At 33.7% G+C, this 60,948-nt stretch overlaps 1 protein-coding gene across 1 annotated transcript; it reads left to right on the top strand.

The window, feature by feature from the left end:
- Positions 1–7,065: 7,065 nt before the first annotated feature.
- LOC107448499 (follistatin-related protein 5) lies at positions 7,066–58,529 on the top strand. The gene is made up of 15 exons (XM_087166329.1): positions 7,066–7,217; positions 15,693–15,753; positions 18,553–18,628; positions 20,818–21,042; positions 25,280–25,498; positions 35,099–35,314; positions 37,477–37,643; positions 39,226–39,352; positions 40,644–40,802; positions 42,957–43,088; positions 47,305–47,567; positions 49,937–50,122; positions 50,199–50,379; positions 51,483–51,689; positions 57,115–58,529. The coding sequence occupies exons 2-15, from the start codon at positions 15,700–15,702 to the stop codon at positions 57,477–57,479; spliced, it is 2,577 nt and encodes an 858-aa protein (XP_087022455.1). The 5' UTR covers positions 7,066–7,217; positions 15,693–15,699; the 3' UTR covers positions 57,480–58,529.
- Positions 58,530–60,948: the final 2,419 nt, after the last annotated feature.

Below are 60,948 nucleotides of genomic sequence, written 5' to 3' on the forward strand. Positions count from 1 at the left end.
ACAATTATTACAAAATGTAATAAAATACACTGTACAAAAAACGGCAAGTTACTTTATGTTAGAGCTAATAGATTTTTTACACCACTTTTTTCCCGATTTAACCCCTCTCCTATTTTGACCATGAATAATATTTTCTTCTCATCTCATAACCACAAAAAACGTATTTATAAGTATAGAATATTTTTGACTTAATGCAATGTTTTACTTTTTTTTAAAAAAAAATATCAGTTAATTTAATCAATGACTTTTGTTTGAAAAAAAAAATCAAGTGATTTAAATCATGCCAATTAAGCAGATTTCAGTGCTATCAGTCTCGCCTTCCTTAGTAGTGACTCGTTAGATTTCGAAATTCTTTTTGATTGCTTGAATTTGCAACCTAAACATGTAAGCTTTATTCACTTTAGGTTTGAGAGTTCAAAATGGCGGAATCGTCATAGAGCACACTGTTACAGGATGATTTTTACAGAATACAGGATGATTTTTATCACAACCGCACTATTAAAATGAGAAAACAAGCATTATTTCAGATCTTGTTTTCTTGTTCAGACCGTGCCGACTTTCACCTGTGAATGTCCGAAATATTAGTTCTATCCGATTTTATATCAATTTATTCCATGATATTATTATATTTATTCAATATTTTAATATCTGCTGAGAATAGATTAGGATAAACATCAGTATTCAAAGTACCGGTTAAATGCATACCGGGCAGTGGTACTTGACCTTAAAAAACTTTGATGTAGGGCATACCGGGCAAGAGCACTTAGCTAGATCTAGTATATATTTCGGACATGGGCCGGGATAGCCTGGTCGGTAGGGCACTGGACCCGTGTCGAAAAGATCATGGGTTCGGTCCCAGCCGGTTGAAGACTCCTCGTGTAGTAAATGGTGAGTGAAGCACATTAAATCTGTCGGGTCACAAAGTCCTCCAAGTTCCCATAACAAATCATTTCCTCTGGGGGAACTGATACAGAAGCTCCCTTGTCTTCTGGATTGGAATCGAAATTACATGGATACGGGGTTGAACATTGTTTGTCGTAAACCCAGCTGTTCAACTACGATTATAAAAAAAACAAAATATAATAAAAACTATGTAGTACCAAATCTCTTACAATTATTTTACCACAAAAGCAAATTGAACATTCGTAGTCGTAAATCCAGAATTGGGTCGATTTTTCAACGACGGTTATAAAAAATGAAATAAAAAATAAATAAATAACAAACTATGTAGTACTAAATCTCTTACAATATTTTACCACAAAAGCAAATTGAACATTCGTAGTCGTAAATCCAGAATTGGGTCGATTGTTCAACGACGGTTATAAAAAATGAAATAAAAATAAATAAATAACAAACTATGTAGTACTAAATCTCTTACAATTATTTTACCACAAAAGCAAATTGAACATTCGTAGTCGTAAATCCAGAATTGGGTCGATTGTTCAACGACGGTTATAAAAAATGAAATAAAAATAAATAAATAACAAACTATGTAGTACTAAATCTCTTACAATTATTTTACCACAAAAGCAAATTGAACATTCGTAGTCGTAAATCCAGAATTGGGTCGATTGTTCAACGACGGTTATAAAAAATGAAATAAAAAATAAATAAATAAAAAACTATGTAGTACCAAATCTCTTACAATTATTCTACCACAAAAGCAAATTGAACATTCGTAGTCGTAAATCCAGAATTGGGTCGATTGTTCAACGACGGTTATAAAAAATGAAATAAAAAATAAATAAATAAAAAACTATGTAGTACCAAATCTCTTACAATTATTCTACCACAAAAGCAAATTGAACATTCGTAGTCGTAAATCCAGAATTGGGTCGATTGTTCAACGACGGTTATAAAAAATGAAATAAAAAATAAATAAATAAAAAACTATGTAGTACTAAATCTCTTACAATTATTTTACCACAAAAGCAAATTGAACATTGGTAGTCGTAAACACAGAATTATGTAAGTTGTTCAACGACTGTTATAAAAAAATAAAATAAGTATATAAAAAAACTACATCTGTAGTACTAAATCTCTCACAATTATTCTACCACAAAAGCAAATTGAACATTGGTAGTCGCAAACCCAGAATTAGGTCGGTTGTTCAACGACTGTTATAAAAAAATAAAATAAGTATATAAAAAAACTACATCTGTAGTACCAAATCTCTCACAATTATTTTACCACAAAAGCAAATTGAACATTGGTAGTCGCAAACCCAGAATTAGGTCGGTTGTTCAACGACTGTTATAAAAAAATAAAATAAAAAATAAGTAAATAAAAAAACTACATCTGTAGTACCAAATCTCTCACAATTATTTTACCACAAAAGCAAATTGAACATTGGTAGTTGTAAACCCAGAATTAGGTCGGTTGTTCAACGACGGTTATAAAATAAAATATTTCGACCATTTACCAAAGCGAGTATGTGATTGTCAACATTCACCGATCGAACATTCACCGATTCAACCACCAATATCCATCATTCACAATAACCTATGCATGCCATTTTGAAATCAGCATTTTCAAGAATTTATCATTACTTGTCTGTTATTATTCCTATTTAAAAATAAAGTAAAAAAAAACTTGCTTTTGTATAGTCTACATGAAATTAATTTTCATATCTATCCCAAATCGGATTTCCGTTTGAAATTCAAAGAGATTTTTCAAAAATGAAAAATCTTCAAATGGGCAATCTTCATTTCATCATTCATTTAACTTCAATAAATTACAAAAAAACGTAATTACATAACCAATTTGAAATCATCAAAAATCAGTTTATTTAGCTCAACTTACACTGGTGTAAAAAATTAAGAGAATTTGCAGACTTAGTCGATTACTTCCAGAACAACTGAACCAATTTTAATGACATTTTATATGCACATACATTTATACAAAACAAAACAAATAACAATTGTAATACACACGCCAATTGCCACAGGAAATGACAAACTGCCTTATTTCAAGTATGAAGTCCTTATTTCAAGTATGAAGGCCTGCAAGGCCTGTATATCTGTAAGAGGGGAACCATAATCCCCCCTTTTTTTTGTTTATTTTGCAACCGCTGTTTCATACCTTCCAAGTAGTATCACTCACGATAATGAGTGCGTGTTACAATTGTTGAATGGTTATTTGTTTTGTTTTGTATCAATGTATATACATATCAAATTTCATTAAAATCGGTCCTGTAGTTCTAGAGATAATCGGCCGTGTCTGCAAATTCTCTTAATTTCTTACAACAGTGCATTTCATAATTTTGAGGTGTATCAATTTACGAAACACGTTTCTAAAGTTTTATATGAGAACAACTAAAAAAGTGTTTTCAACTCAGATACAATTTTTAGCGGAGTCATAATCATTGCCAATGCATCGATAAGTCCGGGAATAAGAAGATAAATCTGTTGAACCAAAAGAATTTTGAGACCTAGAACATATTCCATGCTAATTATCGTTAAACTAAATGCCCCCTCTGGACACTACGCTTCAGAAAAACAAATTATAGTTGTAAAACATTGTTCTTTTTCCATTCAAGTTTGACCTAAACCTTTTTAAAGTTTGATCTGATCAGTCAAACAATTTCCTAGGGGTTCCTGAATTCCGAAATGCTTTCATTACCCTGACATTGGTCAAAAAGAACAAGTGAGTAAAGATTTTAAAAGGAATGACTACAAAATACACTGATGTAAGAAATTAATTTGATTTATTGAAATTACATACATTTGCTGACTTGTGTGCTCAATATAGGCTTATAAGTCATTGTCAAGTAGAAAATACAGATAGAACAATTCAGAGAAGGACATCACAAAGAATACATCCAGGGTTACGGCGGGATTCGAACCCGCTACCTCCACGCTTAACAGAGCGTTTGGACCGGCGATACCACTCGGTCAAGGAGGCCCCTAAGAAATTAAGAGAATTTGCAGACTGCGTCCTTTATTATCTCTAGAACTAATGGAACGATTTTAATGAAACTCGATATGTACATACATTGATACAATGCCAGGCAGGTGGCCGAGCGGTTAGCGTGCCTGACTGCGGAGCCAATGGCTGCGGGTTCGAATCCTGTTCTGGACATGAATCTTTCTCTCGATGTGTTGTCCTCTGTTGTGCGTGATGTGTGAATGTGGTGTGTGTACGGATATCTGTGGCAGTGTGGTGTGGGTAATGTTGCTCGCCTCCGTGACTTAGGTTTACAGATGCCCACTGGGTGACGTTAAATGAGCAACACTTCCGGCATCTTCCGAGGTAAAGAACGTAGAAGTTCAGTACCTACTGTTAGAAAAAAGAACATTGATACAATGCAAAGCAAATTATCTTTCGTCAATTATAATACACACGCATTATCGTGCATAATACTCGTTGGAGTAGGAAGGTATGCAGAAGCAGCGGTTGCAGCATAAATTTAAAAAAATGAGTTAATAGGGGTTATGGTTCCCTCTTGCAGATATACAGGCCTTTCAGTGGGGTTTCATACTTAAAATAAGGCAGTTTATCATGTCCTGTGGCAATTTCATACCTTCCGACTCCAATGAGTGTTACGCATGATTATGCGTGTGTATTACAATTGTTGAATGGTTATTTGTTTTGCATTATATCAATGTATCTACCTATAGAATTTCATTAAAATCGGTCCAGTAGTTCTAGAGATAATAAGGGACGCAGTCTGCAAATTCTCTTAATTTTCTTACACCAGTGAAATTAATTGATTTGATTTTTAACCGATTTTAACTAAATTTGATTAAAGTTTGTGGAATACTCGTATGCTGGCTTTAAAGATTTTAAAAATACATTCGGGGAGGAGGATCATCCGACCTGTACCTGTGCCTATAAATTACTCAAAATTGGCTGGGAATCTAAACATATTAATTTTCTTTAATTAGAGCTGATAAATTTTATGTTATATTCATTATTTTTCTGCTTAATATTAAAATATGAAACAGAACTTAATATGTTAAACAGAAATAAATATTATTGCCGCTATAGTAAGCATGCTTTTGCTTCGTATCATTGTAAAGCTGAGGTATCGTTTTGCGTACAAGTATTTTTTCTTTCTTTTCCCAGTTTTAGAGTTCGGGGGGGATTTAAACCTCTTAGTTTTAAACATTTTGCAGAACGAATCCTGGTTTGTACAACCAAAATCTTGTTTACTCAGATTTAAATGCTCATTATCATGCAGCATTATTAAGTGTGTTTTCGTTTAATAATTCATTATTGCAAAGGTATCATTTTGGTTAGAAGTATTTTTCCTTCTTTCCATTTTAGGCAGGGGAAGGAGGCAAATTTTTAAAGGTCCCTTGGTGCTACAGATTTAGAAGGTGAGGCCCAGTTTTTACAATCAAAAGTTTGTTAACTCAGAATTTACTGCACATTATGCTGCAGTATTAAGTACGTATCGGAATTAATCTTTACGGAGATTAAATACTATTTTTCCTTCTTCCATTTTTAGAGGGGAGGCGGTTCTAGGAGCCCGTTGGCTTACAGAATTTTTCAGATGGGGCCTGGGTTTATACAATCAAGAATCAGTTGACTCATAATTTTGTGCATATTATGCCGTAAGTGTACGCATGGCTTTTTGTTTCATAATTTATCATTGCGAAGATGAAGTATCATTTTAGACAAGGAAAAAAATGCTTTTGAAGAGGAGAAGTTGAAAAACGATTATTGGAAATAACTTTTTAAGTTTCATCGGGCTTCTTTTAGTTCCTTAAATGTCTGTTATATATTTTTTGCTAAATTATTGACTTGGATGTTTACAATGCGTCGTTTCTTACATGAATTTTAAAATACATATTCAAGCTATTGAGGAACAAATATAATACTAAAAAATTAAATAGTAATATTAAAAAAAGTACATTGAAAAAGAAAATAGATAAATAAAATATCGCGCATTAGTGAAAAATTTGAAATCTGATTTGTTTGCGTTATTAAGTAAAGCACTTCTCCACAGCGAATATGAGTTTAATCGAAAGGTTAAAGAACATTCAAAATGCTTAGCAAAACGAAATGGTATTTTCCCGGTTAAGAATCCAGACGAATTTTTGTCAATCTGGAAATTTTTCAGTCTTCTAATCGTTTAGTAAATTTTTTTTAACTTTTATATTTTCGACACGTTTAGAATTTTTGTTATTTTGCGATCTTTCAAGTTATTTTAGATTTTTATATTTAGGACATTCTTGCAGAGCCTGACTAAGGCAGGGACATACGGGGCAGTTAGCCCGGGGCCCAACATCAGAGGGTGTCCCCAAATTTAATAGAAAATTTATTTCAAGTTTCCTTCTTTAATGAACATTTTTCAAGCAAAATATCAGTACAGTGTAAAATCCGTCAATTTAATGTTAGCTTCTTCATTAATCTATCGTATGAACACAATCTATCTTTCGCAAATTCACGGCTTTCAAGGGCAAAATTCAGCTCAATTTTCGCAATGACGTTGGACAAATATGACCAATCAAAAGCCTGTGTTTTTACATATCGCAAAATGTGATATGTTTATAAAAATACAGGCTTCTGATTGGCTTAATTGAGTCATCGTAATTGCAAAAATTTACCTAAAATCCACCCTAATGTCAGCAAGGATATGAATTTTTCGTGGATAGATGACAAGGTTAATTATCAAGAAACTGCATTTGGCATGATGGACATAGAAATGTCAGAAAATCAATAAAATGGACAGGATGATATTTCGTCTGACCATTGGGGGGGGGGGATTTAATAGCTATTTTAGGTTCTAGTCAATTTTCTTGTCATCCGTAATGAGATGAAAAATTCAAATAACTCTATAAAGTTCGGTTCTTCATAGCTGAAATAGTGAAACAGAGAGGGGCCCCAAAAGAAATTTCTGCACCGGAACCCAATTAGGCTAAGTCGGGCCCTGCCTTCTGGAAAAAATTTTTTTATTACACCAATAAAAATTTTATAACATTTTAAAAAAGTAATTGAAAAACAAATCTTTAACCCCCGTAACTTTCTGTGACGCGAATGTTTTAACTGGAAATTAATTGATTTTGTTTAACTGCACTGTAATTGTTAATTAATGTTACGAAATCTTTTTGGCTCTGCCAATCAGGCGATGATGGCGCCGAAAGTGAGGTTTCTTCAGATCAATATTGTTTTTCGTCCGTAGAGCTGCCCTCTGGCGGGGGAGTCATTCATCACCTTCCCTGCAGGAAAGCAGACATTCGATCGAGCGTCCCTCCTTGGATTAAAATCAAGTAAGTTAAGATTTTTCCTCATATAAAAACATTCTAGAAAGTTGCATTAAAAGGGATTTCTTTTACTTTTGATACCCTTAATAAATCGCATTAAAAAAGGGGGGAAATATGCATTAATAGATAGTTCCTATTATTGTTTAGGAAAATCTCCGGGGTCTGAATAATACATTGAGAAATAGTAAGAAAAATATACGGCTCAAAATTATTTTTTAGGTTGGAGATGGGTGTTTTTATTTTTTTACGTTGCAAAACATATCTCTTTGACTAGTTCCACCACAATTTTGTGCCTTTTACAGAAATTGTATTTTAATTTTAATAATTTTTTAAAATTTTTGATGATTTATTTATTTATTTTTGATTTCCTAAAGAATAATAGGAACTATCTATTAATATGCATTAATGGATAGTTCCCATTCCTGTTAAAGGAAATCTCCAGGGTCTGAATAATACATTGAGAAATAGTAAGAAAAATATACGACTCAAAATTATTTTTTAGGTTGGAGATGGGTGTTTTTATTTTTTTACGTTGCAAAACATATCTTTTTGACTAGTTCCACCACAATTTTGTCCCTTTTACAGAAATTTTATTTTAATTTTAATAATTTTTTAAAATTTTTGATGATTTATTTATTTATTTTTGATTTCCTGAAGAATAATAGGAATAATAAACATATCTCTTTGACAAGTTTATAATCCACTGCAATTTTGTCCCTTTTACAGAAATATTTTTTTAATTTTTAATGATTTCTTTTTAGTTTCTAATAATTTAACTTTCATTTTGATTTCCTAAACAATAATAGGAACTATCTACTAATATGCATTAATAGATAGTTCCTATTATTGTTTAGGAAATCTCCGGGTCTGAATAATAGATTGAGAAATAGTAAGAAAAGTATACGGCTCAAAATTATTTTTTAGGCAGGAGTGTTCTTATTTTCTATTCTTATTTTCTTATTTTTCTATTGTTCTTATTTTCTACGTCGCAAAACATAACTCTTTGACAAGTTTACTATTCGCAAATTTATTATTCAAATTGAGTTTATAGAATTAAAAAAAACAGTAAAACTGATCCATACAGAGTATGCTACCCATAATATACATATATTTTTTTTAGAATCATTGTTAAAAATAAAATTTAAAAAAAATTTGCATATTCGGGGTCACAAATTAGTCATTAAGCCAAAAATCTAGCGAATCACTAGTGATGAAAGCGAAAGGAAAAATATTAAAACCAGTTTGGTTGAAGGCGAAAAGCAGTGTCAGTTTCGGTATTCGTCATATTGCATATTTTTTTCGCTAATAACTGATTACTAATCTTTTATTTTAATTATAAAATAAGTTGTTTCTTTTTTAGTCGTCTAAAAATTTATTTGTAATTTAATGAAGAGATTTTAATAAAACATTTTATAGAATAAGATCATTTTATTCAACGAATGTTGAGTTTTATAAAAACCTGTTCCTGATAGAATTTGATTATACATAGCTTTTTTTAATTTTAATTTTAGTTTAATCTTTCAATAATTGATACAATTTAAATAATATACAAACATATGCATAGATTTGGAATAATATGTTAACCAGTTTCTTAAATATATATTTTATAATTATTAATACGAATACATAGTCAACATCTTTAAGCATCTTAAAACTTCTCAACATCTCATATATCATCATAATCTTAAAATAAATTTGTTAATTACCTGTCAGGGCGTGTTTCGCAGAATTATTTTATCAACTATTTAATTAAATTTTAACATTTTTAAAAATCTTATTCTTTACGTTACCCCAATTATTATTTTTCCATTAATATACTAATCAAATTTTCTTAGTACTTTAATTTATGTTTTCCTTTAACGTAAAATTCCTTTTTTAAATTATTGTCAAGTTTTTATTGAACGAAAACTTAGAATTATTGCCAGCTAGCTGAGAATTAAATCTTGTTAAGAAATTAAAAATGTTCTGCTGATCAAAATTATTCGATGTAGAACAGCTGACTATTTACTAATCTTACTATTTTTTTTCGAAAAATGAATATAAATTATTGATCGTCTTTTTTCATTGTTTGTTATTTATTTGCGCAGTGAAAAGTAAATGAGTATGTGTGCACAGCAAAACATACAACAGTTTGCTTTGTTTTTTTAAATGAAGGAAAAATTATGGACATGCGATTACATTTTGATGTTCAAAGTCATTCTTGCCCGCTAAATTTAAGAAATTCACCCTTTTAAAAAGGATTATGTTAAAAACATTTGCTTAAAAAATTGTTAATATTATTTCTCAACTTTAGCACGATTCAAAAAAATATTGCTATATCAGAAAAATGCTCGATATGTCATATTTTGTTAAACAGCCACTAAAATAGAAAATTGTAAAAAGAGACTAGGGATCCTCTTATGCATGTCATTCGACTTTGAAATTTCAAATATAAAATGCAATAATTACAAGAATGCGTTATCTGGCTTCTACTACCAATAAAAAAGAGACAAAATCGTCTGCAAAAGAAGTTATCTCATGAAAAGAATGTCAGAATTAAAAAAGTTTTGAAAAAACTGTAAAAATTGGTACTCTTGTTTAACTAGGTGTTGTCTTGTTAACTACATAAACCTAAATTTTCCTTTCTTTTAATTTTTTAAATTATATTTTTTGATAAACTAACAAAATGAGTGTGTAAGTAATACCCATTTTTTTTACTGCAAACCAAGTTTACTTAGTATCATTCGCAAATCTTATGAAGTGCAAATTCTGGAGGCGCCGTGTAGGATAGTAGGTTATTTTATGCATGATTGGTAGTTTCAGAAGTTGACTCTAATGTTAGTAGTAGGTAGCTAAATTCTTTCAAAATTACAAATCTTACTGTTTTGCAAATCTTACAAAGCAGGTGTATTTTTTTAAATGCTTATTTATATGATTATCACATAGGCCATCAGTTTTCCCTTGATGAAGCAAAAACCTTGACCCCAGTAAGCAGCCGAAAACTAAATCATTATGAATTCTTATCTTTTTAACCTTTTTTTTAAAATTCTCTAATCTTGCTATTTAAACACTATGATCAGCTGCAATATATTTTTGTTTTAGCCAAAATATTGAAAATTTTTTACAATTAACATGCATCAATATAGTTAAAGAAATAGTTTTCAAAGGGCGCATCTCTAACAATACTTCAGTGAATCACAAAAAAAATGATTTAGCACAATTTATGAGTTAGTTTATCCTCTTCATAACCCCACACAATTTAATGGTTAAAATTGATGATTTTTTGTAAAAGGAAACTGTTACAAACCAGCTAAAATAAAAGAGCTGACAGAAAAAGATGCATAAAAGTTTGCTACACTACACTAAATAAATTATTTATATTAAATAATCAAAATATACATTTATAAAACATTCGTTTCATATAATTTTTTATTTTAAAAATGAGAAGTCTTATGGCGTTTATCTAACTTATGTTTTACAATATTTGTAATGTTCAAAATGCTTAAAAGGTATCCACTTAAATCTTATAGGAAAAAATTCAAACATTTTGATTCTACACTGGTTATCATAAATTAAGGAAAAATCACAAAAATAGCGATAACTCTTTCAAAAGTAAGCCAAACCGTGCAAAATTTGCATATGTTGTCCACTAAGAGTAGCTGAGTAAAATTGCAATATGCAAATTAGTGGCGCTGCACTCGGCTTACGTCATCTGCCTGGAGCATAAAAGTCCAAGTTTGAGAGAAAGCACACAAATTTTACTGTGATTGCGACATTGAAAATCTGAGATAGCCAATTCGTAATAATGACCTCTAGGCATCATTTGCCTGAAGAACTACGATGGAGAGCCATCGGGAGACTAGAGGCAGGGCAGAGTCAATCAGAAGTGGCCAGATGGCTAAATGTGAGTCCATCTGTGGTTCATAGACTTTGGAGGCAATTTCAAACCACAGATTCGGCATCTAGGAGGTTCAGTCAAGGACGGCCAACTGTTACGACCAGTGCCGATGACCGATATTTGACATTAAGTGCACGCAGGAATAGAACCGCTACTCCGACACATCTTAGATCCTCTCTTGCTGCAGCCACCGGAAGGTTGGTGTCAACGTCAACTGTGCGCAGAAGGCTCCACGAAGGTGGTCTGTATGCGAGACGACCAGCCATTTGCGTGCCGCTCACATCACGCCATAGGAGAGACCGTTTGCAGTGGGCCCGACAACATGTCCACTGGACGTCAGATCAATGGAGGCCTGTTCTCTTTACGGATGAGTCCAGGTTTAGTCTAGAAAGTGACAGTAGACGTTATTTGATATGGAGAGAACCTGGGACCCGTTATCATCCATCAAACATCCGTGAAAGAGATGCATACGGAAGAGGCAGTGTCTGTGTTTGGGGAGGCATATCCTTAGGAGGGCGCACATACCTCCATGTCTTTCCAAGGGGAACCGTGAATGCTCAGGTTTATCGAGACAACATCCTTGATGCTTATGTGCGCCCATATGCCGGGGCAATTGGTGATTGCTTCCTGTTACAGGACGATAATGCAAGACCACACAGAGCTCGCATTGTTGATGATTATCTTCAACAGGAAACAATTACTCGCATGGAGTGGCCAGCTCGATCCCCGGACTTGAATCCTATCGAGCACGTTTGGGATGCTCTAGGGAGGCGTGTATCTGCCATCAATCCGCCACCTCAGACCCTTGCCACGCTTGCAACTGCTTTACAAGAGCAATGGCTCTCACTTCCTATTGAACTGATAGACCGCATAATTGAAAGCATCACACATCGCTGTTTGTGCTGTATTGCTTCTAGAGGCAATCATATTCCATATTAAAGGTACTTTTTCTATTGCAAACCGATACTTCCAATTTGTTTATTTTATACATGTGCTAATTTCTATACTACTATTAATGTCTGATAATTTCTTTTTATGTTGTTTAATACCTTACTATGTGTTGTATATTGTGGGTAAGTTTCATAAAATTCCATGTGTAATTTCTTGAGTTATCGCGATTTTTGTGAATTTTCCTTAATTTATGATAACCAGTGTATTTATAGTTTTCAATTAATTAAGCCACAGATTATGTAACAAATGAATGTCACTGACTTATTAATCGGGAAGTTAAATTATTAATTCAACTCAGCAAAACTTGAAAGAATTATCTACCACATACGCATTTAGTTTCAGATAATTTATTTTATTAAGCATTTTTATCTTACGTAACGCGGTGGGAAAAATATTTTCTACCAAAAGCTATAATTTTTAAATATTGTTGCTCAGCTACTTTTTCACCTATAATTTCTGCTGCCATCTTCTAATAATTTCAGAAAATTAAAATAATACCAATTATAGGATTTGAATGTTGGAAACAGTTAAGGAATCAAGAAGGGAGGCCAAAACTGGGGAAGTGTTCTGTCTTGTGCATAAAGTGCTCCTTCAATTCATTACTTTTCATTAAATTTATTTCTAGTTACAAGCAGAATTTATAAAACGGTTATTTATAAGCATAATTACTTTATAATGTAAATATTTTTTTCGTACTGAAGTATTGTACATATTTAGCGTATTTTTTTTCCTCTTCATACAGAAAAAAAAAATTATGAATTGATTCTCGTTTAATATAACAAAATCACAAAACTTTTTATCCTAGGCCAAAACTAACTGTTGTCTGCCTTCTGCAAACAAATTCCATTGTCTAGATTCCTACACTGGATTCTAATTACTTTAGCAAAACTACTAAGTGCATGAGTTTTAGGCACTTTGCTTTCGAAAAAAAAGTTCCACAAAAATTTAAAAATTATCAAACGCTATTTCTCTTAATAAAGGAACTCTTTTATTTTCCGAGAAGCACTATACGTTAGGTATAGTGCTATCATATAATATGCTAACATTAAAGTTTGTAAAAAAAATCTAGAAAATAAATGTTGAAAATTTAACTTAATATCTAACATGGGGAAAACGCATCTTTAGGTTAGATCATAAAAAATAACTATATTCTGATCAAAAAATGAATGCATCCTGAAAGCTGTGTATATAGAGGTTTTGCCTCTCAATGCGATAACTCAGAACCAAATCGAATTCTGCCCTCGACTACAGTGCTGATGTCAAAATAATATCAGATCATGGGTTAAAATCCGTGCTAACCATGAGAGTTTTTCGTGGTTTTCCTCACCTAAGGCCAATGTGGATTAGTTCCATTAGACCATTTCTCTTCCGCGAAGGTTAGTTTATTCCATTACTTGGTCCAGGAGTTCCCCTGTCTTCTGGGATAGGTTCAAAATTAAAAGCATAAGCAGCTGAACATGGATACCCATAAAACCAAAAATAGGTTTGCTCTTCAACGCCGATAATATAATAAAATACCCCGAATTTAAACTCAAATTTATACCTATGGGTGGAATCTTTTTTTTTCTTATAATTAGTTTTAAATAATTTTTACCATAAACTTCGTGTTACAAAGAGTTTGCGCTATTCAAATTTTGCATCACCTACTTTTAAGCCACGACTACCGAAACTAAAAATTAATTAAAAAAAACATGAATGTGAGTTTTTAAAATTTGAAGCGACTAATTTTGTAATTAGGTTATTTTTCGAAGGATCTCTCTTTTCATGAAATAACTATTTTTTGCAAATGTTTTGTATTTCCCCCAATACTTAATCCCTTGTCTTCTGGATTGAGTTCAAAATTACAAAGCTACGGAGTTGAACATAAGTAGTCGTAAACAAAATATTTGGGTCTGACTAAGGTTATAAAATAAAAATAAAATAAAATGTTATGTTTTGAGCCGTGGTGGCTCAGGGGATAGAGCTTTCGCCTCCCGGTGAGGTAATCCGGGTTCGATTCCCAGTGTGATGGCTAGACGAAACGAATTCCGCACCCAACTCGCACCGACTACAGTGCTGATGTGAAATATCTTCAGTGTTAGATGGATTGTTGGTTAGAGTCCCCTTGCAGTCAGTGGGAGTGCTAACCGCAGGAGGTTTTCGTGGTTTTCTTCTTCGTGTAACGGAAATGCAGGTTAAATCCATCAAAAAGTCCTTCAGGAAGGCAAATTTTTCCCAATACTTTGTCTAGGAATTCCCTTGTCTTCTGGATTGGGTTCAAAATTACAAAGCTACGGAGTTGAACATTAGTAGTCGTCATTGGGTCGGCAGTTTAACGACGGTTATAAAGTAAAATGTTATGTTGTGATTTCCAGTAGTAATTCGCGACTATTAGTTTAATCTATCTTTAGTCAGCGCCCTCTATGAAAATGGTGTCAATGTAAATTAAAGTCTCAGTTTTACAAAAATTAAAAGTGTTTGCGATCTAGTTTTGAAAATGTTTGAACAATTTCACCAACGGGTCTCATAAAATTTGCAAGGGTTTCCAACTTACATGAGGTCGGGGGCCACAATTAAAAACACAAACCAAAATGCGGGCCGCAACTTTATCAAAATTTTATGTAGGACTCTTTTATGTTTGAAGGAACATTAAATATTACAGTCAGATTTTTACCAAGTTGTACAAAACAAAAGTATTAAATTACAAATTAAAATAAGAAGCAGATTTTTAAAATATTTAATTGCATATTAAAAAATATGGGCTACAATAACTTTAATGTGCACCCATGTATTAAACAGTTAATGTGCAACAGATATCTAATTGTTAAGATATAAAACTTTAAAAAGGTTGGTATTAAAACTTACATAGTAGCACACAAAATGTTCAATGACGAAATTGAGGCTTGTCTGCTGCAACTAGTACCAGAGAATAGATATTTACATTTTAAATTTAAAATTTACAAATGTGTGTAAATATTTTCGTTCAAAATGAGTGGTTTCAAAAAGTTAAATCGGAGAATTTCTTTGAGAAAGTTTCTGATACACACATGCTAAATTATATTCCCAAAATACAAAAAAAAAATGAAATAAAAAAAGCAACGTACACGATTAATTTTGTATTTGAATAAATATTTTCTTGGATGCAAAACCTGAGAAATAATTTTTTTTGCAATTTTGGTATGATAAATTTCACAGAAACGAAGAAATTACGTTTTCATTAACGAGAAAATCATTTATTAGATATTTTATAACGAGAAAAGCATTTGTTAGATATTTTATAACGAGAAAAGCATTATATAGATTTTTAACGAAATTTGTCCGCAAAAAAATGACAACTAATATATTTTAGTTCGCGGGCCACAAAAAAAGGCTTCACGGGCCGGATGCGTTCCCGGACCGCCAGTTGGAAACCACTGAGAGGAAAAAATCTCGCCAACGTGATGACTTTTAAAACTTGCAGGATAGATTTTTAATATTTAAGTCATTAATTCTTTTTAAAGCTCAGCTGGTTCCTTACGCCAGGAAATCGTTTAAAATTACTTCGTTTCGAAATTTAAGAGTGTATTCTATTTACTTATTTTCCTTGTCACAATAGTTTCGAAAAATATTTTTAATAACTAAGATGAAACAAAATTGACTGCATTATGAAATCATTCGTTTTTTCTCTTTTCTAGAAACACCATGAAACTGCTGTTCGTAATAGTCATGCATGCCTTACTGGCCCTGGAATATGAGGTATGCTTTCTTTCCTTTTTTTTAATTCACTTTTATTTTAAATGCTCATGACACGTTTTTTTTTCTTTTCAAAATTATCTAGTTCTTTTAAGTCATTTATAGCTCCTCTTTCCTTCTAGTAATTTAGGCAATGAAATTATAGTGAAAGGTAACAGTAAGAAACGAGAATGCACAGGGTGATTTGTAATGACCGCCCTTACTATATGTTTTTGGATACCTTGTCAAAATAAGTATTGACATCAAAAGATGCCAATTATTAGTCAAACAAAGGAATAAAAAAAATGGGCTATAGAAATTTGCCGAGTTGAAAAACATTGTGATGCTCTCTGTTTCCTCCGGCAATAAAAGAGGTTTTGATGTTTTCAGTTCCGTTCTCTTCAAAATGGATTTCAAATACCGTTTTCGCCTTTTTTTCGCTTTGAATATTAAATATTAACGCCTAATGTGCATACTTTTTTGACTACATATTAGTCAAGAATTCGAAAAAACCTATATTATACGAAATACGACGGTATGTTTTTCCCCTCCATTTGTAAGAGCTGTTTTAGAGATTCAAAATTTCCTTCGAGAAGAAATGTGATAAATAAAACCTTTCATGCAATTGATATACATACATAAATTTAACTATTTGTTTAATTTAAAAAATAAATAAATAGTGTAAATCTCTCATAGTTTTAGAGATTCAAAATTTCCTTTGAGAAGAAATGTGATAAATAAAACCTTTCATGCAATTGATGTACATACATAAATTTAACTATTTAAAAAATAAATAAATTGTATAAATCTCTCCTGTAAGAGAAAGTGAAACCATGGATTGCCAATTAAGCAGCAAAAATTGATAGGTTAAACATTTATCGACTTTATTTACGTCGCACTCGAGCTGCGCAATTGGCTATTGGCGACGGACAGGGAAACATCCCTGAGGATGATCCGAAGACATGCCATCGCAGTTTTGATCCAAAGTCAATTTATAAATTGACTTTGGAGGTTTTTTAATATTTGTTCAAGTACTTATCCTCCCAAATCATCGGACCGATTGTCTAAATCATCGACTGATTGTCTAAAAACAACTACAATATATAAATATATATATATATATATTATTTAAAAAAAAGTCATTTTTTAGGAACAGGATTATTATGTATGATTAAACATCATTTTTTAGAAATAGGTTCCAAATCGATCGAGTGGAATCCTCTAAGAATTTATTTTACTAAAAGCATGATATAACAAAAAAAAAAAAATGCTTAAATTGTGCATAAAAATTGTTCTTTTTACTGATGAATTGGAATCATCACTAATGATACCTTCATCTGTGATGAAACAGCGCCAAATGTGCGCAAAGATAACGATTAAAAGAGATGCTGAGATCTTATGATCCGATAAGCGTGGCTGTTTGCCAAGATTGTGACGTCACACAGAGAGAAAGGGTGGTGTCAATTCGATATCTATTTTTCGGAACGGAATGCTTTTCAATTTATTTACCCCCAAGTTACTTTATCCTCTAAATAACTACCTCAGCAAGAAATGTGATGAATTATGAATGCTTTATATGCACATACACAAAATGTAACTTTTTTTTTAGATTTTTTGCTTAGTTTTGATCTTTTATGAATGTGTACTATTCGCAAGAAATGTTTATAAATAAAATAAAACTTTTCTTCTGTGAATGTAAAATAAAATGAATATTTATGTGCAACAAAAATAAAATTATTTTCACCTTATCAGTTTATTTAGAAAAACTTTATTTTACAAAAATGTATTTTTATTTTATTATTTCCGTTTTGAAATAATGAAATGAATAAATTTTATAAATTCCATTTGGCTATAAAATGGCGATGTAATTTCTGCTTGTAGTGGTCAACGATTCAAACTTTTATTGTCATCTTGCACACAGACCTCCAGTTAAAATTTTAGCTCGCCAGCTAGTCCGAAAGGGGTCGTAATGTCGATTTAAGATTCCCTCCCGCGATACGATGTTGACTAAATAAAGAAAAAGTCTTAAAAAAATCAAACCACTGAGCGATTATCTCGACAATACATTTCTGAACATTTTTTTAAAACTATTCTTTGGTATTCAATTTCATCCGTTATTTTGAAAAATACCTGCTCGGCACAAAAAATTGTAGACAAATAACGAGTTCGCTCCCACCTCCAATAATATTTAAAACAATAAAATGCACTTTTTTTTTTATTCTATGTACATTTTTTAAAACTTGTAATGGAGGACACTTGATGTTAATATAGTTTTTTACAAATATTAATTTATTAATTAAATTTAATTAATTAATTTTAGTTTCATTTTGGAGAGAAATTGTAATTATTTAATAAAAAGTAACTAAAATAAAAATTTTCTTTGTTGACCCTAAGTAGGAATTGAGCCTAAAAAAATTTTTTTCATATTATTTGTTCATTTTTATTAGAATGCTTTCGGGAAACAATTCATTTGCTACAGATAAATAACGCTAAATATTTAAATATACAATGCATAAAAAATGTTTTTTTTAAATTAAAAATTGAATAAATTTAAATGTTTGTCTGCTTCGCCAAGATAGATTTTGACCTTCTTTAGATTTTGTACCACAGTATTTTTTCGACATGATATTTCGTAACGGTATCCGTTAACCAATATCCATTGTCTACAATTAAAGGTCACATTTTTAGGATTTTCCGCAGTTTTGCCGTTATTTTATTCAATTTATGTAACGGGAAATTCGATAAAATGAATGACTCATACAAATTTAATTGCATTAATTTATCTATTCCTCTAAAGTAAAATCATTCATTTTTACAATGCAGGCCTTGGATGATTTTAATAATGATGGAGATCCCTTCTTGGACATTGACTTAAAAAAGCATCTCAAACTAGAAAATGGTATGTATGTGTTACGTTTTTGATCCAAACTGCTGAAATGAACTTTTTTACGAAGCCTTTGTCCGACTATTTTTACAATGCTACCAAAAACATTTTACTGTTATATTGACTAATGAAATTATCGGCGAAACCAATTAGTGCGCCAATTTTCTAGCCAAAAAACTAAAATGCAATTCTTAAAGTAGGCCTAATAGAGAAAACCTACAAAAAAGTTATTGTGATTCTTATTTGTGCCAGGACACAGTGGGCCAGCATCCAGGGTTCCAAAATCAGTATTTCGATAAAATTTGTTTCAAAATTTGGAGTTTTTTATTTAGGGGTTTTTATGAGCAAGTAAATTGAATTCATAGTGGAAATTTTGAAATACACTAAAAATACCTAAAAAAACAATATGGTGGGCAAAAATTAAAAAAAATAATATAGCACGTTTAAATAATTAAATATAGCAATGAAAATATAATAATTTTCGTCATTTTATATTAAAAATGAAAAGCAAATTATATTTCCGAAGTAATATTACAAAATAACGATAATTAATTACAAAATAACACGAGAACATGAAAAAAAACATAATTTTTGTTTTTCAGTATATTTAGTCCACCTTTTCAATACGTACAAAATGGGGCAGGTTTTTTCGAAAGAAGAAGTATCAAAGAAGACAACAAAAAAAAGTTTAGCTAATTTCCTCGTGGAACTTTTTGGAACTAAGTTTCGAAAGTCATTCAAACATTGTAAAATGTCGAGAGATAAGATATAAACTATAAGTTTGTCAAGAGTATTAACTAATCCAACACATTGAAAAATTGTACTATAATTTCAGACTAATTACTCTGATAAAAATGTAATAGTAAGGTGAAATTCCTATATATATTTCTGAAATAAAAACTTAAAACTTACATTTAAAAAAAGTTTGTAACATATTTTTCATTACATTGTACTCTTGTCAGTCCCAAAAATTAAATTATGTTTGGAATGATTATGAATGCTTAATTTGGGCTATATTAAAACTGCCTACACATATTTTAGTTGAAAATTTAATTTTTGACTTTTGGCCAAATATCATGGTCTTCTGGCCCACAGTGCAGGAGTGGTATTAGTTAAACCAATGAATGCTCCATTGTTATAATTTTGAATATAAAGTTATTACCTGGTAAAGACATGTCTGGATCCGGAAGCCCTAGCAATCTACAATTGTAGGGAAATAACAATTAAAATAATCATAATTCGTTTATTTTTTAAACCACTTTCACAGATCTTAAAAATTTGTTTAAATTCATCTCTGATAGTGGTCGCCAAGTCGCCAAGTGGTCACTTTTAAATCAAATTTATTAGACGGAAAATAAAACTTCGAATCTTAAAATTTACAAGCACTTTTTTTGGGTTTCAGCAGACTGAGATAATATGAATAACTTTCTGAGAACACAGATTCTCAATTAGAAAACTTTCAGTGCGCATTGATTAACTCTTTCAACTAGTTTCAACCCTTAGGTCGCCACTTCATTTTGGCGAGATTCGCTTGAAAATCACGGATTTTTTTTTAAAAAATATGTTTGATTTTTATAGAACTCTGTATTGATTTATGCCACAAGGATGTGTTTGGTAAAAAACTAAAAAAGGCTGAAAACAGAAATCCAAAAGCGCAAAAACACTGATTGAAAAAATTCTTGAAATTTGAGCAAGAAGAAAGTGTATGTAGGAAGCATTTATGCACAGAATGTTATCAAGGCTTTAATAAAAATATCGATGCTAAATGTTATATATTTTGTTTAAATTGTGTGAGTATGAATCTCAATGTGGGATTTTTAAATCACGCGAATACGAAATTCGACATTTAATTTAAAAAGTCGCGTGAATACGGATCTCGTTGCTTCATTATGAGATCGTGTGAATATAAATTCCGATGTGTAATTTTGAAGTCACATGACAGCGAATCATAATAATGGCTTTTACTTCGCATGAATACCAAACGCGATATTCGATATAAAATCGTGAAAATACAAAACACGATGGGCGATCTTTTTCTTGAAAATTAGAAAAAAGCAAACTTTCTTTGAAACAGCGAATTTCTCTTTTTATTATTTGATAATAATAAAAAATCTTCCGCGATGATGATAAATTTTCCGGATTTACGTCTGGGTTAAAGTAAACTGTATTAAATTAACCATGTTTAAATATTATGTGTTCTGCAGATCCGTGTGAGACAACGGCGTGCGGCAGAGGACGTGAATGTGAAGTGAATGAGTTGGGTGAGGCAGTGTGCATTTGTCAGAGGATGTGCAAAAAGAGAAGAAAGAAGCCTGTGTGCGGAACTGACGGACATTACTACATCAACCATTGTGAGCTACACAGGGCAGCCTGCATATCAGGAAGGAGTGTCCTCATCGACCACAAAGACTCGTGCCTCAAGAAGAAACGTAAATCTTTTTTAATCTCCTCTTTTTGGTAGACTATTTTCAAATCTGGAAAAAGTACACCCAAAAAATTAAATAGCCCTTATGTTTTAAATAATATAGATGCTGATGACCTAAAAAAATGCCCTTGACCAGTGGTCGGAAGTAGCACATTACAAGTATTGTAACTACGCTAGCAACAATTATACCTTGGCCTCAGTTGGGTTCAATATGTGTCCTAAATGAACATGCTCTGAGAGAAAAATATTGGGATGTCTAAGTTCTTTAATATTGGTCCTATGCAGTGTCAATATCGGCCTATATAGGGCCAATATAAGAGTTATTTTCGTTGAATAATGGTTATAAAATATATGCTGAATCTGACAATTCCGTATAGGGCTGATATTGGTTTTAAAGAGGCAGTAAACTTTTGGATGAATCTGACAATTCCATATAGGGCTGATATTGGCTTTTAAAGTAGCAGTAAAATTTTGGGTGAATCTGACAATTCCATATAATGCTGATATTGGATTTCAAAGTGGCAGTAAAATTTTGAGTGAGTCTGACAATTCCATATAGGGCTGATATTGGATTTTAAAGTGACAGTAAAATTTTGGGTGAATCTGACAGTTCCATATAATGCTGATATTGGATTTTAAAGTTGCAGTAAAATTTTGGGTAAATCTGACAATTCCATATAATGCTGATATTGGATTTCAAAGTGGCAGTAAAATTTTGGGTGAATCTGACAATTCCATATAATGCTGATATTGGATTTCAAAGTGGCAGTAAAATTTTGGGTGAATCTGATAATTACATATAATGCTGATATTTGATTTCAAAGTGGAAGTAAAATTTTGGGTGAATCTGACAATTCCATATAATGCTGATATTGGATTTCAAAGTGGCAGTAAAATTTTGGGTGAATCTGATAATTACATATAATGCTGATATTTGATTTCAAAGTGGCAGTAAAATTTTGGGTGAATCTGACAATTACATATAATGCTGATATTGGATTTTAAAGTGGCAGTAAAATTTTGGGTGAATCTGACAATTCCATATAATGCTGATATTGGATTTCAAAGTGGAAGTAAAATTTTGGGTGAATTTGACAATTCCATATAATGCTGATATTTGATTTTAAAGTGGAAGTAAAATTTTGGGTGAATCTGACAATTCCATATAATGCTGATATTTGATTTTAAAGTGGAAGTAAAATTTTGGGTGAATTTGACAATTCCATATAATGCTGATATTTGATTTTAAAGTGGAAGTAAAATTTTGGGTGAATTTGACAATTCCATATAATGCTGATATTTGATTTTAAAGTGGAAGTAAAATTTTGGGTGAATTTGACAATTCCATATAATGCTGATATTTGATTTTAAAGTGGCAGTAAAATTTTGGGTGAATTTGACAATTCCATATAATGCTGATATTTGATTTTAAAGTGGAAGTAAAATTTTGGGTGAATCTGACAATTCCATATAATGCTGATATTGGATTTTAAAGTGGCAGTAAAATTTTGGGTGAATCGAACAATTCTATCTAGGGCCCTAATTGATGAAATATCGGCCCTGTGAACCCTTATTGAGCCAAGATTCGTGAATAGTAGTCCAATGAGGATCTAAGTTATTTTGCTGCTAGGATACTGTAGTCGCTAATTTTTTTGCAGTTCATAGTGTAGTGTGCTACATTTTTTTAAAAAAGAAGTAGTGTTGTGAGTGCGATTTTTAAAAAAAACTGTAGTTTGTAGCGACTCCTGGCAACTACTTTTTACGTTAGCTTAGTAAAGAAATAGAATACTAACGCAAGTAATTTTTCGAATTTCATGGGTACAAGTCTTCGCTGGTTTGTCAAATGCCCCTGCAACTGTGAATAAACAATAATTGAGTATTTAGAGGCTCGCATAACTAATATTTAAGCTAGTTATTTCGAATAATATATATTTTTATACAATTTATGACTTTGATCACACTTTCACGTGTGAATGCACACTCGCGAAACATGGATGTTATTTCAAAGGAAAGGAACATATTTTCGATGTACTTAATTTCTTAGAAGAAACAAAACAGCATTAAATACTTCACGAAATGGCAAGTATTTGATAATATCCTAGCATTTCTTAAATTAAATATTCATTGTCGAGAAGGGCATAAAAAGTTGAATTAAATGAAAAAAATTCGAAAACAAAAGAATAGAATAACAAAATGGCTCATGTAAACATTTCGAAATATTTATTCATGTTAAGTCAATTTTTTATTCAAAACCATTTTGAACGTAGGTGTTAATTAATTTCTCGAGCAAAGCTCGGTTCCTTGAAGTAGTAACTACATTTCGAAAGTAGTTAGTAGTCACTACATTTAAAAAAAGTAGTTGCAGTTGCAGTAAACTACAAAAATAATGCAGTTTTTCCGACCACTGCCCTTCACTAGAGAGATAGAGCGCTCATCCCAATGAGGTGACCCAGATTCGAATCCCAGTGGATGCAAATTTTGTTCCCGGTACTCGTCAAGCACAGTGCTGACATAACATAACCTCAGTGATAGGCGGATAATGGGTTAGAATCTCCTTACCATCGGGCTAACTGTGAGAGGTTTTCGTGGATTTTTCTCGCTATTTTAATTTTAATTTTCTCGGAAAATCAGGCCAGTTTACCCCAATGTTTGCTCCTTGTCTCTTTTCTGAGTTGGATTCAAAATTACAAAACTACGTGCAATAGTATGTCGACTTTACAACGCCGCTTATAAAATACAATGAAAATAAAAAAAATTTCCCTGAAAACTATGACTTTATTAAAAACAATCGATCTTTAAATAATAAAAAAATAAAGCTCTTAAAGCATGCTTTGTATATTAACATGCTGCGTGAATCATAACTTGTATTTATGAATTGAAAAAAAAAAGAAGTGATTAAAATAAATATATAACTTATGAATAACATAAAATTGTAATAAATATTTGATTTTGATATAAATAAGAGTATATAAAAAAAATTTATTGCAATTTTCAAGAATATCAGAATTGCATTTTGCAATTGAATGACTTTTGATGTTCTTAAAATCGAAAAATTGGCTTTCGTTCAGAAGAAAATTCTTATATCTTAAAAGAACTCTAATCAACATTCGTTATTGAGAAAAATATTTGTCCACCGGTGAATGTTAACAATCCCATAGTCGCTTTGGTAAATGTCCGAAATAGATGATAGGTCTAGTTAAGTACCACTGCTAGCTATTTCCAACACTGATGTTTTTTAACATCAAGTGCCATTGCCAGGTATGCATTTAACTTGCACTTGGCATTATCGAAATTAAATTTGGACCCGAGATTCGAACAATGCGCGTCAATAAATTATTTGTAGCATACTTGATAACTGACATATCTTTGGTATTCTTTTATTTTTACATTTCAAAAGCATGTCTGAGTTGGCTGATATAGCCAAGGTTTTGAGTTTTAATTTCTGCTTCACCCTTGGCTGCAGCAGCTGTATTTCTAACAATGTTTTTCGTATTTCAAACAATGAACCGATTCCAAATTTTTTTCAAAATATGTTTTAGGACAGGGCTCGAAAAACCGCTCGTCCTCGGCGGTCAAAATTTCCCCGCGGACAACAAATTTCTCGAATCCGACGTCTGCGCGGACGGCCATTTTCCCGGTAATGTTCGTGATACATTTTCAATTTTTGTTATCTTACGAGAGTCTAGAGCCTCATTTCTAAAATGACCCTCTAATCTAGAAATCCCTTTAATTCTTTTATTACTGTATAATGTAATCCTAGTAACTACTAATTCATTGTGCAATGTATATAAATGTTTCTAATAAATAAGAGGAAATTATTTTTTTTATTTATTTAGAAGTTACGGGCTAGTTTCAAAGGAGGACGGGTACATTGTTGGACAAGCCGTCTTTTTTCTTTTCTTTCCTCCAAGCCTGAGCATTTTCCTAGGTTATGAAAAACCCTTAACCATATAGCCCAGGACTTGGCCACTAGTCCAGCTCTACTACAGCCTAGGAACGGATTCAGTCAGCGGTATTAATTTTTCTACTTAAGGACAAGCCGTCTTCGGGGACGGGTAAAATTTCTAAGTTTTTTCGAGCCTTGTTTTAGGATATACTTTAGGCGTACTTTCATATAGTTTATTCTATACACCCTTTATGTTTGCTTAAAATATTTAATTCAAGGTACTTTCGCGTAGGTTCTTCTTCTTTTAAGGCTATTTTTTAAAGTACAGGATTTATATGATTCTAATTTGTTTTAGGGAAGAATTCGAAACCGACAAAGCCAGCATTTTATTACGAAGAGGAAAAGAAAGAGATGCCATCTTGGCGAAATTTACCACCTTATGAACTGAAAACTGTCTCTCCAGCAGAAGAGGGCGAACCCACTCAGCGAGAATGTACACACGAAGAATACGATTTTATGAAAGAGAACCTCCTACTCTACAATAACGCCAAACTCATGGACAGCAAAAAATCAGGTCAATATCTTCATGTTTTCCAATAGCATTACTGGAATTATTTATGTATTTTTCTACAGCCATTTACGAAAATTATTTAAATACAGTCATTTACAGCCCCTAGCCACATTATTAGACACACTATGAGATTCTATGTAAAATATTAATTATCAGGTGATATTCTATACAGCTTTATTGTTTTTACGCGACTAAAATCGGTTTGCACTTGGTTACTTTCGTGTATCAATTGGATTAATTAGAGGATATATAATCTGAATATATAATACATATAAATATAGAATACTTATTATATCAGATATTATATTAGTATATTATAATAATTAGACCATATTATTTAACACATTGCAGTGTTTTAAAAAACTGCATGTTTTGCACGAGTTTATAGTTTATAATTATACTAGGAGGCTCCGCCCCCTGCTCGCTAACGCTCGCCAACCCCCGAGAATTGCTACGCAATCCTATGTGGTTCACGCCGTGAACCATGGCTCGCTGCGCTCGCTCACCAATGAACACAATGTTCTAGCACAAAAACATAATATATTATCATCAAAGACATAGTATTTTATCATCAAAGACATAGTATTGTACTTATGTAGAAGAATTCTACCAATGTTCTTATTGGCTTTTAAAAAAGTATATTAGCTATTTAGATTGTACAAGGTGAAAAAATCAAAACATTAGCTAAATAAGAAACATATTAGCAAAATAAATTATCAAATATTGCTTCACTAATATTCTGCATTTTAAAGCGTGAAAATTCAATGCATAAATGTTGTTGTTGTTTCTAATCCCCAAGAGGTCCATCCCAATTAGACCAATTCCATAAGTCCAAAAATGTCCAGGAAATGCATAAATAAACGCGAAATATAAAAAAATTCAATGCATTCAATACAAACACTTAAACGTTTTTTAGACGTTTAGGTAGCTCCCAGTAGAAAAATATCAATTCAACAGCGGCCTTTTAAAGCATTCTCACTTCAATTAATTAATTAATTCCTAATTGGGTATACTATAGCCTACGTCACAGGTTGTGTTATTCCTACTAAATTTAACCCATGAACGGCATTTTCTGCGAGCCTAACTTCAAGCCACAAATAAACAAACGAAGTGTTCGATCGTTTAAATAGCTGCTCGCCAGATTTTATTGCATTATAAAGAAAAGTTATTGAAACTAAATGCAACTAAATAAACAACAACAACTAAAACAAATAACAACAACTACTAATAACAATAACTAAATAAACAACAACTAAATTCCATTCGTTTAGCATTGCGTCATATGCTGTTCCTACTAAATAGAAGTAGTTGTGTTTTTTTCATATTATACCCAATTGAGTTTAAATTAAATAGTGTCATGTTTTTAGTGCATGAATCTGAATTGAACAACCTGATAATGCTCACTCTGGTTATTGTTATCTGGTTGCTCACTACGTGCTCTTGCGCGCCGAATCCAATCAATTAAAAATGAAAACTGTTGCCAGCGCGAGAAAAGAAATATCATCGGTTTTATTGATACATACATACATACGTACGTATTAGCGTTTTATATAATATAGATGTTTATATTTAAACATATATGTAATGGGTTTTTATTCAGGAGATTTTTTTATATACTTCCTATTTGTATTTATTTTTAACGTATTGCATTACAATGTTAATCCATTGACACACGAACATAAGCTAGTGTAATCCGGTTTCAGTTGTTTAAAAACTCTAAAGTTGTAGAGTATCACCTAAAAACTAAGATTCCACATAGAATCTTACAGTGCGTCTAATAATTTTGCTAGGGACTGTAGATAAGTTAATGGTTGGTTAATGAACGTTTAAAGCTAAGCGCAGATGACGCTATATAGGAATTAAAATTCGTCATAAGACTTTCGGGTTACTATTTCCGATCGGTTTTTACGTCTAAAGGCCTGGTTTCTTAGGACAGGACGCCGTCAGCTGGACGCTCGACGTCATCGAACGCTCATCTTGAACTACAATTGCCGTCCAACTCAACTGCAGTTGGATTACAACGTGACGTCAACCACATAAGCAATGGCGGACAACATCCAACAGCACATTGAAATCAGCCAAGATTTTGATTTTGACATTAAACATAGCTTCTTCATTAAACATAGCACTCTTCATTTAGCTCAGCTATAATGGGTTTTTTCCTTGGACAAAGTCATTATTTGTTCTCTAAAACACTGGTCGACAATCACAAAATCAATACAAATTCAAAATAAGTATTTGTTTACGTTATTAACGCATGCGCAATGAGAGATAATGTCTGCGTTGAACCGACTGCTCACGCTAAGTTAACAAAAAAGTATTTTTTTGTCGTCAGCTCTACGTCAACTTTCCGCTGACGCCCAGATAAGGCGCTAGTCCTAAGAAACCAGGCCTTGAGCTAACAAACCAGTATTTTGTTGGCGTCAGCGGGACGTTGACGTCCCGCTGACGCCCAGATAAGGCGCTTGTCCTAAGAAACCAGACCTTAAGTTTGAAAAAGAGCGACATCAAATATTATTATGCTTTTATTGTTTACAATATAACGCCTTTTTTTCAATTTGCATTTCAACAAAATAAACCACAAACCCAGATAGCAAAATAAGGTTTATTTTCACTCAGCAAAAACCGTTTAATGTAATCCTAGAAAGGTTTGCAATACGGTTTACCTGTAAGCCTTTTAACCTTGAAACGAGATCTGTGACAACCTGCTCTATTCTACGCACATTAGACGTGGTAGAATTTAAAAAAAAGAATCTTTGTTCAAACAAATATAATGCATTTAAAATTGAAACTTCCTGTATGACGTAACTACCACTATAAATATTAAATACCGATTCACTAGTATATAAAACATGTTGACTTTATACTTAATAGAATCATCTTCAAATCGATGAATGTTGACATGGACGATAATCAAATCCCCACGCCGTATTTATCATTGAAAAGTTTCGTAATTAGTTTTATTTTTATTTATTACAAAGATCCTATTAACACCGGCTAGTCACCCTACTTATTTGATTTCGGTCATGAAAGGGAAAAAACATTCCTTAAGTTGTCCATTTTCTGCATTTTTAAGAGTTCAGCCGACAGCAAGAATTTAAAAAAAGAAAAAAATTAGAGCAAATGGCTTGTTAAAAAACATCCTCAACTTTTCCTCAATATCCTATGCTTGTACCATGAACGCATCTTTAATATTGGGAAATATTCAGAAAGCCATATTAATATCCAGGATGGCTGATGGCATATTTTCTCGGATATTATTAGTTTTTCTCTCCCCCCGCTTTTTAACTTTATTATATTTCTCGTCTGAATGCTTTTTTTTTCTCCATAAAACTCGCCATTGATAAAAATGAGGCTGCTGCAGACGATTTTCTTCCTATCAATTATTTTAAAGATTACTTCAATTATATTTGCTAGCTTATAGCTTTCATTGAAAAAATTAATAAAAAGGATAGTTTTGCACTTTCTTTATCGTTAACTATTATTTATTCCGTATCTCAGATGAACTCAATGATCAGAATGAACATAATAGCATTGGCAGATTGCGTCACTAATATTATTATTGTTTCGTGCTTCCGATAAATCTACCCGATCTATCCAGCGATGAAATAACTTAAATTTACAAGAAATACCTGCGTACACATATTTACAAAAGCAACCATTTTATTTTCGTAGAACACATCTAGCACTACATTCTTTCTGTTGCCACTCACACTTTTCATATATACACAGGCTAAAAAATCATTTTAGTTAATATTTACACTTTAAATGAATGACGTCATCTTATGAGAGTGACGTAACACTCCCACCTTTTGATTATGCGTATTTCAATAATCAAAATAACAAAAAATCTAATATAAATTTAAAATTATGTGTCCAAATATCTTGATGGAATCTTAACCGTTCGGCCGCTTCTTGTGGTAACGATGTTTCGTAAGGTACTTTGGAAATTTTTATGCTTGTCACCTTCATTTGAAGTTGCGCTTGCGATTGGAGTTGAACCTTCATTTGGTGTCGAACGTATTTCCAGCGGATAAATCCGCTGCACTGGCCTCAAAAACTCGGTATGTGCTGTTTTAAGTCGAGCCACGCGTATCCTTTTATCTTTTCCCGGATAGACGGCAATAACTTTAGCCATCGGCTAGTGTAATCTTTTCTTTAAGTCATCTTCGATTAACACAATCTCGCCAACCTTTAGATCATAATAGTTATTCTTCTTGCGCGGTTGAAGGAGTGTCGCTAGGTATTCGCGGCGAAATCTTTTTCTCAACTGTTCTCTTAACGTCTGTTGATACCTATAGCGTTTTTTAAGATCTATTGTATCCAGCTGATCTAAATCAGGTACTCCCACCGTCGAGATCTCTTGTAAAAACATGGACGGAGAAAGAGGTATTAAGTCATCCAGATCTTCTGAGAGGTATGTGAGAGGTCTTGAATTGATAACGGACTCGCAGTCACACAGAACACTAATCATTTCTTCGTATGAAAGGCATGCTTTTCCCAAAATTTTTCGAAGAATATTTTTTACCAATTTCACCATAATCTCCCAAAAGCCTCCCCACCAGGGAGCAGATGGTGGATTAAATTTCCATTCTATTTTGTATACGGATGTTTCAGCTTCAATTGACTTCCAATCTAAGGACTGAAGTAGATTCTCAGCTCCTATAAAATTACTCCCGTTGTCACAATAGACGATGTAAGGTCTTCCTCGGCGAGCAATGAATCTTCGTAAACTTAAAAGGAACGCCTTAGTTGAAAGTGACAGCACAAGTTCGAGATGCATTGATCGATAAACGGCACATGTGTAGATGACAATCCAACTTTTCACACCTTCCTTTAAATGAAGAGGTCCGGCAAGATCTATCCCGACCACTTCAAAAACAGAAGCTTCTTTAACTCTGTCTTCAGGTAAACCTACGGGAACAGTTTTTATACTTCGTGCATTATATCGTTTGCATCTAACACAGGTCTTGAGGATGCGACGAACTGCTCGACGTCCATTAATAATCCAATAATTTTCTCTTAAATTGGACAGTAAAATTTGCAGTCCAGCATGTAAACATTTCAAATGCTTCTCTTTGATTAGCATATCAACCAATACAAGTTTTTCTGGAAGCAAAATAGGTAATCTAAAATTCTCGGTATCATTTCTCTCTGTCAATTTTGTTTTAATTCTATATATACCTTTTTCATCTTTGAAGACATTCAATGATTTTAAGCTTTTTATATAATCTGCTGTAAAGGCTTCATTTTGTATAACTTTTATAAGTTTGATTTCTGCATTTTCTATTTCAGCCAGAGTTAGTCCACCTTTTTTCCTATCTTTTTCAGACAGTTTGCAATTTTCAAGGAATCTTAGAATCCATCCAACCATTCTGACATTTTTTGTGTAGCTTGAAAAATAAGAAAAAAACTGGTTTGTTCCAAGCAAATTTTTACTTACGAGTATGGTTGTTCTTTTTTCCTTTTCCTTGTTGATAACGTCTTCATCAATTTTATATTCAGATAGAGGCCATGTGTTTTCAGGTAATTTCAACCAGGAAGGACCTTCCCACCACCTTGAACTCAATAATTTTGTTACCGAGCAGCCGCGTGATGGTAGATCGGCTGGATTAGAGTGACCGGGAACGTGTCGCCAATTTCCTGATGAAAGAGCACGGATTTCTTTAACTCTATTTCTGACAAACACACTCCATGGCTCATCTTTCTGGATCCATTGTAAAGCAGTTGTAGAATCGGACCAATAATGAATCTTGACATTTTCGATTTCCAAGCTTTTCTTAACGAAATCTGCTAGACGAGTACCAATGCAACAGCTTAGAAGTTCAAGTCTGGGAATAGATATTCTTTTTAAAGGTGCTATTCTTGATTTAGCAAGTAACAATTGTACTGTTGTTTGATATGGTGTCTCACATCTTATGAAAATAACAGCTGCATATGACAGACCACTAGCGTCGCAAAATACATGAAGACTTAAGCTACTATTTCTCAAAATAGCGTGACGGGGAATTTTCACTGTATGCAGTATATTCAGATCTTCCAACCATTTGAGAAATTTCTTTTTTATATCCTCGGAAACTTTTGAATCCCAACCTAATTTTGATTGCCAACTTGTTTGTAATAAAATCTTCGGATATAACATAATTGGACAAGTAAATCCGATTGGATCAAACACTCGATTAGCAAAAGATAATATTACTCTTCTGGTGATAATTTCTGGAGGATCTATAATAGTTCGAGTGTCACAAAACAATACGTCTTCTGATCTGTCCCACAGAAGACCCAACACAGGTGACGGTTCAAATTTTTCAGTTAAGTTTTCTTTCTCTGTAAACTCCCAACCTCGCAGTTCGAATTTCGCTGCAGCCATTAAGTCTGTCGAACCTTGAATGAACTCTTTTAACTCTTGTTCAGAATCCACAGACGTGACACAGTTGTCAACGTAGAAGGATTTTTTCAACTTCATAGCCACATCTTGGAAATTGGAGGATTCATACTTGTTCAAATGATGTTGAATAACAGCTCCCAGCAAAAAGCTGTTTTCGCTTCCTTTTCCTCCCACCACAGAAATTTTAAATATTTTCTATCGTCTTCATTTACGGATATTTGGAGAAAAGCCTTCTTTATATCTGATATAACTCCAATTTTCTTTTCTCGAAATTTTATTAGTAAGGTAGGGATCATTTTTAACAAATTTGGTCCTTTCATCAGGTAGTCATTTAACGATAAGTTATCTCTTGTTTTACAAGAAGCGTCAAAAACTGGTCTGACATTCGTGGTGGAATTGGACTTGAAAACTCCTCTATGAGGAAGATAATGGCCGGTGCCTTCGTTTGATTCTTCGATGAAACCTTCTTTTATCCATTCTCCAAAAACTGCATTATAACTATCCAAACGGTTATCCTTGATAAGTTTAGTTGTCATCGTTTTCAATCTTCTGCCCGCAATATCTCTGTTACTGAGCATATCGTTTACATCTTTCACCCAAGGAAGACTAATTTCATATCGACCATCTGGGTTTATTTTGACATTTCTAGAAAAGTGTTCCGTTGCAAGAGCATCGTATTCTTCTGAAGTAATTGTCTCGCAAGGATCAGATATACCAATTGTTTCCAATTCCCATAAGTCAGTAACCGAAGTATTTTGAATGAAAAGTGATGTTGAGATAAGCCCAGTGGAACTACAAGTATGGTTTGTTTTTCCCATTACAGTCCAACCAAGGTACGTTTCCATCGCTACCAGTCCGCACTTTAATTGCATGGTTTGACCAGTGTATAGTTTTCCAATATAATCCGCTCCTATCAAAAGTTCGATTTGTTGAGAATCTTTACCTACATCAGAGATATGGATTCCTTTACTTCGTAATTCAGCTAACCAAGAACCATTTTTCAAACTTGGAATACATCCACATATTACCTGTTGGTCTAAAACTTGAATTTCGAACTTGTTATTTTTCTTCATATTTCTTATCCACAATGTGTATTTTTTATGTTCTTTTCTGGAACTAGCTCCACCAAAGACTACGTGTGTTAAAGTTTCATATTTGTTGGTCTTCCATCCCATTTCATTTATTGTTGATTTCAGGATGTACGACCGTTGAGATCCTGTATCACATAGTGCTCTAACAGTTTTCCGTCGTCCATTGGCTTCAATAACTACCATAAGGGTTTGCAATAAGACTTCAGGTTGGCTTTGATTCGACAGAGTAGTATTTTCTTCAGCTGATGTGTCCACAGCCGGTGTCTGATTTATTTGGCTCAAGTCTGGGCACATTACAGGCCAATGTCTTTTGTTACAAACAATACATCGAATATTAGCCCTGCAGTGTTTCGAGCGATGTCCCACCTTCAGACATAAAAAACAGGCTTTGTGTTTCTTTATTATTTCCTGTTTCTCAGCTAATGATAAATTCTTTCCTTTAAAACAATTTTCTGAACTATGTTGCTTCCCGCAAAAAATGCAGTTGCGTTTAAAATGTGGTGCTATTGGCTTATTCTCAGAGAGCAAATCATTTGCAGTAAAAGCAGGAGTTGATATTTCGAAATCTTTGTCTCTTTTACGATGCGAAGAGTCATTATTTTTAAAGCCAGTTTTCGCCATAGAAATACGTTCTTCGCCTTCGACTTCGGCTCTTAAAAATGTTAATAACTGCGATAATTTATTGCCATAGGAATCACTTGAATCATTTTCCTTAGTAATTACAGGATTTCTCAGCCACACTCTTAATAAATCCTCTGGAATACATGATTCCACAAGCGGAAACAACATTGCTGCGTATTTCTCTTTTGTTACGCTAATAGACTCCAGTGAACGCAGATATGACTCCAATTTATCGTAAAGTTGCATTATGTTCATCTTTGCTTTTGTGTTCATTACATTTTTCACCACTAAATTTAATAATTCTCTTACGTAATATTCGACGAGAAGTTCTTCCCGCCCAAATCTCGTTTTTAAACTTTCTACCACTTTGGCATAATTATCAGCAGACGGCGGATAACTGTCCACAATTTCCCTTGCTCTACTTCCGACAACCATGCATTGAATGAGATATTGGAATTTGTCCTCATCACTCATACCTTCATCATCATGGATTCGACTAAATTGGCTCCAAAAACTTAACCAATCCTTGACTTCCCCACTAAATTTAACTAATTCTATTTTGGGAAGCTTTAATTTTGTCTTTTCAGCCGCCACAGACAAAGCGGTTTCGGGAAATGTGAGAAATTTTTCCAAATATATTTTAACTTTAATACGAATTGCATCGGTTTTTTCCTTGTACTCTTCAATTTTATCGTATTCTTCAGATAAGTTTTCTGATTTGGCGTCAACTAATAATTTATATATTTCTTCATCTAATAATGCCAAATCGTTTGCAATACGTTCAAAAGAGGAAAATTTAATTTCAATATCTTCACGAGTACTTTTATTCTCCTTACACATCGCCAATAACTGATTATAACGTTTTGTAAATGTTCCACGAACAGGAGTTCGTTTGGCGATAAGAGAATCCATAATTGCAGTCGCCAATTAATATTGCAAAAGAAAACTAACCTTTAAAATCCGGGTCACCACAATGTTTCGTGCTTCCGATAAATCTACCCGATCTATCCAGCGATGAAATAACTTAAATTTACAAGAAATACCTGCGTACACATATTTACAAAAGCAACCATTTTATTTTCGTAGAACACATCTAGCACTACATTCTTTCTGTTGCCACTCACACTTTTCATATATACACAGGCTAAAAAATCGTTTTAGTTAATATTTACACTTTAAATGAATGACGTCATCTTATGAGAGTGACGTAACAATTATTGCTTGTCTAATATTATTTGAAACCACATTGTTTCTTTTGTTTATAGTTATGCTTTTTAAGCATGAATCTTTAAAAACTAAATAATTTAAAATTAACAGTAATTGAAATTAAAAAAAAAAGTTAGGTATTGAAACGGAAAATTAATGGAGAAATAGTACTATTTCTCCATTAATAAGGAGAAACGTAAAAAAAAATCACATTATAATTGTAATAATAATTGTATAAAAAGATTTCCAAAAATGAATTATTATATAAAGGATCACAGTAATGGTGTTTTCCAACAGGCAATGAATATTTGGTGAGCATAATGTTTTCCCACTATGACCAGAACAACAACGGTCAGCTGGAGGCAGAGGAACTGTGGCAAGCTGCAGAGAGAGATCATTTGGGACAGTTGTCCACCTCTTGCATACTGGCCGACATGTTACTCTTCGATGACGTCGATAAGGATGGCCGGCTCAACATAAATGAGTTTTACCTGGCTTTTAGTAAGTTATACAGTAAGTTGGCGTCATTCCCTTGGCGGCTTTTTTAGCTTCCCTTTGTTTTGTTTGTACGCATATGTTCATAAAATTTACCATACTGTTATTGATTGGCAAATATCTCCAGAGAATGTTAGTTTTATAGAGGTTTTCTTTTTTATACACATATGGATCAAGATTTTTTTTCCTCACCACATCGTTTATACATTGCGTTAAAAAATTGTAAGACCAATGGCGGATCGGTGCATTTGTGCAAATATACCGCGATATCATATTTAGCACAATTGGTGCGTTCATGACAATGCACATTTTAGCGGGCTTATCATGTATCTATTATTGATGTTGAGACACTTTTTATACCAATTTAAACTTTTAAAATAATTTTAATTTTGTTAAATCCATACATTTTTAAAGAACTGAATATATTGTTTGTATAGGTGAGAACACTAGTAAAATTTAGCACATTATGCATCAAATCGAAAGAATTATAAAGCTTCCCTTCTAGTGTATTTAAACGAAAACCTGGCATGCAAAGGTTTCTTCGGGTTATTAACGATTACCCTAGCAACAATTTTACCTTGGCCCCAGTTGAGCTCAATATTGGCTCAATATGGGTCCTACTTGCACATGCACCAAGAAATCAATATTGGGATGCCTAGATTTTTAAATATCGGTCCTATATAGGGGCAATATCGGCCGTTATGGGACCAATATAGGGCCTATATTGGCTGATTAATGAATATAAAATATCGGGTGAATCTGATAATTCTATATAGGGCCGATATTGGTTGTAAAGTGGAGTTAAAATATCAAAATATCGGGTAAATCGGCCTGTTCTATTTAGGGCTAATATTGGGAAAATAATGGCTTTTTGAACAGTTATTGAGCCAAGATTCGTGAATATTGGTCCAATGAGGGCCCAAGTTATTTTGCTGCTAGAGTCATCTGAAAATATATTCTAGTGGTTCAAGCTTTCTCCTCCATGGCATGGACCAGTGCGCGGGCTGGCTCAAATTGCATAGTGGCTTTTGGAATCCACTCTTATATAATGTTAGTTTAAGAGCCGATAAAATCCAGGCTCGGTTGGGTGGTTTCGAGTGATAATAATAGTGTAGTGAACACTTCGGATCATCATTCCCAGATCGACGCTCAATGGAGCGATTCGAATAATAAACTGAAAAATATCAATTCCTAAAATTATGAAACCCTTTCAACAAGAAACACTCGGCCGAAATTTACTAAATTTTACACGAAAACAAAATTTATAAAATTCACGAAGAAGCGCTTAAGTTCATCTATCAAAAGGTACCTCATGATTGACTTCAGTTAGCATTATTGGTAACTCCTTTCTTCATATTGGTGACCAGGACGTGATATGAAATCCCCAACATCGATGGGCGGTCTACATTGAGCAGTTGATTTGCTCACAAAATAGCTCTCAAAAATCCGGTGTAGTAAATAAAATTCTCCAGGCCAATAAGTAAAGAAAAAAAAGAAAGAATGAGCGAAATATAATAAATAAATAGCATAAATTAACTAGTGGTATTCGTTCCTTGAATTCTATCATAGATAAAATTCTGGCAGGGGAGTAACTACCACTATTATAGTATGTATTACCACTACTTTATACTACTACTACATACTACCACTATAGACTAATGATGATTGAGGACCAAAAACGAATTCCGAAGAAGACATTTTTAAATCTTATAGGTCTGCAAACTAAAAGAGTGTTTAAAATTGTCGAATTGGCGAAAGCCAAGATTTTTAGTTCCTTAAAAATAAAACCTTTGCATGCGGGGATTTAAAAAAAAGCTTTTATGTTTCCTTCTCCATACTGCTTATTTGTTGAGCTTTACCTTTGATGGCTGTTTGTGATATGTCGATGTTATTTCATTTGTTATGTTCATGTATTTTATTTATAAATATTATATTCTTTATATTGTTATAATTTCAAATTATTATATTTTTGTTAGCACTTTGTTTTCGAAATGCGTAAGCTTATGTATTGTAGCATGACATGTGACAAGGGGAATTTGATGAATATTTATGACAGAGGCGTTAAAATAAGGAAAAAAAGTGTAACATCATTTATAACAGCCTCATAAGTGAGCATGAGATAGTGTTGCAAAAGTATTTTAATACAATTACTTTTCCTTTTTCCTTAAAAAAATTTCCAGGTGTGTCTGTGGTTTCTCTGGATAAAGCTCTGGAGGTAAATCACGTGACAGCCAGAGTGGGGGATAACGTGGAAGTGAAGTGTGACGTCACGGGAACTCCACCGCCTCCAATTATTTGGAGACGAAATGACATGGATCTATCAGTGCTTAACGACGAGGAGATAAAAGTAATTAAAATACCTCTCATTTGCATTAACCACTTCCATTGCCAACTTTTTTTTAGGAAAATTAACAAATGAATAAATATTTAAAGAAAATTTTTTTAATAGAATGAATCATCAAATTCTGTATTCCATTATTAAAAGTAGAGAACTTCAACAAAATATAATAAATAGGTTTTAAGTTTCTCAAAAAATATATATTTATTTGTTTGTGTACAATTTTTAGAAACCTTAGTGGCATTTTTGCAATTTTAACATCTGAACTTTTTCCTTAGTCTCTATTTTTTTAAAAAGAAAATTGACTTAAAAGCAGAATATTTTCATAATATTAAGGGCGTTCTTGTCATTTTTTATAACTGACACGATTTTTTTATTTTATTTTATTTTTATAACCGTCGTTAAACAGCCGACCCGGCTTTTTGAGTTTACGACTACTAATGTTCTACTCCGTAGCCTTGTAATTTTGAACACAATCCAGAAGACAAGAAAACACCTAGATCAAGTATTGGGAGAATTTTGCCTTCGTGGAGGATTTTTTAAAGGAACTAACCCGCATTTGCGTTGCATGGAAAGGAAAACCACGAATAACTCACACGGTTAGCTTGACGGCAAGAGGGCTCTAACCCATGATCCGTCTACCAGGGAGGATTTATTCAATGCAGCGTAAAAATAAATCGGAAATAATGCCTCACTTGAATATTTGAAAGAAATTCATTCCTCGCCCTCAAATCACCCCCATTTCGCTCAGAAAAAAAAGGAGAAGCGTTCAGATGAGATTAAGGGAGTTTTCAGGTATCATTTAAAAAGACTTAACAAAGCTTTTTGCTGAAAAAAATACATTTAGTATTAATTTTTCCGAAGAATTGCTATAATTACTAGACTAAGGTACATTTCATTAAAACCGTAGGAAATTGTGCTCACGACAAATTATCGCTACGAAGAATTGTGCTCACGACGAGTTGCACTTTCAACAAATTGTGAATATGACGAATTGCCTTTGCGGCGAATTGTGCTCACGATGCACACGCGTCTCTGTAACACGTGTTCACGACGAATTGTCTCACAACAAATTGCGCACTATGAATTGTCGTTGGAGCATATTATCGCTACGACGAATTGCGCTCACGACGGTTTGTACTTGCAACGATTTGTGAATTTGATGAATTGCCTTTGCGACGAATTATGCTCACGAGGAATTGTCTCTGAAATGAATTGTGTTCACGACGGATTGTCTCACTACAATTTGTGCATAATGAATTGTCGCTGTGACGAATGGTCGTTGGAGCATAGTTATGTAGCACATGCATACAGACTAAATGTAAAATTAACCTTTGAGCGATTTGTGATTATTAGTTTCTAAATAATGTACGGGTCCCATCTTCTTAACTCGTGCACTTTAAATTTTTTTTATTTTTTTATAAATATAATTGATTGAAAAAAGATTTTGACCACTATCATATACCTTTAAACAATGATTAGAAACGATGTTAAGTGTTACCTAAAATGAAACACATCAGCGTACTTTCAAATGTTAAAAAAATAGACCTTGAAAAGATGAATGAGATGAATCCGTTCTCTTTCTTTGCAGGTTTCGCAGGTATTTGTGGACGGTTCCCTCTACTTGACCAACGTCCAGTTGGTGCATGCAGGAAACTACACCTGCCACGCCCAGAGAAATAAAGACATCACGCAGACTCATATACTACATGTACAAAGTAAGATTTATATATATATATATATATATATATATATATATATATATATATATATATATATATATATATATATATATATATATATATATATATATATATATATATATATATATATATATATATATACAAAAAAAATACGAAGAAAATTAATAAAAACAATAAGTTTCATTTATTGCGCATAAGCTACAAGTAAACAGAACTCATTAGATAAGTTCAAAATGGAGAAGATTAAACAAAGGAAAGTTACGTACATATGAAAAAAGGGGGGAAGAAAAATAATAATAAAAAGAAATAACAAACAACTGGGGGGGGGGATAAAATTTTTTTAAAAAATCCGTAAAATAAAAGATATAATCTTTTCATCAGCCCACACGAATATATCCGCAAAAAAGTTAACGATTAATCCGTTTTATCTTTATTTTGAACTTATATATATCAATAAAGACAAAAAGGATAAAAAGAAAAAAGAGGAAAACAGAGAAAATTAATTTGGAAAAATAAGAAAATAATAAGTTATATTTATTGGGCATAAGCTGCTCTTATATAGAACTATTAAAATAAGTTAAAAACATGGAGAAAACAGGGAAAATAATGTAATAAAGATTAATGAAAAGAAAAGAAAATAATATATAAAAATAAAATATACATTTTTTATAATTTTACTTAAAAAAGCATAAAAAAAGCCGGAAAACAAAATAATGAAAAGATATAATCTATTCATCAGCTCACCCGATTATATCTGCAAAAAGAAGTGCTTTCCAATATTGTATTAATGTAGCCAAAGCAAAAAATATCGAGGCAATAGTGTAAGGGAGCAAAAAAAATTGAAAAATCCTTTATCTATATATATAGTACTGTTTATAGCCATCCAGCCTTACATTCCATATACAATGTCTAAAGTGCTTATTGTGAACTTGTTGAAGTCCACACAAAAATTGATAACAGTTCATCGTGCACGGGTGACAAAAATGAATGCTCGTCCTAGGATGATAAAAATCAGTGACGCCTACAGTTTGTCCCCTAGAACTCCCCTAGGCATTCGTCTGCACCCGTGGGGGTGACTATTATAACGAGGTATAACTATTTCAAGTAGGGGTGTGGGGGTCATTGATTAGGGCAGGTTTTGGCCGGGGTCGACGAGAGAAAGGGAATCTTTTTCTTCTGTCTATTGCGTTAGCCCTCCCCGAAATGCGCTATTCTTGTTTCCATAGCAGCAGACTGCCTCAAACTGGGGGAGTTCTTACCGCAGACAAACTACATTTACTTCTTATATTGATGCTCTCTGTTTTAGCTCTACCAGAAGTACATGTCGTACCAAAACTTCAGTCGAGGGCTCCCGGTGAATTGGCAGAAATGGAGTGTCACGTGATTGGAGTCCCTCAACCCAGAGTGTACTGGCTGAAGAATGATGAGGAATTAAAAATGGGTTCCGAGAAGTACACCATCATCGGTAAGTATTCAACTCGAATCTATCAATTTAAAAAGCTAATACTCGGTACTGGAAGCTTTCTTCACTTAATGTGGGGATCGGAAAGAAAAGGAGCACCAGCAACCTGCTTGGTAAAAATGGAGAATGCAGTAAGGTTGCTATCTAGATAAAGACACATCTACGCTATTAAAAACTTTACTACAAATGCTGAAATGAATAATCACCAACACAGGCTACACAGGCGTCGTACAGAATGATGCAGAGCTTGTAAGATATCTGGTAATTCCCTAACTGCCGCATGTACGATTCTTTAGCACCTTTTTCGAATATCGCTGCATATTTGGTGACACTTATCCTTTTTCTATGACACTCATTCAAAGCGAAAATGTTTGATGGTTTTCCATTGATGGACCAACATAATCACGATGGTAACTATCAATAATTCCATCATGAACCATTATATTTTTTATGGTAACCAACCTAAGTAACCATCTCCCCGATGTAGGAATTCGGACTGATTTATGATGTTCCAACATAAGAATAGCAACTTGTTTTGATGGTTTGTTCACGTTGAACCATGAGAAACTTCCATCATAGTTTTCAAAAATCAAATGTTGGAATGATCATGAACCACCATCACCGCAATGTAGGAATTTGGACTGATTTATGATGGGCCAACATAAAAAAATTTTTATTGATGGTTTATTCCTGAGAGCCAACAAGAATTCCCATTAAACCATCATGGACACGTATAGTTGGAACCCTCATGAGCCATCATGGATAATCATCGATTGTTGGTCCATGAGAATCAAAATTCTCATGATGGTTAACCATTATAATGTATTAAAGTAGCTGATGATGAAAGTTTGTTGGCATATCAAAAACATGAAAGCATAATGGTAAATGTTGGATGATGGAGACCATCAAATGATGTTGGACTAACATGAATCGCAATGAAACCTACATAAACCATCAAAATTATTTGATGAGACCATCAAGAATTTTGACTTGAGGTCCCTTGCTTTGCGACCCCGCATTGTACTGTAACTGTTGCTTATTTTGACAAGTTATATCATCCCGGGCAGTTGTAAGCTGTATATTTTATTAGCTTATTTTTGATGATGTCGAAATCCCTTATCTGCGTAGCTAATTTTTACTTTTATTTTTAACTATTGTTTGCCCTGATAAAGAGTATTTGCCTTTAGTAAGCATCGTCATCATTCCAAACTTCTTCCATATGCTATTAAAATATTTGTACGACCACTAAACGAATCTGGTAGGACTTTGTGGTTTTCCTCTCCACGTAACACAAATGTGGGTTTGTTCTATCTATAAATTCTACGTGAAAGCTAGTTTGTCCCACTGTTTGATTCAGGAGTTTCTGAGTTTTCTGAATTTTGTTCAAAATTAAAAGGCTACGGAGTTGAATATTTCCGAGTCAAAATTCTTGATGGCCCAATCAAAAAAGGTTTATGTTTTTCAGTGCTATTTGTGATGGTTCAACATCATTTGATAGTCACCATCATCCAACATTTTCAATTACGCGTTCTTGATGGTATCTGATATGCCAAGAAACTTCCATTATTCCATGAACCATCATTCTATCCAAATGTTGGAAAATGGTACTTTAATACTATGATGATTTAATTTAAGGAAAAGTTTGATACTCATGAACCAACAGTCCATGATGGTTCCCATTGTACATTTCCATGACTTTATCATGGAAATTCTTGTCAGTTATCAGGAATATATCATAAAAACAATTTACTTTTTTTTATGTTGAACCATCATAAATCAGTCCGAGTTCCTACATTGGAGTGATGGTTACTTATGTTGGTTACCATTAAAAAATATAATGGTTCATGATAGAATTATTGATAGTCCATCAACGGAAAACAATCAACTTGGGTTGACAGTAGTAAACTTAAAAATAGTTCAGCTGTTCAAAGCTTGTTCTAGAAAAGAAATAATCATGTCCCTTGATAAATTCTCTTAAAAATGAAGAAGAAAAATTAAACACATTCAATGATAACGTGTATAGAAAATTACCGTCCTGAGGAAGGAAGTTAAAACCAGTTTAATTGGTTGGGGTGTTTTCTATTCTCTCTGTTTCCTGGGTTTTGTTTGTCCTCACTTAAATATTCATTGATTTATACTAAGACTTTTTCTTTTCAGGCAACAGTACGGCATTGGTTGTTGGAAAGATCACTTACAGTGACACGGGCGCTTACATGTGTGTTGCCAGCAATCCTGCAGGAGTATCCAGAGACATTAGCTCTTTAGTAGTACAGGATCAACCGACGACAAGTATTACAATTTTTCTTAAATGAATGATAATCTTTTTGTATTAATAATAACGGTTAGTAAACAAATTGGGGCCGGGATAGCCTGGTCGGTAGGGCACTGGACCCATGTCCGAGAGTTTGTGGGTTCGAACCCCGCCGACCGAAGACGTGTAGTAAAGTGACTGATGCACGTTAAATCTGTCGAGTCGCAAAAGTCCTCCATGTTCCCGTAACAAATCAATATCTCTGGGGGTACTGGATTGGAAATCGATCGTTCTATGATTCAGGTCAAAAATACGATCTGTGGATGAACGAAAGTGTCCGCCCTATAAACGGGGTTGACGTATGGTGTGGCCGAAGTCGAATTCTTGGCCATAGATGGCGCCACTGGAAAACAAGAACAATCGCACCCCCTCTGCCTAAACAGGCATGCGTCAACAACAACAACAACAACAGTAAACAAATATTTTTACGAGGGTTGTTTCTAAGTAAGTTTTTGTCGTGTACATTAATAGGCGGCGCGTGAGTCGCAGCAAGTGTTTGTGTCGTGTCTCGGTATTCCTTGGGAACAACTGTGCTCAGTTGCAGCTGTGTAGGTAAATTGTACGATCAGTTCTGTGTCTTTAAAATGCTTAAATTAAACAAGTAACCTGCCAATCACGAGATACGATCAGTGATTCGTTTTTTGTCGGTAAAAATAGCCGTCTGCATCATACATTCACTGACAGATTTGTGAAGTTACGATTTGTGAAGTAGCAAAATTCCCAGCCATGCTGACAGGGAATTTTGCTACTCTATGACAATGACTCTCTCCGCAGCTCAGATCTCAGCTGATCCCAGCTTACACTTTCGGTTGGGAAATTTTGGACCACCCCTCCCAACAGCCCAGACCTTGCGTTGAGTGATTTTCATCTTTTCCAACATTTCAAACATCATTTTGGCGGCAATCACTACAGTGAATACGTAAAAACGGCCAGGACCTCTTGGCTAACGGAGCAGGAGGAAAATTTATATGAAGAGGGTATTCTAAATCGAGTTGTCAGGTATAATAAGTGTTTAAACAAACTTGTCAACTATGCTGAAACAAAAAAGAGAAACGTGTGTAGAATCTGCATATAAATTTGCTTCTTGAAAATTTTCTTTCGTTTGATTTTTATTTTAAAACGGTCCTTACTTAAAAAAAAAACCCCAAAAAAAACAAAGAATATTGAGAGATGATAAAAATTAGTAGCCAACATGTTCTTTTCAGAGAAGAAAAACGATTTTCGATTTTGGTCTGACAGAATAATTTATTCTTTCGTAGTACACTTGAAAAACGCAGTTTGCAAAATGCTTATTTTTTTATATTATAACATATTTATTTTGCACTAGCTGAATACCCGCTCTTCGCACGGGGTGAAAAAAAGTAAACAATCAATATATTAGTAGTGAACAACATTTCGAAATCATACAAAAGATTGAAAGATATATTCTATTTTCACGCCGATGAGATAAATGAAGAAATCGCTTACTAAAAATCATGGTTTGTTTGTCAAATAAAAATAGTTAGCATGGAATATCTAAAACTAGTACTCTTATGATCGATATAGCCGTTAATGTAATGTTTTTAACAAGATTATGTAATTTTTTATGCCACCAATATTGGTTCTACAGTTCCTGACTCATTCAAAAGCCGACACATTATTTCCTTTCGTGAACAATCCGCACTGAAATACAGTGCATTATATTATGTATGCATGCTTAGAATCTTTATTTTAAAAAAAGTATTCAATGTATGAGTACATATTTTAGTGACAAACCTGAGACCTATTGAGGTCGGTAAAAGTAAAGCGGGGATTAAAACCATCCAAATTAAACGAGGAGGAAACTTAAAAGATAGTTCCATGCCCTCTTGTCTAATAAACTTATTAACTTTAATCAGTTCTTTTTTCCCTAACTCTTCGTAAATTTGAATAGGCATATGAAGATTACACGATTTTCCAGCTCTCCACACTTTTTCCCACTCAATTACCATGGTTTGGGAAAATTACCAGGGTTACCACTCAATTACCATGGTTTCGTCTTCTTCTCTTTAGTGGAACGCTTCATTAAAATGTTGCACTACACCATTAAAAGTTTCAGTCTAAAATTATAGAAAATAACCAGCAGCTGTGTGTCCACCCGATTAACCATTAAGTTTAAGGTAAAAAAAATTTTCCACATTTACGGTTTTGAAACCGTTTACAACAAGTATATATATATATATATGGTTCATTCTCACAAAAACAGTCATTTTCATGTCCCCAGTATATTTTATGTTTGTTTTACAGCTTCCGAAAAAAAAAATTCAGGGAAAGTGTCCTTCAGAATGCAAGCTAACAAAAGAATAAAAATAAAGTTATCAATTTTTATTTTTTATTTATTTTAGGTAATTAAAATATACCAATATGTCATTCCCTCACTTGTCCCCACTGCTGATTTGAAAAAAGAAAAAAATTGTTTCTGAAATAAATTTTTTTTTTTTACAAATTCGTGTTTTTTATTTCAGAATACTGAAATATAGAATTCAGAAAATCAATTTTAAATTTAATTTCTGATAAAAATATTGACACAGCACTATTTTAAACTTTGTCCCCAGTGTTTCGCGTCATTCCCTCACAACAATGTTCTTATCCCCTGCAATCATCTTAGAATAAAAATATTTTAATAAAAACTTCAGAAGTTAACAACTGGCATCATAGAACAAAATTGCAGTAAGTTTCCATCTTCAACTTAAAGAAGCTTTCCTGTGCAATAAATTTGAATGAATCAAACCAGGTAAAATTTTTTACATTTGTCATTCCCTCATGTCATTTTTTAGAGTAAAATAAAATACAACTTCATCGAGAAAGTGGATAATTATATGTTGCTTTCTTGTATGAATATAATTGTATGTGATTGACTTCAGAAATTAATTAGGCCTAACTGTTATTTTTAAATTTTATTGAATTCGTCATTCCCTCACTAGTGTATAAAGTGAGGGAATGACGCTGAAGTGAGGGAATGATTCAAGGTTATAAATTTTTTTTTGTTCAATCGTGAAAGCCAATTTTATTTCCCAAACCTGTAAAAACTATTAAATATATAAGACTAAATTATAATAAATATTAGATATACTTAGTATGTTATCATTTTCAAACTTAAGGTAGATGTAACTTAGATAAAAACATGTATTAAAATAAAATATCATTCCCTCACTATTAGTGTCATTCCCTCACTTTTTAAATAGTGAAAATAATTAATTTACTTATTAATTAATTTGAAAAATAAATTAGAAAATTAATAAATTAATTTATTAAATTAATTTATTTATTTATTAAATTAATTAATTAATTATTATAAATTAATTAATTATAAATTAATTATTTAAAAAATTAACTAATTTAAATATTAAGTATAATTTATAGGATATATACTTTCTTTATAATGCCATTACATATTTCTATTAATATAAAAAGTTTCAGAGCTTTTTATTCACTTTACTTTTTTGGGATTTTATGAACTGAAAAATGATAGTTTTCGTGAGAATGACCCACATATAAAATCATGAGTATAAATCTATACTGTTATTTTACCATTGACTACTATCATGGTTTCAAAACCGTGAAAAAGAAATTTAACTGGACATAGGAGCTAAGCTTTTCTTTAGGTGATGGGCAATGGACAAACAAATTAGTGGGGGAGACAAATTAGTGGGAAACTCTCCATGTCTTGAAGGAGATGGAGGAAATATTGTGGTGTCAACCTAGGGACTCGAACCCCTGTTCTGTCGGTCATGAGACTAACAGATAAGCCCTCTCGACTATAATATGCACGTTGCTGCAAAGATATAAATGACTTCACTAGGAGAGATTAGTTGGTACGATAAAATTCTGCTTGTTTAATAGTATTAGGTGAAAGCAGTTGATAAACGGTTTTTCTCACAGTAATCAGTTTGATTACATCTTATTTATGGTTTGTTAACTGTTTTGTTTCCATATGGTAAAATAACAATTTAAAAATATTTTGAACTATTTTTACTGATAAATCTCTAAGAATGTATATTGGAGAAAGTGTATTGCAGAAAAGCAAGATTTCTCGAAACCATGATACCGGAAAGGCAGAAAGTGCGGAGAGTGGAGAAATCCTCTTATTCAAATATTAATTGTGAACCTCTATAATTGTGCCTAGATTCTGATGCTGAAATTCTTTAATTGCGGTTTCATTTTGTTCTTTTGCAGCCATGCCCCACACAGCAGGGCACAGGTTCTTTGCCTTCCATGACTGGGGAGTATCTGTGTATGAGCCGGACAATTGCCGACTCTACCACCAGATTCAAAGCACTGACGTCATACCGGGTACCCAAGAATATGTATGCGGTGACCGCGGTCTCAATTGTTCGTGGGGAGCGGCTATCAATGTTGCTGACAGATACGTATACGCATCTCAACCCAACAAAGACAGAATACTTATTATATCCAAGATACAGATGGTAGTGGTCGACGTAAGTTCCCACAACATCTTCTCTTTAAACCCAATGGGTTATAACCTTAGCTTTCTTCTTATCCACCGTGTTATAACTCTGATGAGTTTTAACATTCATGTATATATGTATACATTTTTTATGTATATATTTTTTAATCGAGTGATATCTTAACGCTTCAGATTATGTGTTTAATTTAGGAAATGGATACACTATCTGGTCAAAAGTATTTGGACACCCAGTGGGATGGACTTAGAGCGTTCAAAGGCACATATTAATGATTTTGGTCCCCCTTTTGCGTTGATGTACGCGTCTGGGAAGACTTTTACACCAGTTTTTGATAGGAATTGACTTCCATTACAGCTGAAGTGAGTGCTTACGGTGAGGATTGGCTATGCAATCTGCGCTCTAATTCGTCCCAAAGGTGTTCTATGGGATTGAAGTGAGTGCTTACAGTGAGGATTTGGCTGGCTATGCAATCTGCGCTCTAATTCGTCCCAAAGGTGTTCTATGGGATCAAAGTGAGTGCTTACGGTAAGGATTTGGCTGGTTATGCAATCTGCGCTCTAATTTGTCGCAAAGGTGTTCTATGGGATCGAAGTGAGTGCTTACGGTGAGGATTTGGCTGGCTATGTCATCTGCTCTCTAATTCGTCGCAAAGGTGTTCTATGGGATCGAAGTGAGTGCTTACGGTGAGGATTTGGCTGGCTATATCATCTGCTCTCTAATTCGTCCCAAAGGTGTTCTATGGGATCGAAGTGAGTGCTTACGGTGAGTATTTGGCTGGCTATATCATCTGCTCTCTAATTCGTCCCAAAGGTGTTCTATGGGATCGAAGTGAGTGCTTACGGTGAGGATTTGGCTGGCTATGTCATCTGCGCTCTAATTCGTCCCAAAGGTGTTCTATGGGATCGAAGTGAGTGCTTACGGTGAGGATTTGGCTGGCTATATCTTCTGCTCTCTAATTCGTCCCAAAGGTGTTCTATGGGATCGAAGTGAGTGCTAACGGTATGCAATCTGCGCTCTAATTTGTCCCAAAGGTGTTCTATGGGATCGAAGTGAGTGCTTACGGTGAGGATTTGGCTGGCTATATCATCTGCTCTCTAATTCGTCCCAAAGGTGTTCTATGGGATCGAAGTGAGTGCTTACGGTGAGGATTTGGCTGGCTATGTCATCTGCGCTCTAATTCGTCCCAAAGGTGTTCTATGGGATCGGGGATTTGAGAAGGCCAGTCCAGTGTTTGAGCACCCATTTCGTCAAAACCACTGTACAAGCCTCAAAGTGTGAATGGAGCAGTTATTCTGCTGGAAGCGAAATGTTCTTTCCCCGAAATATTGTCATAGAGTTGGGAGTGCAGCTATTATCGTTGTTGTTTTTAACTTATAAGTGTTAGAATTTTTAAAAAAAATGTGGTAAAAAGTAAAAATAATTTATGAATGAATTAAATACAAAAACTAAAACATCTTGTTGGAAGGATATAAAACATTAACTAAAATTACTGGTATAGTGAAAGTACTAAATTTCGAGTTGTTACAAAATATTTTAAGATAATAAAGAAATTATTAAAAACATGAATAAATATTATCTGGAAATGCTGATTGGGAATGGACGGAAAATTAAGGGTAAAAACATGAGACTGATAAAAAAATAATTACAGATTAGAAAAAAAACTCACATTGTTCTTTATTAGCACGTATAAAAATACATTTTTACGAAGTTTAAGTCACACTATGGATATAACAAAACTCCACAATATTTCAAACTATTATATTAACACTCTATAAATCCTTATATATAAATAATACAAATGGATGAATATGAATTACGCACAGATTATATTCAAGAACAAAATTTCCAAACTCTATGCATCTTAAAGATGTACCCTTTAAAGCACATAACTGTGCATCAGGTCACGCTCACACCAACAGAATAATTTCTTCACTCAGGGAAAAAAGGAAGACTCTTGGATCTACAAAAGGTGATGCCATCTTTCATAGAAGGAATCTGTAGATAACTCAGCTTAAAGGTGCCGCTGAGGAGGAAAAGTATAGTTTATCTTTGTGACGTATAGAGTGGGTGTGTTTATTGGGGCAAGGTGGCGCCTCTGTGGGTGTTGACTGTTCCTTTTAAAATCAGTCCAAAGCATTTTCTTGCGTTAATGTTATACAAGGTTTAACAGCAGCATTGTCCAGATTGTCCTCATACAGAGTTCATGTTTTATGTTGTTATGGGGATCATGTTCAGAGTTCATGTTGTTATGAGGATGTTTCTCGGTGGCTGCACTGAGAAAAGTCCCCATAACAACAGGATGTCCGGATACTTTTGGCCGGATAGTGTAAATAAAAGCATCGTAGAATGGCAACACGCAATAATATGTTTCGTTTGAACAGGTTGTGGTAACAGATAAGTTTCCCGTTGAGCTTCACTATGTTCCAAATCTGGATCAAGTCTGGGTTTTGTGCTGGAGGAAGACAGAAGACAGGGGAACCAAGACCATTCAAATAATCCGAGATGCCAGCCAGAAAAAGAAACACCACACTGTTCACCCCGAGCCTGTGGATGGACACTTTGATCTGGTGCCTTTCTTCTTCTTTTTTACTCGTATTCAATATTTCTTGTGATTATAATGACTAAAAATGAATTTCTCATTAGGTGAGCGGGCTCTTCATCCCTCCCAACCAAGATCTAGGTCACGGATGGAAGTACGGATATGTAGTGCATACCAACCAAAGAGGCATGTACAAACTCGACCTTCAGGGTATGAAGTATCTCAAGACAGTGGATCTCACCCCTTACAACTGCGCCCCCAAGTCAGCCGATTTCGCCTCCTTTGGTATGTCCCTTTTCTATTTGGTAAAAATAAAATATGGATGGTTGACCGAATAAAGCAGATTGCGCTAGAGGTTAAAATTCATCGTAAGACTTCCGGGTTACTATTTCCGATTGATTTTTAAGCCTAAGTATGAAAAAACGCCCCATCTAATGTTATTATACTTTTTATTTTTATTTTATAACCGTCGTTGAACAGCAGACCCAATTTTATGGGTTTACGACTACTAATGTTCAACTCCGTAGCCTTGTCATTTTGAATCCAATCCAGAAGACAAGAGAACTCTTGGATTGAGTATTGGGAGAAATTTGCCTTCGTAGAGGACTTTTTGATGGAGCTAACTTGCATTTACGTTACGTGGAGAGGAAGACCACGAGAATCTCCCACGGTTAGCCTGACGGCAAGGGGACTCTAACCCATGATCCGTCTACCACTGAGGATATTTCACGTTAGCACTGTGGTTGGTGCAAGCCGGATGTGGAATTCGTATAGACTGGGATTCGAACCCAGTTCACCTCATTGGAAGGCGAACGCTCTATCCCCTGAGCCATTGCGGCTCGTTATTATACTTGTAGTGTTTTCAAAAAAGCACGCTCTTTCAATCTATCTTTCAACAAAACAAACAACAAATAATTTCGTTGTAGTTCATTTACGTCGCACTTAAGCTGCACAATGGGCTATTGGCGACGGTCTGGGAAACATCCCTGAGGGTGATCCGAAGACATGCCATCCCAATTTTGATCCTCTGCAGAAGGAATGGCACCTCCAATTCGGTAGCCCGACGACCTGTGCGCGAAGTCTAACATGTTGCGATAGAACAGTTTAACGAGGACTAAATACGTACCTCCCTCGGTCCCATGGCAGGCTGATCTAAGTGGTCTCCCACCCACACACTAACCGCAGTCAGTGATGCTTGACTTCGGTGATCTGCTGGGAACCGACTCTTTAACGATCAGTCCACTACGGGACACAAATAATTTCGGAAGACTCCGCGGATAATTTAGGAAACCGTTTTATAAACACGGAGATAAATTTTATTGTTTTTAAAAAGACTGAAACTTTTATCCAAGTCTAAAAAATTATTATTTGCATGAAATCTTTCACAGGTGGATTGGTGATACTGGAATGTCTGGAGCCAGTGACGGGAAGGCCAACGGGTCAGATTGTGCTGGACTACCTGACAGACACTGTGATGGTGCACGGAACAACGCTGTTCGGAAAACCATATGTCTCTCCAGATTCCAGAAAAGTTGTCACCTTAAAAGCAGATGACCACAGTGTTCTCATAGTAGCTCAAGAAATCACGGAGGACGGTACGGTTATATTTTCACGTTCTGTTCATTAAGGCTATTTTTCAAAGTCACTTTTTTCTTGCTATTTTCATTACTGCTGTGGGTACATGGCTATCTATGATTATTTTGAAAATGACATTCTATGTAGAAAAGCCACAGTTTAGTGAAAATGATAAACTTTCTATAAAGGGAACCAATCCCGCCAAGAAGAATGAGTACATCTCTACTAAATTTGAAAAATTTAACCTCCCCCATTTCGGCAAATAACAAAAATATACAGAAAATTTTTATTATGAACCAACCAGGGCTCGAAAAAACTCAGGAATTTTACCCGTCCTCCTTTGAAACTAACCTGTAGCTTCCAAATCAGTGTTTCTTAACCTTTTTGATGTAATGGACCCCTTTTAAAAATTTTTAAGAAGTCGCGGATCACCCCCCTGTGAAAAAAATAATTGCAAAAAACATCAATTATTAGAAAACATTTAATTTTATTATTTTAATAGTATACAAAATTTTTAAAATTAAAATTTTTAATGTGAAGGTTGCTGCTGCTTTTCCTTAATTAATAAATTGAATTAGGGGATGGTTTTCGACAAAGCAGCATTCAATCGATTTCGATGTTATGTTTTTATTCCCACAAGTGTGGAAAATCCCGCTTCGCAAAGATACACTGTAGCAAACGGAATTATAGCTGCCATAGCTCGCTTTACAAGCAATGGGTAGGCTTCCAAACGTTTTAAAAATTAGGAGCAGTCAGCGGACCCCCAAAATATAACTCATGGACCCCTTAGGGGTTCATGAACCACAGATTAAGAAACCCTGTTCTAAATAAATAAAAATATAATTTTCTATTATTTATTACAAACATTTATATATATTGTGCAATGAATTAGTAGTAACTAGGATTACAAATACATTATACAGTAATAAAAGAAATACTAGGTTATTAATAGTAACCTAGAATTTCTTTTATGAAATAATTTATTTCTTTTTTGAAATAATTTAAATGACAAAGGCAAAGTTATCTGGAATGTCAGTTTATCCGAGGGTACTGCGTTTTTTAAATGAATCAAATATGACGTTTGCCAGTTCCGCTATCAAGCCAATGATTTACCGAGGTTTCTGCACAGAAATCTGAATAGGGTTTTCCATTTAGGTAGACGTTCATAATTGCGTTTAACGCTTCTTGTTTAAGACCAGTATGTAATGCGTTTTTTTTTTTTTTTTTTTGTAAGTTCATTGATGAAAAGCCTCTTTCAACTGCTGCAGTACTCCCAGACAGAGAAAACATCATTTCCACCATACGCAGTATTCTGCTGTATTGTGGGTAATTTTGCTGCATTAGGTCTATAAATAGCTTGGGCTCGGAGGGCTGAAGTTTTCTGGTGTTTAACGATGTTATGCATCTTAAATTTTAATGACACCCATTCTTGAGAAAAAATTTCTTTATCTACTCCTTCTCCTTTCTTTATCTTCCCTTATTCCTAAAATTTAGAATTGTTCATGGATTTTTAAAATTTTTGTCTATGCTGCCAAATTTGCGATGTTCTTTTAAAAAAAAGTTTAATAACTTTTAATAAAACATAAGTTATTTGTCCATTGTAAAGTCTTAGATGATTCTTTACGGAAGATGGTACATATAGTTTAAAATAATAACTTTGCCTCAAGTGTCAGACACTTAAACGATGACTTCTTTATTTCCTTGGCAAAAAAGCTTCAACTTTACCGTTAAGGAAATATCTCATTTTTTATTGTTTCTTTATTATTGATGACACTTTTTAAGCTCGGAAACCGCGTGAAACTCAAAACTTCTTAAAACATAGTACTTAAAGTAAGAATCGTTGAAATTTTAAAATTGCGATCGAAATTGGGTTACAGGTGGCGTAGAGCAGAACTCTCTACCTATGGCAACACTTCGCATGCTTTCACCATTAGCGTGTGGAGAGTCATGGAAGAAGGAAGTACGTTAGTTTCTGTCTTGATTTTCATATAGATTAAAATCTTTTAAGTTAGGAAACTATATGGAACTGAAAACTACATTAAACATAGTTCTAAAAGAAAGCGTCATGGAATTTCTAAACAATATTTTTAACAATTAAACTCGAAAAATATTAAGAAAAGGAAAAATAACGTAGTACATTCTCAGTGGCGTAGCAAGCTTAACTCGCGCCCGGGGCACAATACCCTTTTAGCGCCCCCCATTCAAAAACCATATAATATTATATGCAAAATATACTCACAAATTAATAAATAAATAAAGTAAAATAAATAAAATCATAGACTCAAGCTAGGCTTTAAATTTGAGACACAAAATGTAGTTGAGAGAACAAGACTAGATTTTGAAATGTATATGATCATCTAGAATTAGTTCAAAAGATACCTATTATTTATTTTACATATTTATAAAGAAATATTTTAAAAACACGCAGTTTTAAAACAATAAAAAAGTAAATATTTATTATCTCTAAGGGGATACATATGTTTAATAATCATATGATTATAATACATTAATAAAACTAATTACTATCTCTAAATTTTCCGTGCTTTTGATGAAGCAAATGTATCAATAATATCATCAAAATTGTTCATTTAAAATTTTTCTTTTTCCACACTTAAAAATGCTAGGTCACTTAGGCGATCTGTCAAAATTAATTTTAATTTGCTGAATGAACGTTCGCAGCTAGCAATTGATACTGAGATAGTCAGGAGTATTTGAAATGCCGCTCTCAGATTTGGAAAAACATCTTCTCCATTCGAGATTGATTATAAAAGTAAGAAATTCTAATGGAATTTTAGGTTTAATTTCTTTTCTACTGCGGAGTAACATTTTGCTGTCACATATTTTGATAAAAAGTTCTATTACATTGAAATCTGTATTATAAAATTCACCCAGATTTTTAAAAAAAATTTTCAAGGTCGTTATCCTTGTTTAATAAATTTTCAACGTCTAGTAGAAATCCAAATTTGAAATTAAGGTCACTTAATGGTGTACACATTTCTTGTTGGAGACGATCAAGAGTGCTTTTCATAACGCGAGAAATTTCACTTTCTGCGGAAAGACCACCATAGCCAATTCTCCAGGCACGTATTGTATCCATATCCCATTTTTTACAAAGAGACTCTGCTTTTTCGATTGCCTCTTTACAGAGCTTGTCTCAAATTTCGGCTAGTTCAGTCGCTAATGATTCAAGATCATGGAACACTTCTCTAAAATTCATTCTAGGATCTTGTAATCTGAGCTGCACACGATCAATCCTTCTTAAGATTTCATACCAGAAATGAACTAAAGTTATAAAACTAAAGGTTAGTATATTTTGCAACAGAATTGTAGCTTCACTTCTGTTGTCACTTGTAGTGGTAGTGTGCGCTGCTAATTTTTCTATTAGTTCTTTTGTATTCTCTAGCCCATAGATGATAACGATAACCGCTTGTATTCTGGCGCTCCATCGCGTTTCAGATGTGTGACCTGCCATCACGGCAGCATTATCGTAACATTGTGATCTGCAGTTAGTTAATGAAATTTCATCGTAATTTAATTTCTCTAAAATTGTATTTTCGATCCAGGCTGCATCTTTAGCATGCATTTCAATAAAACTCAAAAAAGATTCTTTGATGGAAACTTTTTTATTGATAAAATCAGCATCTACATACCTAGCGACTTGGGACATTTGTTCTCGATGAGAGATATCAGGAGTTGAATCGAACAAAAGTCCATAATATTTATTTCTTTTGATATCGTTTATTAGTTGATTTCGAACAGTAGATGCCAGAAGATGAATGAATTCATTTTGAATCTGTGGTAACAAATATGAGAACAACAAATTTTTCTGTTAACAAATTTTTTCATACTCTATTCACTTAATAATAGAATCGTCGAGTAGATGTAGTAAGTAATCTTATTTGATTTATTACTTACCAAGAATGCCTTAAACTTGAAAGGTAGTAACATGGTGAAATATACAATATAATTTATGCTGACATTAAACTTATATATAACATTTAATGTTTAAAAACTTTTCATTTTTATTCTAAGCAGAGCGCAATGACAAGGTCGTGAATTAAATATTGAAATATATTTAATATGAATATGAATTTAATATAATATTTAATATGAATTAAATATTAAATATTATGAATAATATTTATGAATTAACATTTATTATATTACACTGGCACTAATTTAAAATATATTTTCCAGAAGTCAATTATAATAAAAAAAAATTATCCAGCAATTTTTTGTTTTGCGGACCATTTGGCGCCCCTTTGTGAGTAGCGCCCGGGGTATGATGCCCCCCCTTGCCCACCCCTCGCTACGCCACTGTACATTCTTGTACAACTGATAAGAGGAAGAGAGGGAAGGGCCAAAGACATGGAACCGGTCTTCTCTCCAGATGGCGTATTCGATGGAAGGAGGAAATAATATCGTATTACATATCAGCAGTGGAAAGGAATCTAGACTAGAATGAGTATGGATGGTTGACCTTGAAAAGCTAATCGCAGATGGCGCTAAGGGTTAAAATTCCTCGTAAGACTTCCGGGTTACTACATCCGATTCATTTCTTGAAAAAACGCGCCGTCCAATATTATTATTCTAATATTGTTCGCAATAAAACGCGTTCTTTCAATTGAAATTTCAACGAAACAAACAACAAATGAATTCGGAAGACTTCGCATGATGCAACCCAAACAATATCAAACTGTGCTATTTTACACAAATATAGCCAAATAAGGGATAATACTCAAAACATGGCAAACCTTACACTTTATTTATGTTTTGTTACATAATTTTCTTAAATTTGTTCTAAGCTTACGATTTCTTAGAACTTATAGATTACAGACAGTAAACTCTTGTGTATGGTAAAATTAAGAGTAAATTTAAACACAAATCACAGCAATAAAAGAATAGAATATTCTTTGTGATTTGTATTCTTTCATTATTGTGATTCTTTCTAGAATATTAAACCTCTTCACACACCACTTCGCAAACATAACATAAGCGGAGGAACATAAAGCAAACATAACATAACATAAACATAACATCGGAAGTTTTCTAAATTTCTTCCGGTTTTAGTAAGCTTGTTACTGTTTATAGTTTGTCTATAGTAAGAAATCCCTTAGCCATTCGCCTGAACCGGTGACTATGGTAACGAGATATAACTATTTCAAGTAGGGGTGTGGAGTCATTGTTTAGAACAGGTTTTAGTTCGGGTTCTGCGAGAGAAAGGGAATCTTCTTCTTCGGTCTATTGCGCTAGCTTTAGAGTGAAGAGAAGCTTCCCTCCATGAAATGCGCTATTCTGGTTTCAATAGCAGTCGACGCCCTCAGACTTTGTGGAGGGGGGAGTTCTTACTGTAGACAAACTATACGTTCAGTCATCTCCTCAGATGACTTTTTCGAGTATTGCGATCTCTTAATCTGCTTACTTTTCTTCTTTTAATTTATTCAGGACTTCGATTCCTGTTTGACGTGAAGACAACTCTGCAGATCGGCGACGTCGCTTTCTTTCCCTCTCGTGCGAGTCACGGTTATGATCTATATGCGACCTCCTCTTCCAAAGAAGACATTCTTTTTGTGGACCTCACGGATGGCAAAGTGGAGATGATTACTGGGATCGGGCGTCCTGCTCCCCTCCAGACGGCACTCTGGGGTAACAGTAATCGTCCCATCTTCAGTTCCGGCATCTTTGGAACCTTCATGATAACAACTGCCGAGGACGCCATCTTCGTAGTGAATGGGAAGACGAGGACTGTGAATTGTGAGATTGGTTCTGTCCTCCATCCTCGGATGATGGTCTGGGTGAGGGCACCCTGACTGTTAACTTTCTTTTTTAAAAAAAAAGTTTCTTTATTTGATATAAGTGCCGCAGATAGAGTTTGACAACGTTCTTTTCCTTCCGTGATTTAAACGAAAAAAAGAATGAGAAGATTCATCGTACAAATGTATGCGCGAAATTTTTTGTGTTGGTGTATTTTCTTCCTTTGGAGAAAATTAGGACATCTTAGCAGACGATTTATTAAGTTTTTGGGTGAAAAACAGTTTAATTCTGAAAACTTTGCGAACAGTATTATTAAATTTTGGATAGAAGAAAACGACTTAATTCGAAACATCTGAACACTTTTGCATTAAATTGAGTGACGAAGAACAATTTAATTCTGAAAAACTTCGCAATCGGTACATTAAGTTTTGGAGTGAAGGACAACTTAATTCCGAACTTTTGTAATAGACGCGTTAAGTTTTTTGATGAAATACAGTTTAGTTCTGGAACTTTTCTACATATTTTTGCAAGTCTCGTAAATACTTCGTTGATAAAATCAAAGTTCTTTTTTGATTTGTGAAGAGTTCTGATAAAAGTAAATGATTTATTTCCTCTCTCTCTTTCTCCTTCTTTAAAAAAAAAAATTTTTTTTTTACGATCTCACGTTTCTCGAAATAACTAATCTATTAAATTTATGTAAATAACTTTAATCGGATTCATTTTTGTGATTGACTATACATACAAATAATTAAAAAATGACGACGTATTTCCGATATTTTGAATGTTCTAACGCATATAGATTTGGAAAACACAATAATTTACCTTTAATTACTATAGTTTTGTAAATACAGATAGCAAAAATGATTGCAAACACAAGGAAATATTGAGTATGGCTTCACTTTTTCACAACTTTATATTGCCTTGTGACCAATTCTTAAGAAAAAAAAAGGTTTCCCTTTAAATTTTTATAGGTTGATCACACAAAATTCTACATTATGCCATGCAACTAAAGAAAGAGAGAGAATTTACGAACTCTTTTTGTTTACAATCTTAGTCAACTGATGTTATTGAGTAGATAAAACAATAACACTGTATAAAAAAATAAATAATGCTAATAGGAAAGAGACAAACATTTTAAGGAATAGTTTTTTCTAGTCTCTCTTAGATAGAGGCGTTTACTAGCCAAACTGTATTTAAAAATAATTTATTTTTACTATAAATAATTCCAATTATTTTGTATGCACAATGTGTTTCTGTTTATCGTTCGAATGAAATAAAAAAAAAGGGGGTTGTTTATGCATCCACTTACGAATGCATTTATAAGCTCTGTGTTATACACTACTTGGCCAGAGGTGCAGTTGTTAATGTCATACACTTAAGAGGAATCCATTTTGATACTTTAGTTGCTCGCTATTGAGCAACAACGACTACAAACAAACTGGTTTAATCTTAGCTACTATTTATTGAAATTTTAATTTTTGTGTGCCACAAATTACATGTCCATTTGAACGGATCATTTTGATTTATTTTGCAATCCATAAAAATCAATAACAAACTTGCAGTGGCGTCAACTTATTGGACAATTGGAGACCCGAGTATTTTTTTCAACTTAATATACATATATACACTATCTGGCCATGATGTTTGTCCCCCTTTTAGCATCGATGACAGCCTGTACACGGCTGGGAAGATTTTCCACCAGTTTTTGATAGGAATTGACTTCCATGACAGCTGTGCTTTCAGTGAGGATTCGGCTGGCTACGTAATCTGCATTCTAATTCGTCCCAAAGGTTTTCTATGGGATTTAGATCGGGTATCTGAGAAGGCAGTTTTTGAACACCTATATCGTCAAACCATGTCTGTGCAAAACCCGATGTGTGAATGGAGCAGTTACCCTGCTGGAAGAGAAATGGGCCGAGCATTGTCCATATAGATCTAGTTCGAGTTGGAAGTGCAGCATTGTCCAAATAGATCTAGATCGAGTTGGAGCATTGTCCAAATAGATCTAGTTCGAGTTGGAGCATTGTCCAAATAGATCTAGTTCGAGTTGGAAGTGCAGCATTGTCCAGATAGATCTAGTTCGAGTTGGAAGTGCAGCATTGTCCATATAGATCTAGTTCGAGTTGGGAGTGCAGCATTGTCCAAATAGATCTAGATCGAGTTGGAAGTGCAGCATTGTCCAGATAGATCTAGATCGAGTTGGGAGTGCAGCATTGTCCAGATAGATCTAGTTCGAGTTGGAAGTGCAGCATTGTCCATATAGATCTAGTTCGAGTTGGGAGTGCAGCATTGTCCAAATAGATCTAGATCGAGTTGGAAGTGCAGCATTGTCCAGATAGATCTAGATCGAGTTGGGAGTGCAGCATTGTCCAAATAGATCTAGATCGAGTTGGGAGTGCAGCATTGTCCAAATAGATCTAGTTCGAGTTGGAAGTGCAGCATTGTCCAGATAGATCTAGTTCGAGTTGGAAGTGCAGCATTGTCCAAATAGATCTAGTTCGAGTTGGGAGTGCAGCATTGTCCAAATAGATCTAGATCGAGTTGGGAGTGCAGCATTGTCCAAATAGATCTAGTTCGAGTTGGAAGTGCAGCATTGTCCAGATAGATCTAGTTCGAGTTGGAAGTGCAGCATTGTCCAAATAGATCTAGTTCGAGTTGGGAGTGCAGCATTGTCCAAATAGATCTAGTTCGAGTTGGAATTGCAGCATTGTCCAGATAGATCTAGTTCGAGTTAGAAGTGCAGCATTGTCCAAATAGATCTAGTTCGAGTTGGAAGTGCAGCATTGTCCAAATAGATCTAGTTCGAGTTGGAAGTGCAGCATTGTCCAGATAGATCTAGTTCGAGTTGGAAGTGCAGCATTGTCCAAATAGATCTAGTTCGAGTTGGAAGTGCAGCATTGTCCAAATAGATCTAGTTCGAGTTGGAAGTGCAGCATTGTCCAGATAGATCTAGTTCCAGTTGGGAGTGCAGCATTGTCCAAATAGATCTAGTTCGAGTTGGGAGTGCAGCATTGTCCAAATAGATCTAGTTCGAGTTGGGAGTGCAGCATTGTCCATATAGATCTAGTTCGAGTTGGGAGTGCAGCATTGTCCAGATAGATCTAGTTCGAGTTGGAAGTGCAGCATTGTCCAGATAGATCTAGTTCGAGTTGGGAGTGCAGCATTGTACAAACAATAGGAGTATGAGAATAGGAACACTAATAGGAGAACATTCCACAAATAGGAGATTGTTAGTGACATAATAGAACAGTGTTAAATCTCAGCCCACCACGTGTTGTCCAGTAGTAAAGGAAAATTTTCACTTAATGATAAGTAATTATTTACATGAAATGAAAAAGAAAAGATTTTGCAGACGAAAACATACAAACATAACTTATGGCAGCAAATCTATTTTCAAAGTTAGTATTTACAGAGATGTACAGTGCGCAAAAATTTTTTTTTTGAAAATATCTGAAATTTGTGCAATTTAATTTCTTATGAACTATTAAACCGATTTTGCTCAAATTTTGTATTTTGCCATGCAAA

The sequence above is a fragment of the Parasteatoda tepidariorum genome, chromosome 6 (assembly GCF_982258835.1).
Source record: "Parasteatoda tepidariorum strain Cologne lab strain chromosome 6, Ptep-v5.0, whole genome shotgun sequence".
Taxonomy (NCBI): Eukaryota; Metazoa; Arthropoda; class Arachnida; order Araneae; family Theridiidae; genus Parasteatoda; species Parasteatoda tepidariorum.

Coding starts and splice junctions, on each gene's coding strand:
- LOC107448499 (XM_087166329.1), top strand. CDS start 15,700: ATGAAACTGCTGTTCGTAATAGTCATGCATGCCTTACTGGCCCTGGAA. Junction 40,803..42,956: donor CGAGAAGTACACCATCATCG/GTAAGTATTCAA, acceptor TTTTCTTTTCAG/GCAACAGTACGGCATTGGTT. Junction 47,568..49,936: donor TACAGATGGTAGTGGTCGAC/GTAAGTTCCCAC, acceptor TCGTTTGAACAG/GTTGTGGTAACAGATAAGTT.